General features: G+C 44.6%; 3 protein-coding genes across 6 annotated transcripts in view; 2 read left to right on the top strand and 1 right to left on the bottom strand.

Annotated features, from left to right (window-relative positions):
- fam53b (family with sequence similarity 53 member B) overlaps window positions 1–21,854 on the top strand; it is a 22,986-nt gene extending 1,132 nt beyond the window's left edge. Inside the window, exons 2-5 of the mRNA XM_076999839.1 lie at window positions 7,565–7,794; window positions 8,721–8,775; window positions 11,397–12,121; window positions 20,673–21,854. Of these exons, the coding sequence (XP_076855954.1) occupies window positions 7,705–7,794; window positions 8,721–8,775; window positions 11,397–12,121; window positions 20,673–20,993 (1,191 nt within the window). The 5' untranslated portion in view covers window positions 7,565–7,704 and the 3' untranslated portion in view covers window positions 20,994–21,854. The remainder of the gene's footprint in view (window positions 1–7,564; window positions 7,795–8,720; window positions 8,776–11,396; window positions 12,122–20,672) is intronic.
- Window positions 21,855–29,285: 7,431 nt separating this feature from the next.
- Window positions 29,286–50,997, bottom strand: lhpp (phospholysine phosphohistidine inorganic pyrophosphate phosphatase). 3 transcript variants are annotated; one of them, XM_076999842.1, is made up of 8 exons: window positions 50,925–50,997; window positions 50,305–50,342; window positions 48,668–48,855; window positions 48,082–48,235; window positions 47,720–47,783; window positions 47,207–47,299; window positions 46,869–46,960; window positions 45,561–45,887 (listed from the first exon to the last, which is right to left on the bottom strand). In XM_076999842.1, exons 3-8 carry the CDS (start codon window positions 48,768–48,770, stop codon window positions 45,701–45,703), a joined length of 693 nt encoding a protein of 230 aa, XP_076855957.1. In that variant the 5' UTR covers window positions 48,771–48,855; window positions 50,305–50,342; window positions 50,925–50,997; the 3' UTR covers window positions 45,561–45,700. The 3 variants fall into 3 exon arrangements, with proteins under 3 accessions (XP_076855956.1, XP_076855957.1, XP_076855955.1); XM_076999841.1 differs by lacking the exons at window positions 45,561–45,887; window positions 50,305–50,342; window positions 50,925–50,997 and adding exons at window positions 29,286–29,448; window positions 49,894–50,066; XM_076999840.1 differs by lacking the exons at window positions 50,305–50,342; window positions 50,925–50,997 and adding an exon at window positions 49,894–50,074.
- On the top strand, window positions 50,908–66,407 carry oat (ornithine aminotransferase). 2 transcript variants are annotated; one of them, XM_076999837.1, is made up of 10 exons: window positions 50,908–51,112; window positions 58,714–58,937; window positions 61,113–61,337; window positions 61,446–61,541; window positions 61,793–61,920; window positions 62,182–62,304; window positions 62,537–62,665; window positions 64,001–64,114; window positions 64,356–64,500; window positions 64,810–66,407. In XM_076999837.1, exons 2-10 carry the CDS (start codon window positions 58,730–58,732, stop codon window positions 64,968–64,970), a joined length of 1,329 nt encoding a protein of 442 aa, XP_076855952.1. In that variant the 5' UTR covers window positions 50,908–51,112; window positions 58,714–58,729; the 3' UTR covers window positions 64,971–66,407. The 2 variants fall into 2 exon arrangements, with proteins under 2 accessions (XP_076855952.1, XP_076855953.1); XM_076999838.1 differs by lacking the exon at window positions 50,908–51,112 and adding an exon at window positions 51,237–51,409.
- The last annotated feature ends 5,063 nt before the right edge of the window (window positions 66,408–71,470 follow it).

Below are 71,470 nucleotides of genomic sequence, written 5' to 3'. Positions count from 1 at the left end.
CTGGGTACGCCGTGCAAACACAGCAATGGAGTCTTTCAGCTTTTTCTACCACAGCCCCCCCCCCCCCCCTTTTCTGCCTGGACAGCATCGACCTAATAAAGTTCAGATTCCAGTTTGTAGTATTTACTACTTAGTTAAGTAGTTATTACATTAGACTATTGATTGCATTTACCACTGCTTTGTGTTTGTTATAGTTTTGTTTTTAGCTATGTATTTCTATGGTGACTTTGCATAGCCTCGGGTTCTTTTTCAGACACACAATAAACACACATTTAGTTAACAAAATGTAATTACATTTGTTTTACACTGACTCTCAGTATAGGCCTAGTAGTTAGCAATGATTTATTACAACTTGATCAAAGTAATATTTCCCTTTTTAATATGAGACATATTATTAATCTTCCTTAGCGTCTTTTTGAGTCACAGGATACCCAGTTTTGTGAAGTGCCTTCATGTCCTTTGAGTAGAAATCTTAAGTGCTTCACCATGTTACTGCGTGAAGGGCTGATTGGCTGGTCTGCTGCTCAGTGCTGGGGAGGAGTGTGTGAACTGCCATCTTTGTTTTTAAGGTCCTACTGAGTCATGAATGGCAAATGCCATAGAAACCATTTGAACATTCCCTAGCTGGAATTACAAGCCATCAATTATTTATTGTTTGGTTGAGTTGAGGATAATGTGCAAAATCTTTGGGTAGATGTCTGTGTAAGTCTAAACTAAATGGTTCCTTTTGTGGTTTTTTGAAAGCCAGCTGTTCTAAAGTTGCTTCATATTGAAATCACTCCATCAGATGAGTTTATTCCACTTTAAGTTCCTCATGGGCACTGACTGAATATGCTGTGAAATGTTTGCCTGTCTTCACACTATTATATTTTGCTGAGTCTGCTTACAGCCAGTCTCTTGGACTTAGTTTCACTTACAAAATGTTGAGGATGTTTCACTATAGATTTTCCTTCCTGGGTCAAATCCTTGCTTGTTCTTGTTAGAGTGTACAAAACAAAATTTCAGCCAACCTCACTGGTTTGTCAGACTCTCTTCTTTTTGCTAGGGCATTTTGGAGAGTGTTTAGGGAGTGTTTGTGGTGGTTATTTGGGTGTAACTGAGAAAAGGCCTAATTTCTTAAAACGTTGGACCCGGTGAGAGCACCCAGAACAGGTTTGCCATCAAGTAGGCCTAGCTGCTGTTTATTTGAAATTTAAGCTAATAACATTTTTTCCTATTGCTATAGAGCTGGGTCACCTCAACATGGCTTTTTCCAGATTTTTTAAACTCAGAAGTTTTAACTCTCAGATCAAGTTTTTTTTCTCCATTTTCTGTATATTTGAAAACTGTTTTCAGAATTATACTTGGATGACATAGATTGGCTCTATTTTCAAACTTGGACCATGTTTAGATATTCTAAATGTGTTTAATAGTGTCTTGAGTACAAACTTCAGGTTCCTTAGACAGTATCCACTTCATAGTGAATAAAACGATTCTAGATCAGGTCCTACCCAATTCAAACTGTAGTGTTTCATACTTAATTAAACTAAACAAACAAAAAGAGAACTGATTATAGATCAGTGCTCTTGTGAAGATGCATTTTACTTGCCTTCCCCTCTGTCTTACACAAATATTCTGCATTTTTATGTGGTGAAAACCCATGCAATATAAGTTTTTATTTTGTAACTACAATCTTATTATATACCAGATATACTTACTGTAAGGGCGTTTTGTACTTTGGCAGTTTTGGTGACCCTGTACTATTACATTTGCTGCATTGCTTTATAGGGGTCATTTGACATTAACTAGGTCACTTAATCTGGATTCGTCGCCTACCCTGCCCTGCGGAAAATGGAAATTCCCATATTCACTTACGTGGTCAGCGAAGATAGTTTTATTACCTCATTGCAGTGAGGTTAATCATCCACATTGACACGAGGAGAGACTTCTGCATTTTCTGCATGTTTGGTGGCTGAATGTTGCCACTGGTTTCAGAATTATGGACAAACAGTGGAAGTGTCACTTATTGTGTCTTCATAAGTGTGCACTCATCTCTCTGCTTTAAAAATGAGAGTGCCCCAGGGTATGGAAATGACTACTGAAAAGACATATAATGCACTTGATACATATTAGTAGTAGCCTACATGTTGGGCAGATACAAGGTATTATTGATTCAGTCTTGCCATACTTGATTAAAGCAGTATTAAGATGAAATTAGGGATAAGATGTTCCAGTGGTTTAATGAACTGGCCTCTTATGTGAATTTTCACATTTGCTTAGACTTTGATGCTTTTGTTTTAACTTCACAGTATGTTTGGTTTTACAAGGCATGGCTGACATTACTCAGTGTACTATTGAAATGGAACATTTCCACTGGTCTTTTTTCTACTCTGTTAATGGCTGGCTGGTAGTACACATGCTAACACTGTGGTGGTTTGGTTTGCAAATTTCATATTTAGCATTAAAAAGTATTTATTTCAAAGAATTATTTACATTTCAATGTTGATGCAAAGAAATCATATTGAAACATGTATCTGTCTCTCACTGCCTCTCTCCCTCTGGTGATCTCTCTCTTCCTTTCTCTATCTCTCCCTCTGGCTGGTGATCTCTCTCTCTCATTCTCTCTCTCTGGTGATCTCTCCCCTATCTCTCTATCTTTCTGATGATCTCCGTCAGCTTTATGCAGATTCCTGGTTAACAATTTAACAGCTAAAGCTGTGTTAGCCCTGCTCATTTCCACTAAAAACTGTCACACACTCTGAAGAGGGCTTTTATTACACCACCATGTTTACAAAAAGCTCTAGGTGCAAACATACTTTCTCCATGCACAGGTAGGTGGTATGCCAGATTGGGGTATTTCATTAAATGGCATTCCCCCTCCAAAGAAAAGGGAGTCTCTGTCACTCCCTCCTTTAAGATGCATGGGCCTGCAGGGCCTTTGTGTTTATGGTAAGAGGCTGGAGCAGCTGTGTGCTTATGAACCTGTGGCTGAGTGCCTCGCTTCCCTCCGCATTTCTGCCCTCTTTGCCCCCAGTATTGTGTAAGCTGCACCAAACCGGTCTGGCACATGTGCTGCTGGCGACGTTCGCTCACAGGACACGTGCACGCTCGCTGCCACTTTGGCGTACGTCTTTGTCAATGAGTCTGTAAAGTTTCTTGGGCTGGATGTTCCCCTGGATTTAAGGGTTCGTTTCACACGTTTGGAAATGTGACGATCTCAGCTGGTCTCCTGAAATGCTGCAGGCTCCGTCTTCCCATGTTTGAGGGTTTTGATTGGTCTCAAACCAGGATGGGGGTGCGCCACTCTGAGAGGACACCCCCATGACTGATTTGCTGCAACCTCAAGGGCTCTGGGTTGAATAGGACACCCCCAGCCCCCTGTACTTTTGGGGGGGAGGGCTGGAATTTTTTTTCATGGATTTGTGGTTGATGTGAGACACAAGTTGTGCAAGTATGATGAGTAATGCTACACGATACACCATTATGACTAGATTTCTTTCTGAAGGTCAGGAGGGAACTGCAATGTTAGCTTTGGGTGTGTTCAGCACCATATTCAGCAATTGACCCAACACTTACTAAAAACAACCCATGAAAAGAATACACAGCCGCCCTTGTTTCCCTAGAGGAAAAAAGATGAGGACTCATCATGTTTTTTCTGATTATGATAATACCCTTAAGTCAAAATCTTTTTAACAGTAACCTTTAAAGTTCATATGCATATTTGAACAGGAACTTAAAATATCAGTGACTTAGTTATGGTAAATTCAAACATACTAAGAATAGATATAGTGTGTAGTAGAATATGTATGTAGTGTTAATGTGGGTGTTTGTTTATGATGTTAATTTAAACACCTGTGGTAGTTCCCCCTGGTAGTGAGCAGGGCCGTGGTTCACAGAGTGGTTTGTTTTTTTAGTCTGAAACTGTAGTCATCACCAGTCATTTATCAGTGATCTATAAATGCCTACCAGCAGATTAAACTATAATAATTGTTTTTTGTTTATTACATTTCAACATATTTGCCTTAATTCACTACACACCTGCAGTCAGGCTCTGTTAGTCACCTGTATCTCCCAGGACCACTCCAGTATCGCCATCTCCTCATGCAATCTGTTCATCCGTCTTTAATAAATACACATAAAATAAATAAATGCAGAGACAGTAACAACACCATCTCAAGAGTACATCCCTATATCTGTTCAAATCAAGCAAACGAGTAAAAAAAACCAAACAATCCAATATGCTTAACCTGTGCAGCAGAGCGCACATCGTTGGTGAGCATGACGTGGGTCTTGAGCGAGGGATGCCACGGCGTTTCCAGAAGGACGAGCAAACGCTGGGCTTCCTGTCAGCGGTTGGAGCGTGGGCCCCCGGCGGCGCTGGCCTGCGTGGCTGCTGGGCGCGGTGCCATGTCTTGTTCTGGGCTCATGACACCAGGCCCTTCTAACAGGGCATGTCCTCTGGGAACCAAGGGCCTCGAGATTTTTGGCCCTGCCATGGGGGAAAAGTCTACTGCTTATCAGGTTCGCAGAGGAACTGCAGAACTTGTACTTGGGTGGCTGGGTTTTGTGAATGTTGGTTAAGTTTAGCTTGGGATTGAACTGAAATGTACTTGAAATGTCGACATTTAGTTCTCAATGTTTATTTTTTCCTTCCTTCTTGAAAATATGCCTGTCTATGCTCTTTGTTTTAGAGCTCTTTGTTTTATTTATCAGTGACATCGGTGAAAAGACTTTTGTTGCATATAAGTTGCATCATAGTAAATAGAAAGTAATTACCTTGCACTGCTCACAGAGAGTTCATGGGCCCTCAGGTGAACTGCACGATTGCAAGTTAAAAAGGACTGAGCACGTATTCTTCTTGAAGCTGTGACATTAGCAAACATACACCCAAGGATGGATGTGCCCTTCGCTGAAGTTGCTCCAGCGGTATGCATATACAGTCATTCCTGCGAGCGCTTCCTTGCCGTCCTGCTGGCCCGGGCCGAGCAAACATCGCCTCCCGCCGTCTGTGCCCGGCTGCTGCACGAACGCCTTCCCTGCGGCATTGCTTTCGGAGGTGCTAATTTTCGGGTTTACGTAAGGGATGAATGTTTTTGCCTTTTGCACATCCAAAAATAATACGTTTGAAGGAACCAGGCCTCTAGTGGAAACGTTTGGCCTGAAATGGCCACCGAGCTGTCATTTGTCACCACAGCTGTTGGTGCGGGTTTCGCGGGAGTGGTCCGTCCTCTCCAGCGGCGCTGACGCCCTCGTCATGGCCCAGTACTCGGTGCCGCGCTGCAGGCGATAACGAAGCCGAGCGCCTCTGGGAGACTGGAGATAACACGACACACTCGCTTGTAGGGGAACCAGCTGCCGAGTGACGCTGGCTACAGTTTTGTCTGCTTTTATTTCCTTTAGCCTGAGCCTGTGTATTACTGTTGGGGCCTGAGTGCGGTGGTGTGGGGACGTGGCATGGTGGACAGTCTGCCACCAGTCTGCTGACAGTCTTGTTTGCTCAGCTCGGCGTAAGACCCCATTTCTCATGCCGAACCCGCTTTTCCCAGGCTGCACGTTTTCACTCTCCCCCTGCAGCCACAAATGGCCTTTTTTGGAATTCTAGGGAATGCTCATGAAAAGGAGACGTCCCTCTTGAACAAGCAGAACGCGGCTCGGGCTTTGTGTTTGCTGGAGTCCAACGGGTTTCCACCCGGGCGCTCCTGCGTATTGGGACAGCACGGTGACGGTGTGGGACTTTCAGGTGTGCTTGCTCACGGAACAAAAGGGCAACACAAATGCTTGGCTGGAGGCTAACCACCTGCTGCTCAGAGCTATTACTTTGAAGCTCCGTGTGGAAAACAGAATTGTCAGGATATGCGTCGCCATTGAGGGAGGAAAACCTGCTCCCTGCTGTACCGCTTCGAAGGGACAGTCTCTGTAGTCTCTGTAGTCTCTAATGAGGAGCTGTCTTTGTGAGAGCTCCCCAATTTGCTGACAAAAGAGCTGTGTAACTGAGACAACTTCAGCACACCAACCTGTACCACACCTTATTTGGTTAATTCAGTTCTTTGCTGTAATTTATTGCTATATAAGCTCATTTTCAGCAATTGCTCATGTGTGACTAAATTTGAACAGGATCTTATAATAACTGTTAATTTCAACACAGGTCTGTGGTGATCCCCTGACCCTCTCTGTGTTTTAGCAGGACAAGGTTCAGAGTGCTGTGGTTTCTGGTCTGGTTCAGTGTTCCATCACCAGGCAGTTATCCAGCAGGTTTGGACTGTTCTGGTATACTGTGACTAGAGTGGAAACGTGAGGGCTGCTGGCCATTAGAAGAATAATCCCCCTCCTCTGTCTTGGGGCTCTTCTGCTCATGTGCAGACTGTGGGACGTGCCACCATAGTGCTATTAGCAGCATCCCTAGTGTGACTTGGTAGGTGTGTCTGATTGCGCTGAGTGGTCCTCTCCATGAAAGTCCTCCATGTAAAGCTCTCTGTGGAAACTGTCATCGTTGATATCCAGGCTTTTTTTTGGTCCTACCCGATAGCATTTAGACCCAATAATCAAGACTCGTAGGGTATGTTTAGAGACGGATGCGTGTTTGCAGTTGTCATCGTGGGTTGTAGCCTAAATGTCAGTATTGTGTCCATGTGTTGCCCCTGGAGCGTAGTTGGAGTCCACAACCTTCACTGTGTCCTGATCTGTTCCTGTGTACTTCCTCCGTCCTCAGTGGGCTGGAGATTCAAAGAGACAAAATTTGGTTGTTTGATCCTGAAACCAAAAAGCCATTCTTTCTCTTTCTCTCTCTCACACACACACACACACGCTCACACACACACACACACACACACACACACACACACACTTACACACAAATACATAATATACATGCACGGTTAAACTGAGGATGGGTATATAATCAGAAATGCAATTGACGTTTCTGAAAACAGCCAAATGGAACAATTGTTTGTTGGCCTGAATGTACATATGGCTCCAGTGGGCCTGGTTACGGTACAGGGTGTGTGCCGCTTTAAGCTAAGGAAGGGTTGAGTGTTTTGATAACCACAGGGTCACAGCTATTCTCGGTTTGTCTTCTGCAGCAGATTACACTGCTTGGCCTTAATGTCTGCACACCAGCTTGTTGGCTTCCTTGATCTATGGCTGAATTGCATCTTGCTTGACTGCAAGCTGTCCCATCTTACTCATAAAAACCCAAGGAGGGTTTAGGTGTGGTTTTGACATCTTCAAGTAGAATCATGGTTGGTATTCATATTTGTGAGCTTTTTTTGTAAGTAACAGACACTGATTAACCATTGGTCCACCATCCTACGCCTGACATTTAACATGTTTAATAGATGACAGACAAAAACCAAATCATGTTTTCAAGATGGATGCTTCTTCCTCCTGTGCCATATGTCTAAATAGAACCAAGTCCAAAGTATCCTAAAGCATTTAGTTTGATTTGGTTATTTTTAAAGAAGTTGCTCTCTGTAGGAAAGCCACAGACTTTGTTGTGTTTAGCTGAGGTTTCTGTCCAGACCCTGTAATGCTGTTTATGGTGGTGTGGGATGTCAAATGCTAATCCGTTTCTCCATTGTGTTTGCAGGGTCAAGAGGGCAATCAAGGAACATTCCGGAAGTAATAGGGTCCTGGCTGAGGAGGGAAGTGTAATCAGATCAGCTTGTGCTGTCCCTTGAAGATGAGCCATCCTGGACCTCCCATGTACTCGAATGGGCCCTGGCAAAGATGTGTGTTGTCATGGTGATTATTCACACTAAAACACTGGAAAAGAAGGGTGTCGATGATGTAACATCCAAAGAGTCAACCTTTGAGCTGGTAAGATTTGGTGGTGGTGGAGGGGGGGGGGGGGGGGGTTTAAACTGCTTCATTGATGATTAATTGTTTATGCATTGAGGCAATGCCGCATCTGACAGCATTCGCATGTAGTGGGTTATCATTGAATCCAAGTTCCTGTCAGGTCTAGCTAGCTCTATGAATGAGGTACAGTTCCCAGAATGAGTGGATACAATAACAATGAGTTCCTTTTGAGTTCACAGAATGGAGCTAATGGGATTTCCATAAGTTACACTAGTTGGAAAACCACAGGCTTTGTCCCAGATTGCAGGAGGTGATGTCAAAATCCCTAATATTATGTCTTCATCATGCATTTAATACAAGGCATGTTTTTGTCTTGTGATCCGGTGTGACGGCACTGAAACTGTAGAAAATGTTAGCACAAGGGTGTGTCATCTCACTAAAGTCTTCACAGGTTTAGCCATTGCTTCAAAAAGCAGTGAGTGACTGCTTTTGTTAGGCAGGGTCAATCCACGTCATTAGTCAACTTTAAAATATCCATTTTTAACATGCGAGAAATCCCCTTGAGTAACGCGGGTTGAGCGTTTCTTTCTGCCTTGCACTCAGTGGGCTGGAGTCGTCCCAGAAACCCTAGCGCAACTTGGGCCAAGGTGCATCTCTTTGTCCAAAGACTACAACTCGACCCCAAGACACAGCAAGCATCCCTGCTAGCTAGCGTCACCTTTCACTGCACCAGTTTACACAGGCTGACATATGAATGTGGTTTTATGTGACCCCATCTTCGTTGGCTGTACGCTTGTCGGAGCAGGGGGTGGGGTGGCGGGTGTGGGGTGGCGTCTGGGGTTTCCTGTCTCTCCTGTCTCATTGTGCTCTTGCCTGTTGCTCGTAGTCAGGTACACTGGCCCATATTCTGATGCCTCCTCTTGCATGGTTTTGTGTTTCTGCAGCACAAGCCATCAACCATGAGCCAAGGAACAGCACTCTTCTCCTGTGGAATCATGGGTAAGTGGTGAACGTTTTTTGTGCGTTTTTCCTTTTTCCCGTCTCTCTGTTTGGCCTTGTCTCTGGGCTACTGTCTCTGTGACGTCTGCTGTGTATCACTCTGGGCTACTGTCTCTGTGTGATGGTGTGTCTTTGCCCAGCTGTAGGGCTGCCACAAACGATTATTTTAATAGTCGACTAATCACCGATTAATTTTTACGATTAGTCGACTAGTCGGATTGTACGTTAATTGAATATAAAACATACAGCTTATCACACTAGAATGCAACTGCTATTATATAACCATCATTAGATTTCAGCTATAACTAAAAATAAAAACAATTAAGATCATAGTTCATTAAACCTTTAATGAAATATGCAGCTTGTTGCAACAAACAATTATTAAAATAAGGATAAGGCACTGCCTTAAAAAACACAAAAACAAATAGGCCTACATTAATAAAGAATTTTTTTTTAGGTTTTTCTTTCTTTCATTAGTCTCTGACATCAAACTTCGCTACATTTAAATCAAATTAGGTAGGGACCTGAAACTAAGGAGTTATTCACAAAAATAAAGTTTTGGTCTCACTGACGTTACAGAAAATACACGAATGCGTGCTAAGGCTAATTAAACCAATCGCCATCACTAATGTTAACTTTTACAGTTACCACGATAAGCAGGGTTGCCAACTCTCACGCATTGAGAGTGAGACACACGCATTTGACCGTCTTCACACGCTCACACACCACACATCCGATATCTCACGCCGAAAAAAAAGTTGGCAACCCTGCGATAAGTAAGTACTAAGTTAACGCTCTGTTTATGGTAACTTTAGCAGCTAACGAGCAATTTAGATGACAGAGATGACGGTCCCTATTCATCGTTGTCACAAGTAGCCACAACATGCTTCAGGTACGTGGTTGTGCTGCCGTGGAAGGCAAGTTCTGCCTTGCAGATATTGCACGCGTTTCGGAACCCGACTACGGAAAATTATCCCGCACTTTTGAGTTCCGTAGCCGGGTAGCCACGATACCAGAACCTGTCTGTATAACGTCCTGGGATGTCGTCAACTGTCTATCCCGGTTTCCACTAAACTGCGCATGTGCGTCAAGGACAGAAACGCAGACACAGCAGTGGAAACTGTCGCAGCAGTTTGGAGAGGAAAAAAAACGACGCATCGACTAATAAATTAGTCGTCGACTATTTTAGTAGGCGACATAGTCGTGACTAGTCGACTAATCATGGCAGCCCTACCCAGCTGTCACTATAGTGCGTAATGACATGTTTGGTAGTTCATCCTACAGGGCCCCTCAGATGGGCTGAGCTGATGAACACACTCTCACCTCTTTGTAAAGAGCGTAACAGAAGGGGGCCGAGCTGTTGGCACCTGGCCTGCTCACACCCACATCCCACATCCCACACTTTACTCAAGCACTGGGAGGTCACAGGCATTCTGCTTCTAACAGGTGCACCTGAGCCAGCAACCTGCGCTGGTGCGGTATGTGTGGAAGCTCTTGGCCTAGTTGTGTTAGCCTACTACACAGAGTTCCTTCCAGGGCCCGGCGAGTATACAGTATGTCTAAATGTGAAATAGCTCCAAAATATCATACAATAAAAGCAGAGGTGGGACAATAATGGCTCCTCTATTTGGTTTGAATAAACAAATACAAGTTTGGATCCCAAAATCGGATCAATAGGGTTTTGTGCTAGCTCTGGCCGGGCACATGATCACCCGTGCTGGCACATTACGCGATGCCCACAACAAAGTGCACTGGTGAGGGTGTCTTTTGTTTGCACCCCTGCCCTGTGACAGGGGCTTTGTTGTTGTTGACTTCGGAAAAATCCCCGTGCCGTGTGTCTCGAGTCCTGAAGCCGTTATGCCCGAGGTCAAGTGGAACGCTCTCCTCACTCTTTAGACGTATAAGACACCGGCGCTGGTCCGTGGAAGAGCGTCCGAGTCCGGGCAGGCATCAGAGGGACGAGCCCCAGCCGGGCCGCCTAACGCTGGCTCTGATGAGCGTACAGGGTGGTGCGGGAAGGAGTTTCACCACACCGGAATGATCCGGCGTCTTGGGTTTGTTTTTTGTTTTTTTAGGAGGGTGGTGTCTAGTCGAAATGCGCTAGTAAAACTGTTAGTTTTTGCCTTGCAAGCGATAGTTTTACATGCAGTCATTAGTGGAAGATTCACTCCACACCTGCAGTCAGGCAGTGGAAGTTACATCTGATAGCTCAGAAACGTATTTATCTTTGAGCTTGGCTTCAGATGCACAGATCCTTTTTGCGGGTGTGCTTACTTGTTGTGTCGGGGTCGTCTTGTATTAAATATTACATTTAGGGAAATTATTCAGATTAGTTGTAAGCATTATTTTGGAGGTGAGTAGTAAATGTTAGCACAATGTTTCGGCGACTCGGCGTACGTTCAAACTGCAACGTCGGTCCCTGCCCAAGCATGACAGGTGATAATTGCAATGCAAGCTGGGGCAAATATGCGAACACACACTGACGCATAGCTGACTACAACAAACAGCCTACACGCACACACACACACACACACACGCGCACACACACACACACACAGGCGGACGGTGGCCCGGCGGCCCTCCTCGCCCTTGCTCTGACTCTCCTGTCGCCCCCTTTTCAGAGACGAGCCGGTGGCCGGACGTAGGCCGTAACTGCGGGGTCTGCCCGCGTCCCGTGGGCGCCAGCCTGGAGAGCCTGTGGGACGTGCTGCCCGGCACGGGGGCGGCGGGCGCCATCAGCGGCCTGCTGCGGGACCTGAGCCTGAGCGAGGCGCCCTCCGCCGGCGGGGCGGCCCCGCCCAGCAAACGGCAGTGCCGCTCGCTCTCCTGCTCGGAGGACTCGGCCGGCCGCCGCTCTCCGTGGCGTCCGCAGGGCTCGCGGGTGTGGACGGCGGTGGAGAAGAGGCGGTGCCACAGCGGGGGAAGCGTGCAGCGCGGAGGGGCCGCCGTCTCCTCGCCGTCCGCCTTCGCTCACGCCGGGTTCTGCGGCATGCAGCGGAGCTCCAGCTTCAGCTTCCCCGCCCGCACCGACCCGACGGAGCTGCCGGCGTTCTCCCAGCGCCAGCCTTTCACCTCCTTCACCGCGGTGGCGTCCAGCCCGTGCGCCGAGCCGCCCCGCCCTCTCTCCCTCTCTCAGGAGCAGATGAGTGACCCCGAGGCCAGCTCCCCCGACTCCACCCCGGAGCTGGAGCGCAGGGCGGGGGGGCAGGGGGGCCTGGCTCGCTCCCGCTCCCAACCCTGCGTCCTCAACGACAAGAAGATGGACAAGAAGATCGCCATGAAACGCCGCAGGCCTGCCGACACCCACAAACAGAGGCCCTCTCTCGACCTGGCCAAGATGACCCAGGTAGGTTGGGACTACTTGAATAATATGCGTTAGTTTTAGATCGCGGTACTCCAGGCCTGCCAGGTACTCTGTAGGTTTTCTCTGCTACTGCTCCCAACACACTTGCACCAAGCTGTGAAGAACATTGAATAACTGGTGTGAGCATGCTGGGATCTATATTGGAGAAAAAATGTTTATCAGTTCCCGAGGTCCTTGAGAAACATTGTTGAAAAATACTATAGTACTGACGGGAGTGAGGCAGGTGTGAAACAACACAGTGTACAGGTTTCGCACCATGGGTGTGTTAATATTTATTATTATTTTAAAAATTGTTATTCACATAAATCATTTTGATGGTAGCTGCTGTCAAGCTGAGCAGCAGTATTGGAGACAGTTCTTTATGTTCGCTCCTAAAAATCCTTCCACATTCCGTTGCTCTGCTTCAGTGTTTAAATCGGGATGTTCAAGTTTGTTTTTCTGTCTGCAGAGTTTTAACACACATTGATGTGAAGTTTTAAACAGAACATCTATGTTTAATGGAGTGTCATGGATATCATACAGGATATATTTCAACTCCTCGCTGTCGTTCTGAGTCATCTGTTCATGCAGACGCTCCTTATCACTTCTGTCCAGTTAATAATAACTTTGCTATCTTTAGTCTTTTTGTTTACATACGCAAAAAGTGAAATAATGCTGTTGCCAAGTTAAATAATGCCAAATAATGTCTTGCATTATTTATTGAGGAAATGATGCCATTATTGAATGAAGATGTTAAAATGGACGCTGTGATGTTGGTTAATGTGAACGGCCCTCTCTCTGCTGTTCAGCAGTATTTAGGGCTCACACAAAATGAAAGAGCAGAACTGGTGGATCCAACTGAAGCTGTTTGTAGTCGTTGGAAAGCAAACAAGAAAGGGAAATGCCCCTGGCTCTCAGACACTCAACCTCCACTCCCATATCTACGTGCATCCACACATGCTGTCTGCACATGTAGTTATACGTATGATTAGCAAGCCAAGACACATTGTTCTATTATGACATGCCCTAAACCGGATGAAAAAAAGTGCTCGTCTTTCTTCTGAGAACTTTGTGGTAGATTAACTAGTTGGTGACAGTTAAATTGTTTCATTAATGAGCATTTGTTTTTGTTTTTTTCCTGTTCCATTCAGCAATTTTTTTGCAATTGAACTAAAAGTAGCAGTAATTCATTTTTATCACCGAAAAGTAGCAGACAATATTAATGAAAGTGACTATATGATGTTTTTTTCTATAAACTGCAGCTCACAAGAGATGAGTGAAATTATTTTGTAGTCCTCAAATGAACCACTTCATGCTCCGAAGAGGGGGTCGCCCACATGGAGGGAGCCATTTAGAACCGGTGGTATGGTGGTTAGCGCTGTTGCCTCACAGCAAGGTAGTCTGGGTTTGATTCTCGGTCCGGTCCCCTATGTGTGGGTGTGCCTGCGCGGGTTTTCTCTGGGTACAGTAAAATTTGCTGTACCCTACTAGCCTGGTAAGATACAGGAACTTTCTTTGTCGGAATGGAACCGAGAAGTTATTATTATAAGAGGAATGTAATGTTGTCATGGTTACTGTAGTGGGGTAAGCTTTTTTTTTGCATTTCCATGCGAAACACAAGAATCTCTGCATGTTTACCACCACACTGAGGTAATTGTCACGTTAGACAACAGGCACCAGGTCATACATTGTCTATATCTTTATTTATATCTGCTACATTTATATTTGATTCATAATATGATGAGTATCTTCACTATTAAAGTTGGGCATTGTTGACAGCCACCAGAGAACAGATGTAGTAATTAATGTTCCAGGACTAACCTATGCACGGCTGTTTCCATATGCTGACATTCTCTTTCAAATGATCAAATGGTAATAACTACAGTATACAGTATATTTGTTACTTGTGAGATATAAAATTGTTTCTGTGTTTTTGTAGCACAGTGTAATTGGCCTATAACCAGATTATAAACGTTTGGCTCCACCTGTTAACCACAATGGAAAATAATTTTAAGCCGCCATTGACACCCTTTTACAGGCACGGTTCAGCAATGTCAAACATGACTTGATCGTATGAGTGGTCACCAGCTAATCATCTTAGCAGTGTGAAATCACCATAGCACGTGTAATTTGAAAGTGAAAAACGAGAAACCTGATTGTTTTAAAGACATCTAGGCTTTATAGATTGTTCGTGGCTTTAGAGAGAAAGTAGTTTTACATCAGGCTACAATTGATTTTCTCTATAAACAGCGTCATTTCTAGAGTATACGTATTAAGCTCAAGCACCAAATATTTAACTCCAGTCCTGCATTTTGTAATCACTGGGAGTTAATTAATGTCATAAATCAGAGGTATTTAAATGACAGCCTGGGGATCTAGCCGTACAGGTTCTCCATCAGTGAGGTGTGATGATAAAGAGGCCAGCAAGATCCATTAACTGTTCTTTTAACTACCAGTGACTGTAAAATCCAGGTGCTGCTTTGGGTCCGAGGTCTGGAGAGGAGTCCCCCAGGTCTTAGAGAGAGTCTCTTTAGAAGCAGGGGAAGCAGATGGCACATGAGGACAATGCTGTATGTCAGTAGGGCGATCCTGCCCTGGAAACACGCACTGCCCTGGAAACACACACTCCTGCTGCGTCCAGTCGCAGTGGACCACAACACACACACAGCACACAGCACTCGGAAACTGACTTTGGGCCGCAGCCGAAGCCTTCCTGAGTTAAACAAACACAGAAAGAAAGAAAAACACGGACATAGACACGTTATAAATATCCAGTGAATTTGTGTTAAATAAATGTTCCTGTGACAGCTGAATAGACTAGTTACATTGATGAATGTTGGATGGACCATATTTTTGAATGGATGGTTACATTTTGATGAAAGTGGTGTTTATGTGAGGTGAAAACTAATGAACAGAAATGGCAGGTGTAGGTCCTGCCGGGTCAGAGTTCGTAAACTGACTAGGACCCGTCTAACAGTCTAACTCTTCAGTTCACATTTAAATACTTTAATGTTTAGCTCACGACATAAACACAGCCATCTGTTTAAAAATCACTAACTACACTTTTAAAATTCTTCACTTCTTGAAAGCCTGTATTTTACGTTATTTTATAATTTAACTAATTCTGACTGAAAAAACTGTTTCTCAGTAATGAGACCTGAAAGTCCTCACTTTGAGCTGTACATCATCATTCCATAAGACACATCGTTGCACATGACCCAGAATGTTGCACATGACCCACGGTGCTCCACAGGCTGCACCTGTGCCCGTGGTTTTGTCCACAAAGCTGGCTGGGCTAACGTACACTGTGCTCGTCCGCACATGGTCATGTTAGTTTTGCACACTGGGCCAAACGAAATGGGCGTTAAAGCCATTCCACGGGAACACTCGTGCGCCGGGTCAGGAGGGGAAAGTTTTGTGTGTGTGTGTGTGCCAGCCCAGTAGCCTGCTCCACACTGCCCGATCTCGGCAGGTTCTGTAGAAACATGTCACGTTGGCAGAAGCAGAGGGAGAGTTCCACGAGTCCAGTACTGAATGGCTGAGCACGCTTCATTCCATTAATGGGGGGAACTTTGATTTTTGTTCTGGCTTTCTTTCTTTTGTCTAGGTCAGCAATTCATAGACCTTGTTCTAGTTTTGTTTGTGTGTGTTTGTGCGTGTGCGTTTGTGTGTGTGTGTTTTCCCTATTCCATGTTGTTAATTAGCTGCTGGGTAGAGTCAAGTGTGGGCGGGGCTGTGGGGGGCGGGACAGCTCCATTACAAATTGGGATTCTTCAGCATGATGATTCATAGGTCATCATGAGCTGCACCATTAAATCTCACTCAGATACTTACAGTATTGAATCTCAGTACTGGGTAAGTTTTCAAATATACTGCATATTACCTATTCCGCTTCGAGTCAGCAGAGCTGGGAAGTCACACAACTAAAATATGTGTAGTGGAGGGCATAACAACCAGGACGTTTCCATTGTGACGGCCTGCTGAGGTTGGCGTGTTGCTGGACTGGTGCTGGATGGTGTATTATGTGCGGTTCTGAAGGGCCCTTGGCCTGTGTTTGGCTCCTGGGCTGCTTTGACACACAGATGCTGGGGCCCAGCGGTTTGTGATTTATGTACTTTCATTATAGTGCTATGTAGCAGCACTCGCACTCTACAGCTAGTTTTATTAAAGTAATATTGACTTCAGTGTAAGTGGGAACACAAGCTAGGCTTTGTGAAATTCTGATGTTAGGTGCATGTTTTTATTTACTGTTGTGTGTGTGTGTGTAAGAGCTGTTGTGTAGTTGCAGTGTGGGTAATCTGTCAGTTTAATAGACAGGCTTCTAATGTGTGAAATAATTGTTTCATGCAACAACTAACCTGTTAAATGAGTCCTCGAGTCAGTCAGAACTCTTTTACACAGTTTGTCAGCTCATGTACCTAAGAGTGCTATGTGGAAATGTGACTGATGAAGAACAGACAGAATGCAGTGGGAATCTTTGGCCCTGCTCTAATCATGGCTGTATCATGGCCGAGATTGCAGGAGAGCAGACCTGCTTCAGGTAAATAAACACATCTGGAACTGACTCCCTTAATTCAGGTTTACACCAAAACTGATATCCTCATCACTCCCTGGCATCTTCTCTTAAGAAGACACACACAGCCACTCTTAAACAGTGTCAGCAAAACTCTTTCCACTGTTATGTCAGTGTGGTTTAACTTAAGTGACTATGACTCAATCACATTCTCTCTTCCCCCCCCCCCCCCCCCCCCCCCCCCCCCCCCGTGTGATTACTCTTGGTTTACCTGTGTGTTTGTCTCTTCATTGTTTCTCATCATCCATGCTGGTTATGTGTGTGTGTGTGTTCCAATCCATGGAAAAACAAGCAAAAGCCAAAATCCAATCCAGATTTGTAAAGCTCTGCATTAAACACCTCAATATGGGAACACCTTGACTGTGGAGCACGTGTGCGTTTTGTTCTAAGCCTTTCCAACACCAGACCTCTGGTCCTTGGGTCCAGTTCCAGTTTAGTCTCATCACTCCATAAGACTGTCTCCCAGCGCTCCACAGGGCTGTCTGAGTTCAGCTTGATGTCTCCGTTTGAAGTCCTTGCTTGTGTACTGTTCTTAAACTGTTCACCGCTACGTTTTGTTCCTGCTTTTATCAAGTCATACTTTTTTACTCGGCTGTTCTGTTCAAATGTTCTGATTCGTCTTGGTGAAGTCTTGCTCTTCCAGGTCGTTTTGCTGCCGGACGAACCGCGTCTCTTGAAACTTGAAGTGCCTGCAGTAGCCTCTTGTAGCCATTGCCTTTTTGTGGTGGAATGAGATGTTTTAGCTTTCATGAGACTCTTGTGTGGGACAGCGCGGCAGCTGAGACAGACCCCATACCTGTGTGATGTTTACATGTGTGTCACATTGCTGAAGTAAACAAGGCGCCATTACAGAGCTGCCAGCGGCTCTTTGTGTTCTAGTAGTGTTATACTGTTTCTGCCTGGGTTTCAGGGCTCCACATAGCTTGGGAAGCAACAGCCTTTAAACTGCTGAGAGCTGTGTCTTATTGATTTGAGGGGAAATCCTGTGTTTCAGGACGATCTGAAACGCTCTGGAGCGGGAGGAGGCAGGACTAAATCAGTACTAAATCAGTACATGTCATTCAAGGTTGCTGGGGAGACCCTGTAGAGTGAATAGAGAGAACTTGAGAGAGAGAGCTTATGCAGTTAGGCTGCTTTAACACAGGAGAGAAATGGGCCAGTGTTGTTGAAGCATGGCCTGAAATCAAACTATGTGCAAACATTAGGCGGACACACCTTTTCAGCTGGATGGATTTATTTGATTTAAGCTGCTGTTTACGTAAGTGTATGGTCTAATAAATGGTAGTGACAGGTGTAGCTTCCCTGGTCAAATTTTAGTAAACGGTCCCTTAAAACGCGACATTACAGACAAATGCAACACTGCCACTGTCTTTAGGTTACAAGGTGAAACACGGGCCTTCACTTTACAATTACGGTCACTGACTACACGAATCACTTCTTGAAAAGCCAGCCGTTTGTAACTGAACTTTTGCATCCTGATTGGGAAACTCTCATTACTAAGATCTGAAATTCTTTGCTCTGCCTTCACCCTTGATATGTTCCAGAGACCATGTCACACTGGATTGTCTAGAGCACTGTTCTCCTGCAGTTCTCTGGGCTTGTAGTTACTGGAGGAATATGGCCTCATGCCCTGAACTAACGTCCCAGAGAAAGACCGCGTTCCACGCCTGATCTAGTTACTCAAACCGTTCAGCAGCATCTGAATATTAGGGCCAGGTGGGTTTGAACAGAGCAGTTCTGCACATCCAGAGCTGGGAATTCCTGTACTAGATGTATGGTTAGACAATATGTGAACATGTAGAAGTTAGAGTAATTAGTTTTCCCTGTAGGTGCTGGTCAGGGGGGATGTGTATTCACATGTGTAACGCAGAGGTGTGTCCTGGGTCTCGCTAGAGCAAAGCTTCTGCCAATTGAGTGTCTCTACTTCAGGTTTTTTCCCACAGGACTGTGGGTGTTGTAGTCATTTTACATGACAAGAAAGTATATGAAATGAATTATATTCACATATGTGTTGCTTTTAACTAGACCAGAAGTTAAAACAAAAAAAGGAGGCGTGTCTATTGCTACTCCCCATAAGCAGGTACTGGAGTTTCAGTATATAATCAGTATCAGCTGTGGCTGTGTGTTTGTAGGGGATATGGAAGTCTAATTTGAAAATGTAGGCTGGCTTGCCATATTGCTTTTCTAAATACAGATGTGATTGGACTAGCTTTGCAGCCTGGTCAGTAGAGACACACGGAGCTGTTTAGCACTTTTCTGCTTTTAAACCCGGGTGCTTTGCTGAGTCAGGAAATGAGTGCACATGCAGACTACCCACTAACTGAAACTCAAGTGATGCTTTCAACGGGTTCACTGTTTTCCACAGCAGCACCACATAGCAACACAACAGGCCGTGCGTTTGAGTCATGCAGAGGAACTCGCAAAAATATTTTTTGCTTTCTGCCGTGCGGGACTTTTTCGAGTCACCAGCCTCTTCACTAGAAATGCGTTCCTTGTAGCCAAACAAACGGGCAGCTCCATTAGACAACATGTATCTTAGATGTGTGTTTTATAACTATACACTCACAGAGTGCGACTAGTTGGTTGGCACACACTATTTGTTATGTGTCCTTTGGCCCATTCATTACTGACCACAAGACCACCCATGAGTAGATGTTCTCCTGGTGGTGAGCCGTTCTCAACACAGCAGCTACACTAGCACGGTGGTGGCAGGACGGTGGGGTTGAGCTGCTGCCTGTTCGTCAGACGCCACCCAGAAACATCCAGCCAGCACACCTGTGATGATGCACACTGGGCGTGGCAACCGGGAGGCTGTGGGTCTGACAGTGTAATGGTACGACTGCAGGGTATTTGTAATAAGGGTTTGGTGTGTGTGAGAGAGTGCATCTTTTAGAACCGTAGCCCAGAATCCCATCAGACTCCACATTCAGCATCATGCTGAATGCTACTACAACAGTATAAGATGTGAAAAGGTCGTGTCCATGAGAGTGAAAGAGGAAGAGAGGTAGAGACTCTGTGTGTGTGTGTGTGTGTGTGTGTGTGTGTGTGTGTGTGTGTGTGTGCGCGCGTGGACGTGCAAGGCGTGAAGAGGCCAGCAGTTTTCAAATCCCCTTACTGGTCACAGATGACCCCCATCGACCTGCCGTGCGTGCTTGCATGCGTGTACGTATGCGTGTGTGTGTGAGAGAGAGAGAATACATGCAGGTAAACATGCATGAGAGTTGCAGTTCTGAGGGTCGTGTGTGAGCGTCATGGGGGGCTGATGAGTGAATCCTTCCATACATCACGTGTTACACAGCTAACTAGGCCCTAGAGCAGGAGGGTCTTGACCCCCTTCTCTTCTCCAGAGGTGATACGTTTATGACCATCTCTGTCTCTCTTTGGGTTGACGTCCACTCAATGACTGGTGCAGTAACGGGGTTGGGTGGTGTTGGGTGGTGTTGGGTGGGTGTCTGAACTGTGGACTCTGCTTTTTTGTATAGGAGGAGGAAAGCCTGCTGCCCTGAGGACAAACAGGGCTTGATTTACAAACCAAATATTCTGTCTCTGTGGCAACCAGGCCCGACAGGCTAAAGTAGCACTTAGAAGTGGGGGTGGGGGTGGCATATATAGTGTGTGTGTGTGTGTCTAGTGATGTGTCTGTGATTACATAGCTACATATTACGATTGTGATGTGTCTTGCAATATATTAAGACACACTGGGAAATACTTGATCTGAAATGGTTTACATTTTGCCTTACATTGTTTTGGCTGCCATGATTTATGATCATGATTATTGGGTCATGTGAACTCATCAAATCACCCACAGAACATCTAAGAACATCAGAGATTGGTGCTCACACTACACAGTGAAATGTCATTTGTTAATGTGAATCGTGACATTTGCATATTGCAGCCTTCTGGTATGTGAGTGATGCATTACCATAATGCTTAACAAAAGACCTGGTGATTTATTTGTTTATTTATTTTGTCTCCCTACAGAAACAGAATTTCCAGAGTCTCAGCTGCCCAGGCTTCACTGGTGACAACTGCTGCCAGTCAGGCCATACCCCGCCCACTTTCATAAGCCCCACCCACCAGAGAGAGCGCATCTCCTCTGCAAGTAACCAAGTGGCAGAGCTTCAGCTTCGCCCCAAAGAGGACTCCTCCATTATTGAAGATTTGGAGGGCGTCTTTCCCGGAGACTGGACGGCAGGGACGACCAATGGGAAGGACCGGGAGCTTCCGTGGGCGGGACTGTGTGGGCTGAAGAAGGATGTGCTTGGTGGAGAACTTGATATAGAGCAAATTGAGAGAAATTGAGAGATGGTTGAACAGGAATGTTGGTTGAAGGGAACGTTGAACAGACTGGATGGGACTATAGCTGGTTCAGAGACTCATGAAGATACCTTATAGTAGTGCTGGTCTCCTGGCAGCCTTGATGGTTAGTGTGTTTTATATGGAAGTGCCACCATCTTGTTTATTTTTGCCCCATCTTGTGCTTCTGGTGATTCGTGTGAGTGGGGCGAGGAAGTATTTTTCCAGATATTTGGCACCGGGCTCAGGAGAAATGAATGCTCATCCAAGTGGACTTGTGGAACATTAGGACGTCTCAGGTTGAAGCTTGAAGTAGAGGGAATTCTGGGAGTTCTCTGAGAGTGTGTGTGATTGGTGTACGGGCACCTGGTGCTCGGATTGGATGATGGCAGGTTGCGGATGGAGATTGTGTAGCCTTTTCTTTCCAGAGGAAGCAGAGTGTGGATAGCACGCTGTGTGTTCTCAAATTGCTCCATGACGCCTACCTGCGTGCACTGGTGAGGAGTAGGCGGGGCTTCTGTTGGCCTGAGCACACCACTTGTCCTAAAAAGCACACCGCATCACGGCGACGAGGAACACAACGGGCCAAGAAGAACTTTGAGAATGACATGCTGTAGCTGTGGACTTACTGGTGATCTCACACTGTCAAAAACACAAACGAACACACACACCCACACGCACCTCACATACACTTGTCAAAAGCGAAAAGCTTAATAGGGCTTCAGGTTTTAACACTGAACGAGAAATTCAGTTTCCCCATTTCCCTTTTTTAAGCTAATAGTGTAATTTCTCTTTTTACGACGTGTAACTACGAAAGCAATCTGAAATGTACTTATTTCTATATAAATAAACAGTGTTTAAAATGTGTTTGTAAACTGGCTACTGACTCAAATGTATAGCTCCAAGCTTTGACTAGGGAACTGAATTAAAGCTATCCATGGGCTCCTCACCAGCTTGGCTGTAGTTTCGTGTTGCAGTATGAAGTACATGAAACTGGAAGCATGTCTGTGTGTCTCATCTGTGAGTGTAGAATCCACAGGATTCATTTCTAGTAGTCTTTGATCCCTAAACATTTATTTACAGTGGAGCGCTATGGGATTCTTTTCCAAGCGTTGATCGTATGTGAGCATATCCACGCTTTGTCTTTGTGACAGTAAATGGTGTGCGAGCATTCTTGTGAAAATGAGGAAGACTAGCTTCACTGTAGCCATGAAACCCTGGATGAGGAACCTGTCAGTCTATGTGTACATATAGGTTCAGGCTAGGTGCCCCACCTCTTCGGTCTCAAGGTTTTCAGTGTAACCTGACTCTCCACAGACTCCACAGTCTTATGTGCTGCCCGTTTTCTAGACAGCATGCCTGTTCCCACACAGTCTCTCTGTTTCCCTTCCTCCCTGCACAAGGAGCCTTTATAATGCCAGGGACTAGTAATACTCATTCTCATCATGGTTGTAGTTCAACAGAAGTTCTGCAGTGTTGTTTGAGTGTGTGTGTATGTATGTGTATAATATACACACACACACACACACACAAGTGGATTGTACTGTGTGTGTGTGTGTGTGCATGTGTGTCTACTTAGGGAAGTGAATAACTGTGGTCACACACCCTGCAGTGTATAGCACATAAGCAGGTCCCACAGACCCCTCTTCCAGAGTAAGAATCACTTCTCTGGGTCAGTGATTCCTTGTCCCAGGTGTCTCTATCACCCAGAGTGCACTATGCAGTGAACTAGTGAGCCCTTATGTTTGTACTTCGCCTGTTGTGTTATAGGGCAACACCCCAATTGGACAGCGGTGGTGGGATACTGGTTGAAGGAGCGTTCTCTGAAGGATTTGACAAAACCCGACCCTCCATGGGCTGACCAGGATCTTAAAGGCTGCCCATTTCCTGGACAGCAGACCTGCTCCCTCTCATCTTGCTTTCCTCCTTTCAACCTTTCTTTTTTAACATGTCCATCCATATCTCGTTTCATCTCTTCTTGTCTTTTTCTTTTTTCCTTTTACTTCATTTCTCTGGTTCTCACGCACTTTCTCGTATATTTTTTTCCCCCTCTTCTCCACGGGGAGTGTGTTTCTTGTGTTAGGTCAGACTCTACCATATGGTCGTCGTTGTTTCACAGACATTGGTTACAGTGACTGAAATGATAATGTAGCATTTCCCATGAATCTGAGCCTTTCAGAGTCTTCCAGCAGTGCTCCGTCACCCGGCTCGCTGGTTTAGGGTGATCTTCCAATGAGAGATCTCTCTGAAATAGAAGTGCCTTGTTCTCTCATAGTTATGACTGCAGATATTTAATGACTTACACACCAGATGGGTGAATGTGACGTCTTAGCTACTGACCATAAAGCAAATGATCTTTGTGTTTGACAGCTGTTAGCTCAGGATGGAATTAACTCTTAAGTTTAGTACGGATGTCCTGGTTTCCTTTTACACACTATGACTTAAAACATTCCTGGAAGCTGCAGTGGTTTAGAGGACGGCATGTGCAGGACTTCGTTAACCTTTATCTATTACGCATGTAAACTTAAGTAGGCTGAAATGAATCGGGGAGATGCGACAGCAGGTGATGACTGCAGCGTCTGTGTGTAGGTGTGTAGGGGAGGTTGTGCATCTGGGCTGTAGGTGTGTAGGGGAGGTTGTGCGTTTATGGGTGTGTAGGGGAGGTTGTGCGTCTGAGTGGTGGGTGTGGGTGTGTAGGGAAGGTTGTGTCTATGGGTGTATAGGGGAGGTTGTGCGTCTGAGTGGTGGGTGTGTAGGGGAGGTTGTGTCTATGGGTGTATAGGGGAGGTTGTGCGTCTGGGTGTGTAGGGGAGGTTGTGCGTCTGAGTGGTGGGTGTGTAGGGGAGGTTGTGCGTCTGAGTGGTGGGTGTGTAGGGGAGGTTGTGCGTCTGAGTGGTGGGTGTGTAGGGGAGGTTGTGCGTCTGTGCGTCTGAGTGGTGGGTGTGTAGGGGAGGTTGTGCGTCTGAGTGGTGGGTGTGTAGGGGAGGTTGTGCGTCTGAGTGGTGGGTGTGTAGGGGAGGTTGTGCGTCTGAGTGGTGGGTGTGTAGGGGAGGTTGTGCGTCTGAGTGGTGGGTGTGTAGGGGAGGTTGTGCGTCTGTGTGTGGGTGTGTAGGGGAGGTTGTGCGTCTGTGTGTAGGTGTGTAGGGGAGGTTGTGCGTCTGGGTGTGTAGGGGAGGTTGTGCGTCTGGGTGTGTAGGGGAGGTTGTGCGTCTGGGTGTGTAGGGGAGGTTGTGCGTCTGAGTGGTGGGTGTGTAGGGGAGGTTGTGCGTCTGAGTGGTGGGTGTGTAGGGGAGGTTGTGCGTCTGTGGGTGTGTAGGGGAGGTTGTGCGTCTGTGGGTGTGTAGGGGAGGTTGTGCGTCTGAGTGGTGGGTGTGTAGGGGAGGTTGTGCGTCTGAGTGGTGGGTGTGTAGGGGAGGTTGTGCGTCTGAGTGGTGGGTGTGTAGGGGAGGTTGTGCGTCTGAGTGGTGGGTGTGTAGGGGAGGTTGTGCGTCTGAGTGGTGGGTGTGTAGGGGAGGTTGTGCGTCTGTGTGTGGGTGTGTAGGGGAGGTTGTGCGTCTGTGTGTAGGTGTGTAGGGGAGGTTGTGCGTCTGGGTGTGTAGGGGAGGTTGTGCGTTTATGGGTGTGTAGGGGAGGTTGTGCGTCTGAGTGGTGGGTGTGGGTGTGTAGGGAAGGTTGTGTCTATGGGTGTATAGGGGAGGTTGTGCGTCTGGGTGTGTAGGGGAGGTTGTGCGTCTGAGTGGTGGGTGTGTAGGGGAGGTTGTGCGTCTGGGTGTGTAGGGGAGGTTGTGCGTCTGAGTGGTGGGTGTGTAGGGGAGGTTGTGCGTCTGAGTGGTGGGTGTGTAGGGGAGGTTGTGCGTCTGAGTGGTGGGTGTGTAGGGGAGGTTGTGCATCTGTGGGTGTGTAGGGGAGGTTGTGCGTCTGAGTGGTGGGTGTGTAGGGGAGGCTGTTTTTTTAGCCATGCTGCTTTCTGTTCCTTCAGCTTTGGTGCTGCAAATGCTTTGAGCTCTTAAAACTCAGCAGCTGTTGCGACTAGTGCACACTACGCGTACACCACTGCCTCTGTGTCTTGCTCTTAATCTGTTACATTTGAGGGCCAACTGTAGAGTGAAAGGGTGTGAACCGAGGACCTGGATGGTATTGCCTTACAGAAGGAAATCTGACATCCCCAAGAGAAAAACAGAAAGGGAGACGGATCAGGCTTGAAAGCTGTCTTTTTTCCCTCTCTCTCGGCTAATTTAATCTCCAATGAGCTGCTGTAGACCCTCCTCTCCTACATGGTTTGGACGAACTCGTAAGATCATGTCTTGGGTGAGCACCAAACGATGTCCTACTCTGCACTAAGAACACATTTATCCTGCTTCTTAGACACAATGCCCACCTAGGGAGTAGGGAGGAAGCCTTCTGTGTGTGATTTAAGACTCAGCCCCCCACGGAGACCCAGATTAATTCCTTTTCACTCCCACTCTGTTATCCCAGATGATGCCTGCTGAAGAACAGCCTATTTTAAAACAGCACACTGGATACACCAGCAGGCGTTCTGTGCACTACATGCAGGGTCCCTTAGGGTTCTGTAGTGTTGTAGTTCTAGACAAAAAGGTCAAGTATTTAAATTCTCAGTTAACCCGTGTTGGAGAAACCAACCCACGTAGAGTAATGGTTGTTGTTTAGGGGTCAGCTTTCTTAAGCATACTGGTTTCCAGTGAACGGTGTTGTGTTTGAATGGAGAGTCTCTCTGTGGCACTGTTGCCCACCCCTGTACTGCAGTCTTCTGCGCTACATCTCGGGCGACTGAGGTCTCGAAGGGCCACCTGGTCAGAGGAGACATGAGGTCAGTGGTGCCACTACCAGCCGAGTCCCCAGAAGCGAGCCTACTGCCTGGTCCAGTTGGAGGGGGACTGCAGTGTGAAGAGAGAAGCCTCAGTGAGTGGGGGAGGGGCAGAGGTAACTCCTGGATCAGAAGTGCTGGAATCTCTGACTCCCACTACCACAACTCACCACTGGACAGAAAGAGGGGGAGAAATATCTGACATCGGCATCGGATAGAATGGGGCATCAGTTTATTGGACATGCCCACCTCAAACATGCAGACGTCCGAGACCGTGAACGTAGTGACAGTTTGCCAGACAAAATACTGCGTTGCCATGGATTACCTGCCTCTCCCTATTGCAGGTGTGGACTGTGTATGCGTATGCAGTACAGTCGGATGATCACACCTCCAACACACATTTCCTGCTTGACAGGAAGTGTCCAGGGGATACAGGCTTGGTGAGATGAGATTAGTGTGTATAAGTGAGACAGACTGTGTGTATGTGTGTGTAAGTGGTGTGTGTTTAGGAGTTGAGAAGTTGGGGAATCCAGCCTTTGAAGTAGCTGTGGTATGTGTTCTGAGGACAGAGGGCTTTGGGAAGCCAATGGTTCCTCGAGGTTTGGCATGATCCATCAGGAATTCTGCCTAGGAAAAACCCAGCTGGCAAGGTAATAATCAGTGGGCTTGGATTGCCGTGGAAACAGGGTTCTCTGTAAACAAGGTGATGTCAGAGAAGGGTTCATTCCTGCAAAACACGAACGGCTTCCTGTCCTGTCCCAGAGGCTTCAGTCAGCATGAACAGGAAATGACATAATGATGTGTTTGTTTAAGAAAAGTGAAAGCCAAGAGATGGAGACCACAAGGACATGTACAATATATCCAGTGTCCAGGGAGGGGGGGGGGTGTACATGAGGGTAACGCATTAGAGATGTCTGGGGTTTGTATCTTGGTTATAGTTTAACTGAGACTGATGTGTGTATACAAAGACTCCAAATTCTCAAATCCGGATCTGGAATTTGTAACCACTCATACATGGCAAGTGTTCTCAGCCCTGCGTTTCAGCCCCCCCCCCAGCGTTCTAGAAGTACACACTCTATAAGTCTGAAGTGACAAGTAGCTTTGTGTTCCATCTTGAAAACCGCTTTAAGTGTGAGTGTTTGCTAGCACTGCTATGCTGCCTGGTCTTCTCTCCTTCCTGGGTCGGCCAGATCCCGTGTGTCATTGGTGTAGACTGGTAATAAGGTGCCATGACTTCAGCTCTCGCTGGAAGAGCCACATTATTATAGTCCCGTGAGACTGTCATGGACTCTCAGATTAACTCCTCTGGAAGCGGGAGCGTGCTCAGTGGAGAAGACCCTTCAAAACAAAGCGTATGTCACCAGAACATTTTGCCCCCTGAACAACTGTATTAACTTTTAGGTGCACAAATGCACTTTGGATAAATGGTCCAATAACCTTGAATTTTGCTGAGTGGCTGATATTAAAAATCGTAAATTCAACTCCCAGTACTTTATATTATGTTATCGGGTGGCCTTGGTTTGATATGAAAGTTATTAGTTATTAAACGAAACATAAATTTTCAGGCAAACACAGAAGGGTGTGTAGACTGAAACCCTGTATGTCCCCATACTATCCACATGTGCACTTTTACCAGTGTGTGAAATTTTGACTGTTCAGCCTTGAGAGGGCTCGCAAAACACCAACATTAACAAAATGTGCTCTGGACCGTGAATGTCACACCACGACCGAGATCCCACAGCACGAAGGTGTAAGAAACGCAGGCGAAGAGCTCCGAGAGCGACAGGACGCCCACGCCCTTGCCCTTTCGTGCCCATGCACGCGTGATCTTTTTGGAGAAGAAAGGTCTAGTCATACATCAGCATTTGGCTGGAGACCCCTGTATGTGGAAGCGTTCTCATGTTGCGTTCACGGGGAACCATAGGCCGATTCTGGGAGCAGAATTCACAACGGCTACGACCGCTTAAACACATTTATTCTGTTACAGAGTTGTCAGCACGTGGTAATGATACAGCAGTTTTCAAGTTTCTGTTTTTTTTTGCAGTGAAATAAGGAGCCTGCTGTAGTAAGTGGGCGTCCCTCGTCCTAATGCACTCTCCTGTCTGCACCTCCACCCAACACACACATCCACACCTAGCTTCCCACATACGCCATCTGGCCTTACCAAAACAGAGGTTGCTGCTTCCATGTAAACTCTAGGGTTAGCAGTTTTAGGCTTAAGGGAGACTTATTTTACACACACACACACACACACACACACTCAAGGCCTTGACGCAGTTTCTTTTCAGACTTCACCCTTGTGTCTGATCTGCCTTTCACACATTGCCAGCTTGCACTGAATGAACAGAAGCAAATGTGGACGAAGTGTAGCCTGTTCAGAGCACATTCTTCTCATGCCGGCCTGGTAAAACCATCTGCAGCACAAGGGACAGTGTGGCTGTTTTACTGCTCCACCACGCTCCCTCTTAGAGATGACGCACTAGAGCACTCAGACGCCCTTTCTGTGTCCAACGTGGACGACAAGTGAAGCCAAATTGTTTTCACCCGGTTCTCCTTTAAGGCATTAAAAAACATGCGTATAATCCTGTGTGTGTCTGAAGGGCCCCCTATGTCTTAAAGTTAACGCTATACTGTTAGTATTTCTCACACGCTGCTTATCCCACAATCTGCACATGTTCATGTTTTGCTCCAGAAGAGCTGACTCTGCTCACGAAGAGCTCAGGGATCGCCTCCCACACCTCCAACACCTCCCACACCACGCCTCCCACACCACACCTCCCACACCACGCCTCCCACACCACACCCCCCACACCTCCCACACCACACCTCCCACACCACGCCTCCCACACCTTCCACACCACACCTTCCACACCACACCTCCCACACCACACCTCCCACACCACACCTCCCACACCACACCCCCCACACCTCCCACACCTTCCACACCACGCCTCCCACACCTCCCACACCACACCTCCCACACCACGCCTCCCACACCTCCCACACCACGCCTCCCACACCTTCCACACCACACCTTCCACACCACACCTCCCACACCACGCCTCCCACACCACACCCCCCACACCTCCCACACCACACCTCCCACACCTTCCACACCACACCTTCCACACCACACCTCCCACACCTTCCACACCACACCTCCCACACCACGCCTCCCACACCTTCCACACCACACCTTCCACACCACACCTCCCACACCTTCCACACCACACCTCCCACACCTCCCACACCACATCTCCCACACCACACCTCCCACACCTTCCACACCACACCTCCCACACCACGCCTCCCACACCTTCCACACCACACCTTCCACACCACACCTCCCACACCTTCCACACCACACCTCCCACACCTTCCACACCACACCTCCCACACCACGCCTCCCACACCTTCCACACCACACCTCCCACACCTCCCACACCACATCTCCCACACCTCCCACACCACACCTCCCAGGCTCAGAACATGTACGGTTGAGGTTCTCCCAGCAGGTCCAGGGTCAGTCTGCAGAGACACTGCTAGCCGCGATGCTTCAGTATAGCGTCGACAGCAGCGGCAAGGTTGTCCACGTATCCATCAGCAGACACTGTAGGGTGTCTCTCGTCACTTGGCCTACACACACACACACACACACACACACACAGGGAAAGAAACTCTAGTGAGAGTAAGTGGAGTTTTCACATACTTATACCATTAATATCTTAAGCCCTCCCTTTCCGTCACTTGGCCTGGATTAAATGGAAAATGTACTGAAAATTGATCTTTATGGAAAGACAAGGCAACGTGTTTAAAATTGGCTCAATATGTAACAGGAAATGTATAAGAGCTTAAAATATTATGACTAAAGCAAATACAAAATGCAATGTCGGTTCACTGAACCTCAGCCATGTAGTAAACTGCCAGGGCTGATTCCTGTGTGTGTGTGTGTGTGTGTGTGTGTGTGTGTGTGTGTGTGTGTGTGTGTGTGTGTGTGTGTGTGTGTGTGTGTGTTTAAAGGGGACACAGGAAATTGAGCATGCACCCATAATCTGCACATTCCAAACACACACAGCCATCGGTAAACATGAGGGTGGAGGGCTCTGATGCTATCAGACCCATTAGCAAGTCTGATTAAGCAGAGGAGGGGTCTGATTTGATTCTGATTATACAAAGGAAGGATCTTACACAGCAAAATAGCCACCACAGCACATTATACAGAAAAAAAACAAAAACTGCCCAATATATAATTGATTCATGCCAACCGACAAAAGCACCTGAATTCAGTCAGAACACTGCAGGGCTGTATTTAACCCCCACATCTAAACCCTGCACAGAACAATCTGGAGTCGTCACCTCTGGGGTTTAGCACTGCCTCTTTGATGTGTCCTGGTGGAACCACTGTGTTGTGCAATGTTGCAACACATAAGCACTGTTGCAGCACGCACAACTTTAATGAAGTGCTTTATATAGTGCTGATCTACTTCACAAAGTCAGATGGAAGAATAAGTGAGAGACAGAGAAGGAGGAAGAGACAGAGGGTGTGTATCGCTATTCATATCCTCAAAAGAGCAAAAATGTTTGTGCAGTATATGAGCAGTGTGTGTTTAATGGTGTGTGATGCGTGGAGAGTGTGTGGGTTTGTGTTTGCTCCTCACGTTGCGCACAAAGCCATCCTACTGGGTGCATTTGTGTGGACGCAGTAGGCTGAGATAACAAAGACATTCCTTCTGTGTGTGTGTGTGTGTGTGTGTGTGTGTGTGTGTGTGTGTGTGTAATTGAGGGAGCTGCAGAAAGTCATGTAAAGCTATTTGTTTTCCTTCTATTGTTTAGGCTGCTGACATCAAGGTGTCTGCTTCAAGTGAATAACTTTGTGAATAGTGAGTCTGATTTCTAACATTAGCTCTGTTTCTCACTCACTCTCTCAGACATCTTTGCAATTTCACAAAAAATATAAACATCTATATAACGGATCTCCAAGCCCAGCACACAGAAGGAGGGAGAGGATATGAAGTCACTTGGTGATCGTCTGTTTCCTGCACACTCTGCAGAATCATGAGGCATGGCCGCGTGCGTGTGAGTGAGTGTGTGTGTGTGTGTGTGTGTGTGTGTGTGTGTGTGTGTGAGCATATGCGTGCGACTGCCTTATGTGCATGTGTATGAGTGTACTGTGAGGGGCGTGTCATTGTTCTTCTCTGATGGATGTGATAGCAGTGTGTAATCAGTTGGCAGAGTAGGCGGGACAAGCTTGGCACCGTATCCAATTAGGGCACACACAAACCTCTTCCTGCCCAATCAGATGAGAAGATTTGCACATTGACACATGCTAATGAACCTTCGAGAGAAGGAATCGGGCACAAAGAACCCAAAGATCCCCACTGTGTGTGTGTGCGTGTGTGTGTGTGTGTCAGTATGTGTGGAAGAGAGATAAAAGAGTAGCTATAAGGCTCTGTGTGTCTTTGTGTGATGTAAGGGATGAGAGGGGAGCTGTGTGTGTGTTTGTGTGTGCATTTATTAGACTATGTGTGTATGGAGTTTTCCTCCATATGGCCTTTCTTTGTCGTGTTTTTTTAGAGGGACATCAGTCATGCCCTGTGCCAACCTGTGCCACACAATACAGACACAGAGAAAGGAAATGTGTGTGTGTGTGTGTGTGTGTGTGTGTGTCAGGGGTTACATGAACCCTTTCCTAATAGATAATGTTATGTCTCTTTAACTCTATTTCTAGTCACAGACTCGCTGGAATCTGGCTAAAGACACACACACACACACACACACACCTGAATCCAGAATCACTTGGTGACTATTGGTGAAGACTGTCATCTCCACATTAAAGCTTAGAGTCAGCAGGATCATCTAGACACACTCCCAAATGTTGCATGTTTACCTGAGCGTCTGTGCCTGTGTATATGTATGTGTGTGTTATCTTAGTCTCTCTTCTCTACTGCACATGAATAATAGAGGGGTAACCAAGTCAATGTGACCATGCAAAATTCAACACAATGCATCTACTGTTACTACTGAAGTAATGCCACTTGCATGTGTGTGTGCACGTGTGTATGTTGTAGGTCACTGGAATATCAATACCAGGGAAGGTGTACAGGCCAACGTGCACACATACACACACTCACACACACACACACACACACACACACACACGTCCTCTGCTTTTGAGGCCGAGTGACTGTAACGTCCGTGACCAGCAGAACAAAGAGGCTTTGTAGAGGAATGAGAAAGCGTGAGAGACCGAGAGAAAAAGGAGAGAGGGAGAGATGAAGAGATGGACGCATAAGGAGGAAGGAGTGCGTTCATTCTGCAGGTCACGCCCTGGTGCCGCTTCTGCTCCCCTGTGATGGGTTTAGTTCTCTGGTGTAAACTGAGCAGTGTGTGTGTATATGTGTGTGTTTGTGTGTGTGTGTGTGTGTGTGTGTGCTTGCAAAAACATGGCTGAGCTATTTGGAAGAAAGCTGAGTATCAGAGGGGTTCCACTGAAATGCGTAATGTTCCCAACCAGTAGTGTATGTGCTTCTAGCAGACTGGGAAGGCACCAGACATGAGATTATGGAGCTCAAACCAGGGAGCTCCACAGTATACACAGATTCCTGGTGTACAGTCTGGACATCTCCAGACTCCTGGGCTCCTGGGCTGAGAAACACTGCTCTATTAGCTGACGGAGGCAGATGTACAGAATCCTGCCCCATCCTGACCTTTTGACCTATTAAACATGTCTTTAGGGGTGTCATGTGCAGGCATCAGTGGGGCCAGAGGATCCTTTGATTGCAGTGTGCATCCCTGGGTCCTAAAGCCCTCACACTAATGACTAGAGTGTTTCCTTACACCAGGTTGCTAGGTATCTGTGTGTGTAATTGGTGAGTCACAAACCTACCAGATGGGATTTTATAATGGAGCAGATTAGACCAGGACTTAAGATTTAAGACTTAAGATTTAAGTGGTTTTGCCTTCTACATTTTCACTATAACAACAGTGCTAAGATCAGGACACACAAACTGAGCTTAAGAATCTCTCAGCGGGTTGTATAATTGCAATGTTTTATACTGTCCAGCATGCACAGCCTGCAAGACAGTAAACAAAGATCTGACCATCATCAACTACTCTTGAGGGCAACTATGTTTGATTGTGTGTTCGTGTGTGTGTGTGGGTCTTAATTTTGCAGGCAAAATCTAAAAAAAAAAAAGTGCATTTTAAGTTGAACCTTTTTGAAATTACAGCGACCTTTTAGCGATATCTTGGATGCACCCAACCTTTGATCTTAACCCGATTTGAATCTAATCAAACTAAACAAAGTTCAGCTCTAAACTGACACTGTTACATTGGTCAGCTTTGCTACTTTGTTCCAGCATCACAGCAGGTCAGGAATGATAAGACCTGCACTCACAAAGACCCTCTTCGTCTGGGCCAAAGAGCCTGTTCATATGGGCCTTTTCTTCCTTTTTAACTACTGACAATAACCTAGACATAAACTACCAATTCTAAACAGGTCAGATGGGTCCAGCTCCACTATAATGGCTCCAGATCCCCTCCCTGTCTCCCTGTCTGTCTGTCTCCCTGTCTGTCTGTCTCCCTGTCCTTCTGTGTTTGTCTGATGCATTCATGATTGCTCTCATTATCATGGTATCATAGGAACATGAGAGGGTGTAATATGGCTCTTCCGCCTCAGTGAGAGGGAGCAAAGGCCTAAAAAGTTGCTGTTATTCTCTCCCGCACCCACTCACACACACACACACACACACCCACACACACACACCCACATGCAGGCACACAAAGCTCAGATAAAGAACACTTGCACGAGAGAAGCAAGCCCAGGAAAGACTACTGAACCCCTGACAGGCAGATATGACGGTCACGCTGAGTAGGCAAATATGGCAAAACTAACTCGCATAAAAACGCTAAATGTTTTTAGTGCTGTTATCATCACTACTGCCACTCACACACACACACACACACACACACACACACACACACACACACACACACACACACACACACACACTTCTTTGTTATCTTCTACAGCGTGTAGGAGTTAGACTAAACCTCACTAAATTACCCCCTAAAGCCCCATGGGATCTGCAACTCAACAGCAGTACACTATTCAAGCATGCACCAGAGATAGAACATAAATCCCTTTCCTGCCCTCTCCGTGTGTGTGTGTGTGTGTGTGTGTGTGTGTGTGTGTGTGTGTGTGTGTGTGTGTGTGTGTGTGTGTGTGTGTGTGTGTGTGTTGCTTCTAGGTCACCAAGGGTGATCTCGGCCTTCAGGCTGAGAATATGATATGATTCAGAACTCAGATGAATAAATCCGTGAGATTATGAGGCCCAGGGAGACACGGGCATTCCTGGAAAGAAAGGGATTCAGACACAGACATGAATGAGAGAGATCACAAATAGGGAGGGAAAGAAAAGGATGAAGCTGGAAGAGAGAGTAAGACAGACAGACAGAAAGAAAGGTAGAACGAAGGGGGAGGAGTTCTGTGAGGTTGCTTCCATCATCATCATCCTCCTTCTCGCTGTAAAGATGCACTATGGTATTTTTAGAGGTGGTGGATGTGACTACACCCCTGGGACAGGCGGAGCAGCCAGTGTAATGACACGGCTGAAGGAGAACAGCTTCTAACCGCTGATCTGAAATCTGTTTCCTGTGGACACATCTCACTCTGATCTCTTTCCCATCGTACCGAGACAGTCAGCATAGCATAAAAGAGACGAGAAGACGTGCCCAGCAGAGCAGAGGTGGGAGACCAGCCAGTTGCTCCCTGCAGATGACCTCAGTTTCAGAGCTCCGCCTTTTATACGGACATATAGAAGCACAAATAATATAAGTTGTATCATTTCAAGTGCAAAGTTCAAAAAGTAAATTTTTGCATAACCCAAGTTGATTTGACGTCTTTCTGCCTGTTGGCTTTAGTTCAGCCAGGTAGGGAGAATGAACATTTGTGTCTTGGACCTGAACTGTGGCAACCAATCAGATCCAAGCATTGCTCTTGTCTTTATTCAGTCGTTTAAATGTTCAGTTAATTTCGACGTTACAGGTAGGAGTTTGTTAATCAGTGTCCCTAAACGTAGGTGTAGCAATAACTAAGTATTGTTCTGCAGCCTAACACGCAAGATGATGTTGATTCTGTAATGCATGACGAAGGATTGGTGGCAGGTGAGCGAGTGTGAGGAGAATCAGGCCCAAGTGCGGGCCATGTGCACTTCGACCAGGAAGATGTGCCACCCTGCGATGGTGTTCTTGCAACGCTCCAGAGATCCATTTATCACTGTGGATAGACGCTGGAGTGCCGACGTGTCTTTGTTTCGGGGGAGTCGTCTCCCACGAACAATCGTGCGTACAATGAGCACACACAATTATCTTTGAAATGGTAATCTCTCTGTCTCCCACCCTATTACAACACTGTAGGGAGAACAGCACTGCCTTAAGAACTAAAACAAATGGCCAAATTCAACACATGGACATCTCCAGCACGCATGTCACACACATCAGAATACTTAGTACTTAGCAGCAAGAAGTGCCAATTAGACCCCATTATACACTTCCACTTACTCTGAAATGCTGATATCATCTATTTTGTCATTCTCTCATACATCACAGATCTGTTGGTTTGTTATTTTGGATGTAGTATACAATAACAAAAGGAGATATGGAGAGGTGTGGGGACGGTTAGGGTTCTGTTGGGTTAGTGCCATCCACCCAACCCCATCTCTCTCCATTTAGTTTCACTCTTAAGCAAGGTAGAAGAACAGGTATGTTGTTCAAGTAACCCAAAAATAACACCACACAGAAGAACAGACTGGCGTGTGAGGAGAGGTGATGCCTCTCTACTTCCTAGGGAAGTTTGGCCCATCAAAACGAAAATATGAGGAAAGGCCTGAAACTCACTTCCCAACAGTTCCAATAACATTTCACCATTTTAAGCAGATGTTTGGAGGGTTGTTGCTGTTCTTATCTGTTCAACATGTTGTTTAGGCTTTTTACTGTTTGTAAAAAAAAAGCAACAGCTTTAATAATCACTTACAGTTCTTTAATGTGTAAGCTATAGAAAGACTGAAACGGAGGGATGACATGGTAAACGTAGGAAGGCACAAGCTGGAGTTGGAACACAGAGCTACAGCAGTTAATTACAGATTATTAAAATGAAGACTTCCAGTTTTGAAAACAGACTGGCTGAGTTACATTTGAAGTCATTGTGAAATCCTCGACCACATCAACTCAGCTCTGTGTTAGTGTGCCAGGGTATTAAAAACTATTCAACTCCTTATGTTTCTTGGCAACCACAAAGTACTGTTAACAAATGAAGAAGAAGAGTGGAAGAACTGTTTATTAAAATTTGTATTCCTCATACATAATATATTAATTTGATGATATATTAAAAACCATCCAAACCTTTTGTTTACTTACATTTTTATTAATCATAAATGTAATTATTTATTGAACACTGATGCATCTTGTAGCCATTTTATAAAAGCAATAAACCCCTCAAGGTTGTGCATCACAGTAAATTTATCTTCACTCCACACAGAACAGCAGCCCTTAACCTTGGTGAAAACACTGTAAGTCACTTCAATGCACAAGGACGTTTAGATTCTAGTATATTTGTAAACGTCACTTTCCAGAATTCTCAGGCAGCACAACCAGCATTCTACAACACTGCCAACTGCCAATCAAAAGCAAAGAGTCTACATTTGTCAGATTACTTATTCTCAACTAAACTATAGGCATTAAATATAGACCATCTACAAACAGCACATGCTCTATCTGAAAGGATGTGAAGAGAGTTTCTTTTGTGCCAAGTCGCTGTTATTGCAGTTGTGTATGGATGAACATAAGCTTGGAGAAGAACATGTCAGTAGGCGTGTGTAAAAGGAAGAGGCAGTTCCTCTGAGCAGGCACAACAGAAGCCAGACACCATCCAGAGTGATACTGGAACTCTTGCTGTCAGACACGGTTAATTGTCTAGAGCGTTTCTAGAGCGCAGGTGACCTCAGTGGCCTCTCTCTCTCTCTCTCTTTCTCTATCGCTCTTCCTCTCTGACATCCCCTCCTTTCCTCCACATCCGTCCATTTGTGGACCTACAAACAGGCGGCCCTGACACACAATGAGTGTATTTTTGGTGCTGGTGACGCATTGGTCTGGGTTGGAATGAAGAAAGAACAACAAACTAAAGTGGTGTTTTGTTTCAGTATCACCTCACCCACATCCATGGAACTTTATTTGCAAGTGAGACATCCATGAATCAGCACACAGACACACACACGCACAGTCACTTAGTCTTCAAGTTCCATGGTAATTCCTACAGCACATCCATAATTGTGTAAAGGTATTTTCATTTTTGTAGTATGCGAGATCAATGTTGCCCAAACAGTAAGAGTTCCTGCTCTTCTGCTGAATACACAAATGTATTCTCTTAAAATGCTATCGCATCTTAGCATTAAATGTCTAAGGAATGTTACTTCCATATGGCAAAAGCTACATTATCTTCAGGGTGCAGCAGTTCTAGGCCCAGTACTTAGATCTACAGTTCCTTGTGGGAGGCCCCATAGTTGTCATTTGGGTCAGGGTTGAGTTCCACTGCATATACTTCTCAGAGTACACCTGGATCCCAAATGTACAACATGGATTGATTGCAGACAACTTCAATTTCATTTCAGACATTTTAGAAAACCAAACACATCCTTTTAAGCTGAACCTAGAACGTGAGCCATTTCAGCCCTGCATGGCCAACACATCTGCTCTGCTCCAACACATCAGGTTGAATTATCACCTGATGACCCAAACTACAAGTATTCGAATTGTGCATTAGATTTAACCCTCTAGAACTAGAAATGTTCAGTGGACAGTATGAGGAGCAGTGACACCGAAGCCTCTCTGGACTGCATGCGATCTTTAACGCATCAGTGGCAGTTCTCGCGCTAGTTCCGGTAATGTGGGCAGGAGCAGCTGTGGGAAGGTAGGTTTCCTTCCATAAAGCACCACTGCATGGTTTCACAGCTGCCAAATGAGCTGACACTGCGATGAGAAAAGGCCCTAGAGCCGAGTGACCTTGCGAATGGCTGAGAAACAGAATGTGCAGACTGCCTGGAAATCTCTCTCTTTTCCTCCTCCTCCGTTGTTGTTGTTTGAGAGAGATATCTCTCTCTTTTCCTCCTCCTCCGTTGTTGTTGTTGAGAGCTCTGTGTGTATTTCCCTGAATTAACTTGTTAAATGTTCACACAGTCGAATTAGTTATCTATGTTTCCCTTGACTAAAAGAGAGAAATAGGGGGTTGTCACAGTCCTGTTCAGATGGGTTTCATTAATATAATCTGGATCCAGGTTTGCCACTGTCATGTTCAGGTCTGGTTTCTTCAGTATAATCCAGGATCAGGTGTTTCACCATCACGTTCAGGTCAGATTTCATCAGTATAATTCACGGTCCTGTTCAATTGAAGTTTCATCACTATAATCTGGATCCATTTTTGAAACGGTCCTGTTCAGGTGGGGCTTAATCATCATAATCTTGGTCCAGACGTTGACCAGAGCTCGGGGCCTATGCTCCATGTCTTTCTCCAAGATTAGATGGGTTTCCCATGGGTTTCCCCGTCTGGGTTTCCCATATTTTAAGGTGATGGATATTCACTGCATACAAGACACCTGTCAGTGTGTGTCTTTGCCGTTAATTTTTTATGTTCTATTGTTGTACTTTAATTAAACGACAGCCCTATGTGTTCTGTGCCATTGCAACCAACGGCATCATTGCATTACAGAAACAGAAAGTTTGTGATACAGAAGTGCATGCATCAGCCTTTGCTTGTGGTTGTGGTTGATAAATGTTACATCAACCCAGCAGCCTAAGTGCTAGCGTCCTGCTCCGAGTAGCCCCATCAGCTACACTCTGTAATGGCGTGTGTTGTTAACCCAAGTGCTGTACCCTTCGGTTCACATACGTGCAGCAGGCAAACTGAACCACGTGTTTATGTTTAACATCAGTGGTCTTGAAAAGCTGCAGTGCATTACAGAATATAATGTGTGACTCTTTGGAAAGTGACAGACGTGACATACCACCGCTGATTAAAGACAAGAAAACTCAGAAGGGACCATCTAAAAATCTCTACAGGCTAAAACGCTGGATTTATCATGCATCTTATGGCTGGTCCAGGATCAGTCCACCCTCTCACGTACCCAAGCATTTGATCACAAAAGTTACTTTGGTGAGTCTGTCTTACCCATGTTCTCACAAGGCTACGCAATTAAACAAGGCTTGTAGGATTTATTCATATTGTAGTCTTATAAACACTATTCTATTGTAACTGTAAAAACAGGTCACATTATGCAGATCCAGCATTAAGAGCACAATGACACTAGCCTTCTGTCACAGTATAGCATCCAGTTCTACCAATGTTTGTTTCAGGACATACTCACACAAACACAAAATACTTCTCAGAGTTGTCCATTTTTACTGTGTCCAATGGCAACAACAGTCATCTACCTCTTATTAAGGTGTCAATGAGGACATGGTGACATTACATCTGCATCTTCTAACAGCAGTGCTCATGCCCACTCTATCTAAAAGCCTTATAATACTCTCTGCTAGTAATTCTAAGATAGTTCTACAACACTCATGTCCTAGAATACTTGTACAACTCTGACTTGCTATTAGCAATGTTACCATACAAGTGTAAAAGAGTTCAAACAGAAGCACAGAAATGTGGTGTCTGGGTGAAAGCCAGTAGTGGGTCATACAGTGTGGCAGTCATCCGAGTCTTTTGAAACAGATAGAGAACAGGGAACTTGAGGTAAGAACAGACCTCCCACACACTGCCACACACACACACACACACACACACACACACACACACACACACACACACACACACACACACACACACACACACACACACACACTGCCCCAGGTGTTCACTGATTTGCATGAGGCCCAGATGAAGGATAGTCCAACATATATTTTTGTTTTCTCAGTGAAGCCTGTAGGCCTGTGTCCTGCATACAGGAAACACCTCATGCGTGACAGTTTGTTTGTGGAAAATTTGTGGAAAACTGATTAATCAGATTAGTATGATCACACCAGTATACAGTTTATCTGAATCAGCAATACTCCAGACCCAGTTTGGCGTTTACCATTAAAAGCTAAAGTACCAAAAGATCTGCACCAGTTTTGCTGTATTACACATAATGAGCATGATTAGCAGAGATGTGGAGCGGAGATATTCAATATCAAGTCTGCTGCTCCAAGACTGAAGGTGCTTTATGAACAGGTGATCTACAAGCTGCCCCCAGAGGACCCGTTAGAGCATGCTGGGAGATTAGAGGCATAGCATTTAATGTTGCAAATTAATAGTTGCCTACACAAAAAGGGTTTTACTCGCATTCAAGAATGTCTGAGTGGGAGAGAGAACTGAACAAACACAGGTGTGTTCCTGTGGAATGTTGCCTACAGTAACAGCACATTTACTGAGTCCAGAGCACTTCACGTCTGAACAATGACTTCAAGAGGACCTCAAGCACAAAAACATTTCTGTGGCCTTGCACAATGAAAACCTCCTTATATAGCTACATACGTAAAGGAAGGCGAACGTTATCCCTCAAACTGTTTACACATGTCCCAGTGCTTTTCTTCCCCATCATCTTTCAGACTCCTTTCTTATATTTCCTTTTTCTGCTGACATGCCCATTTCTCTGTGTGTGTGTTCAGATCGCGTACAGACAGTCGTGGGCCAAGGGAGGGTGGGGCGGTGGGAGAACATAGCTGTAGGCTGAAGCGTCTGAGGGACCAGGCATGCGAGACAGGCATGGCTCATCTTTCCCCCCCGACAAAAGAGCTGCAAGGAGTGTTTGGTCTGCACAATCCCTGCCTGAGGAGCACATGACGTTCCTCCCCCAGACGAACTTGCGTCTCCGAGACAGAGAGAGCAGAGTAACGTAAAGGTACTCTCAACCGACAGCGGGAGAGCGCCATCCGCTAGCATGCAGGTGCAAGTGTGGCTCACGGCAAATGTGCTTCACTTCTCCGCGAAGCCAGCAAAGACCCCGGTGCGGCCCTGACGCACAGCCGGGCTACGCTGGGTGGTAATTACAGGTGTACACTAGAAGGAATTCTTCATATTCGTTGGACAGAGTGCAGATTGTGATGGCTCGGAAGAAAGGATTTTACTTTCTATGCTGGTGTAAATTGTAAAGTACGTTGTGATCTTCCTCAGCTTGGAGAAACAGAGAAAAGGGAACCATTAACAGTTCCGTAATTGGTGGTTGTATCAGAGTGTCCGCACACACTAAAGATGCTACAAAAGACGTACGTTATTTTGGTTTTTTCTCTTCCTCTCTCCCGCCTGGCAGCTGTTGAGTGAGGATGTATCAGCAGTGGTTTTAGGTACTGCTACAGTGCCCTCAAACCAGCGCTGCAGGTACTTCTTGTTCAAGCGAACTCCAGACGTCTGGGAGAGATGGGGAAGGTACGGTGAAGAGAGCAACAAGACAAGGAGACAAACGGTAGAAGAGGATTAGGAGGGACGGAGGTCTTTGAACAATGGACACAAACCATTCCCTGCACCACCTGTCCAGACAGGATAGTCACTGAAGACCAGATAGAGGCAGTAAGCACTGGGTAAATGTAGGCCAGGTGGATTGGTCTTAACATGAGAGACCAGACGTGGCCATCATCCAGATGGAGTCTAGAACCATGCTTCATGGTCATGTTGTAAGCCGTCATCTTGGACTGATAGCTCTAGATTCTCTAAACCGCTTTTCATACACTCTTTTTGGATGTCACTATGACAATTCCTGATGAACAGCGTCTGCTGGTAAATCTGGGACTTCTCTCTCTGTGTCTGTGAAACATGTGGTCATGGGAGAATGTGTGACCCAGCAGAAGACCCAGAGCAATCCAGCTCTGGCCACGTCCCATTTCCTTGTTCCAGTCAGTGGAGAGTAGAAACTGTTTGGGGAAGGTAATTGCATGTAGCATGGCGGCACCGGCTCAGACCCTCTCATGAAGCAGTCACCCCTGCCATTTGAGCAGGTAAAGTTCACCTCCCAAAGAGGCTTTTCCAAGCCACTCTCGCAGGGCTTCAAAGGTTCTGGGGAGAACCTGCCTCCTCACATGGATCCCAGGTCAGCCATTTCCAAATGCAGCCCCACCATCTCAACTGAAGTGAGAGGCACTCCGGCTGTTCTCAGATCAGAGCACCAGAAGGACTTCCCCCAACAGTGCTTCAAAGCGTGACATCCTGTGAGCGTACTGCTGTGCTGAAGCAGGCTCTGGAAGATGAGAGGCGGGGCTCAGTAGGGGGACCCAGCGACACACTGACCCCCTCCGTCTCACTGCGACATCAGGCTCCAAACAGCCACTCATTAGAAACTCTAATTTGATAACTGAACCTCATCTCCCATGACCTAACTGAAAAACACACAAAAAAACGATACCATAAATCAAACTCAAACGTTTTTTCTACAATACAGAAATCGTCGCTCGCACAACACGTAGGGCCTAACCCAAGATCAGCAATACTTGGATCCACATTCAGCACCAGACACCACATTAACACTGATCAACAACAATCACCAATCAAGATACCCAATTAATGAACCTTTCAAGAGATCTAATGTAGGATCACGTCTTACTGCTCACATCCTAATGGGTTTCAATCATTTGGAAAGAGGTCAACCTGGTCTCAGACCACGAAATGGTGGATAAACGTGGGCTCAGATTCAAGTGTTTCACTTTAAAGCAGTCTCATCTTTGTTTAGCTCACTTTAAAAATCCCCTCTGCATTAAGAGTCCCAAGGGACGTATGCCTTAATGGGGGAGCTTGTTAAAGCTCGCTATGGGAAAGTGGATTCTCGTTTGGAGGCAGATCTCGCTCATCTCTGCATTGCAGGAAAGAGCCTTCAGGATTCTGTGGTTGCCATTACAGCGATTTGCGGTTAGCGATTAGCCCCCAGTTGCTTTTGTTCTCAGAGTGAGCAAAATCTCAAAGAGCCATCAGGGCAAGGTTGAAGTGCACACACTATGCGGGCTTTAAACACACACACACACACACACACACACACACACACACACACACACACACACACACACACACACACACACACACACACACAACAGGGGCATAGATGGGAAGAAAGATCTTAGTGTAACCTGGGTAAAATACCACCATTCCTACACAACATCAAAATCTTTTGCTGCCTAATCGTTTGAATTCTTCTTTCCTTGACGTCAGTCATATTTTGCTGAATTATTGCTTTGCTTTGGAAGAAGATACTGTCAGCGAGGACGAAAACAACACTAGTGTAGTCTGACCAGCTAGTCTAGTTGAGGCAGATGTCTTAATGCACTCATAATAACTATCGCTAAAAAATGATATTGCAGATGCTGACTAAGGCATTGACTATGAAGTGAGAGTTCATAACTAACTGAAAGCTTTTTATGACCTGTCTTAACATTCACTGATGTACGTCCATTATATTACCGATTGTGACTTAGTTAAGGCACTGCACACATTAAACACTGTTAATGTGGCTTATGAATACATGCAGTTCAACAACTGAGAATATCTTGTGTTTTAATCTACAGACTGGAGACCTTCATGTTCTGTTTTAAAGATCAAAACTGGTGGATTGAATAACTTTACATATTTTGGCCACCAATCTCAGTATGACTGTGTGTGTGTGTGTGTGTGTGTGTGTGTGTGTGTGTGTGTGTGTGCGTGCGTGCGTGAGAAAGTTTGTTTGACCCTGCCTCACCAAATAAGCCTCACTGAAAGAAAAGAGAAAAGATCTCCATTTCTGAATCTGCATCCGTGTTTCTAATCCTGCCCTCTGTGCTCTTTGAAGCGAAACCCCAGTGGGTCTCCCGGACAGCCGGGCCAGGTCAGCGTTTGGCTGCCGTGGCAACAGCTGTGTTTCTTATCCAAATATCCCACAGAGCTTTCCATCGCACCCTGTCATGGCCAGCTTCGCAGAGCCAGAACGCGGCTCGAAACCTCTCGAGTGGTTTGAAGCTTCGCACAAACACCACGTCCTCCATATTTACATTAGCAGGAACGGACTGTGTGGTGTAAGCCAGAGACAGCGTTCAAGCCATGTCCACACCACCTCATGTCAGCAGAGCTATAAATGGAGTAAGGACAGCAAGTGACCAAGGGTCAAAGGTTAAGCTTGCACTTATACAATTTTGACATATTCCCTGTTCTATGCTCTTTTTTACTCTGGATCCTAGTTTGGAGGCAAACCTATCATTACTGTTTAAAAAAATGTGAAACATGCCGAAAATATGTGTTTGCTCCATTAAAGATGTACTAGATCTGGAGAAACAGGCTGCCTGTGTCATATCATCACCTTACACATAATAAAGCCCCTCATTTAGAAAAAGGCTGAATTAGTGTCATCATCCTGGTATGTACAGTTCAAATGTCATAATAAACTCTACAGTGTCACCAAAACCCTTCTATCTCATCACGAGGAGGAACGGAATCTCTGCAGGAGTTTATTGGACACAAGCAGCTTCAGGAGCACAAACGCTGAAAGCACACTTACGTGTGGCTGTGTGTAACAGCCATGTGAGCGAAAAACTACAGCTGTAAAGGAGCTTTACGATTTTCAAATTAAGGAAAACAGACATCGTCTTGCACAAGTCAATGAGAAGGCACACTGCTTAAAGGTTTCTGAAACCATCAGCCAGTAAACCCTGTTGTAAACCAGAAGTGTTCACCAGCCTGAAGGCCCCCCCCTTCCTCGTTTCATAGCCAAACAGCACTGGCACTGCTCAGAGGGCGATGACATCACGCAGCTTGATGCTTCGGTGTGCGTTTCCCCGTGCAAGCTCGTGTTAGGAGACCCCAGTTCACTCGTGATACGCAGTGCTCGCAGTAACCTCGTAAAACCCATGGATGCGTTTACACAGACTAGCCATTCTCTGCAGCAACACACACACACACACACACACACACACACACACACACACACACACACACACACACACACAGGAGTGGACACATGGGGCCGGTTCTGGCACCACTGAACCTTTAATACAAGCACATGGTGTGTGTGAGAGAAAGGAAATCGGGCATGTGAGTGTGGATATAAGTGCAAAATGTCTGCATTCATTTCACCATCACACAGATTATTGTGCGAGCGTGTCTGTGCGCGTGTAATTTAATAGTGTGTCCATGGAGAGAGGGGAATATAAGTTAGTGAATCAAATGCTGGGTGCAGACCCCACATGCTATTCACTGTCTGGCAGGCACACAGCATAAATCACTAGTATTTATGAGACTTTATATGCCCATATATACAGGCCTAGCAGATTGTCCACACCCTCTCTGTCTCCGCCCCTCTCTGTCTCCGCCCCTCTCTCTCATTCTTATTTTATCTGTCTCTCAAGATGTAGTTCATGAACTGAATTCCAAATGTTTGTACATGTGTGAAACTGATGAAACATCTTCTCAGAGGAGAACGGCACCACTTCCTGCAGAGCTACGGACTCCAATGCAGTGTGGAGTCCAACCTAGTGTTACTGTTAACTAACTTTACTAAAGCTAATCTCGGTCACAAAGAGATGTGGGGTTTTACTGGTGCAGAGTCCCTGAAGGGTGGTGTAAACCACAGTGACGCCTGAATGTATGCAGACAGTGTGAAAACAGACACTTCAACGTCTCAGCATAAACATTTTCTGCCCAAACCCAAGTGAAATCCAAGTTAGAGGGAAAAGGTGTCAGGGATTAAATGATAACCAGACACATCTCTCTTACACAGATTATAATCTTGTGTGTACATTTTTAACATCATTCTGTATTATGGATTTCAAGATGGGGCCTGCACAATATATCTAAATCTTTTTTAGGTGCAAACATTTTTAATGTTCAGACTAGAAAGGTATCTTGCTATATTGCAAATAACATATAGTCAATTGTATGGACTACATTTACATCTGAAAGGGACTGAAGGGATTTGATTGGGTGAAAACTGAAGTAGTGATGGGATTGGTCAGGCGGTGGATGACATAATAGGCTTATTTCCAGATGGCTCCTAAACCCGCCAAAAAGCCCTGATGAACAAAGACCAGTCTGGCTACACACACACTCACACACACACACACAGACACAGACACACAGACACAGACACACACTTTTTTAGGTTACATTTTGTTAGTGTCTATTGTGGTCAGTGTTGTTGACCATGAAAAAAATCCATGCAAAGCTGACAATGGAGATAATTCAGGGAATATGTAAATGAATCAAAGGATGCATGTGATACTGACTCAACCACTGTAGCTGTGTATCTGTGTGCATGTGTGTGTGTCTGTGTATGTATCTGTGTGCATGTCACTGTATGTGTATATGTAAGTGTGTGTGTCTGTGTATGTATCTGTGTGCATGTCAGTGTGTGTGTCTGTGTATCTATCTATCTATTCTGGAGCTGAAGTAGTCATTTTGTGAACATTCCCTTAACAAAGTCCTAAATAAACGTGGGCTAATAAAAGTGAGCTAATAAAACCTGCACACACACACCTCACGTTTGCGTAGGTCATAGTGCTCTATCTCACACTCCATTACACAAGCACTGGTCCCTTGGTTTACAAAACAGTGTTCAAGGCTCACACATTCACCAGGTTGTCTCACATACGCATGCACACACTCTTCAGGGATTAAACTCAAAAAACAACACAAAGAGAACAGGCCAGGTGCTTTCCCTCTCACACACGCACTCTCACCCTCCTCACACTTCCCCTTCTCTCTCCCTCTTTTTTCTCCATACCTAGCTCATTCTCTCTGCCTGAATGGGCAGCCATATGTTTCGCTATTTACACGGAACCCAAGGGACAACTATTCTCAGATATCTGTACTGGTTCTCACACCATGTTCAAGCATTGGCCTTTGGTGCCCTCTATTGGTTCAATTGAGAACAGTGGAATAACTATCCAAGTGTTTCTGGGCAGTAAACTGCTCACCAGGCATGTTAAAATAAGCAAAGCAAAAAGGTGTGTCATGTGTGGCGGTTTAGGCCTGCAGTTGGGATAAGGTGAACTGCACTCTCAGAATGAGTACAAACCTGTATTTTCCTGTCCTGACCTGAAGTCCCTTCATACCACATTTTTGGGCTCCTCCGATATCATTCACAAGATCATCACCAATCATTAGTGCCTTAGAGTTAGAGATAGACAAGGAAAGAGAGAGAGAATGAGAGAGAGAAAGAGAGAGAGAATCAAGGAAGATTAAAAAATTACATCCACAATGGCCTTATGTATAGTGCCATATAGTTGCCAATCTGGTACATATTTAGAAGCACATATAGAAAATACTTTATCTTATCAAACACATTTAAGACCAGTGTCTTTCACTGTATTGGTGATTTAATATATTTAACTCTGCTGTGTGTCTCTGTCTTACCTCATGAGGCTGGATACCCATGTCACTCAGAACACTGTTAAAGAACATGGGGGCAGGTTTCCCCACTACTTCTGCCTCTAAATCGCATGCATACTGTAACACACACACACACACACACACACACACACACAATTAATGTACTCATACATACCTGCTCACAGCAAGAGAATGTCAGCAAATGAATACAAAGGTCATTCTTTAAACCACACAAATACCAAACAAAGATCTTTCCTTTCACATCACAATCTGTTTTTTTTAGAATAATTAAAATTCTCCTGCACGAGAATAAAACAGGGCGCTCTGTACGGCTGGGCTTATGGGAGGGCCCCCATGCTAACTGCAGGCGTCTGCTTGTGTACCTGTGGCTTACAGGTTTGGGCAATACACATAATCCTTTAGGGTAAACAGTGCTGGTGTGCTCAGTGTTATGATACACATATACCCAGGCTTTCCCAGCAGCATGTGGGATGGAGACTATTGTGTAAACTGAAGCAGATGCACAATCATAATCACCTCCAGAGCTTTCATATAAACACCAACATCCAGCTTCAGGCCATCCGTCTCCTTATAGTAGCGACTAGAAGAGAATGGAGGTTTAAAGATCAGTCATGGATTTTCCAGAATTTTCAGTGGCGGTTCAGGTTAGCACATGAATGGTGAGTGTGTGACAGGGGAAATGCCATGATTCAGTTTTCATTCTGAATACATTTCACTTATGTTCCCGGTCACATACTATACAAACAGCACAGTTAAAGTGCAAAGCTAAAGTAAGGAGAGCCCAGGTAAGTCTGAGCGCTCACTTTCCATTAAACATGTGAGCCTGAATTCTGACATTAGACAGAGTTTAGTAGTGCTGTGCGCTGTGATTGGCCTACCCTCTGCCCATTGAGAACAGCACTGGCTTCTGCAGTCCAATCAGAACACGGAATGCTGAATTCATGTTCTGATAGGAGAAGTTGTCTGCAGCATCTCCAAGAACCACGCAGTTTGGATTATCCTGGTCTACACTGTCAAACTCTGGTACCACATCTGCAATGAAGACACACACACATGCGCACACACACTTTACTTATCAACCAAATATCTGGCATGTTATATCCGTAACTAATGGTGTTTCACAATGTTTTATTTTTACACAACTGAACATTTACTGTATTGTAAAACAAAACTAATATGCATTTATTAATAAAACAATGAAGTTTAGATTAATTGGGAATTTACTGTGTACTTGGTGAAACGTAAATGATTCATTATTTACACATCTAAAAGTAATATTAAGACGTCTTGCACACACCCTCCACAGAGAACAGCGTTTAGCACTATTTGCTTCTCTACGTTCACGCGTCTAACATTACTTGAAAGTAACGTCAGCAAACCTCGGGAGAAGTCTAACATTTGACACGATCAGGGTGAGAAATTCTCACAGAAAGCAGTGTGATGTTTTGACAGTGCTTGTTATACCATCGTGCACCAGCAGGTGGGGCCGAAGACCGCGTTCTTTTAGGACAGCCACTACTGCGGGGGCAGGTGAGAATACCTCGGTGATGTCGATCTCGAAGCCCATACGACGGAGCTTCGCTACAAACCTTTCCCGGGTTGCCTGCGTCTCATTGGTGCAAAAACGGAGCTGCAGGTCAGAAGCCTTTAGTCTGCAGTATAGATAAGGAAGTATAAAGACTCGCGACTGTCCTTTATACCGTTACAATATAATCACCATAAGCCTTCAGCAAATGTGAAACTTGAAGAGCCACTGACAGCACAGTTAAGTGTTTCACCTGACTACCATTCAGCTCATTCAATTCAATTACAATTCATTTTTGTTTTACAACACAACGCAGCTTTACATAAATGGATTTACAGATCGAGGCTCTTGATGAACAAGTTATGATTCTGGTCAAACTCTACAGTGTGGGATCTTCGGAGAAACCAAGGCTTAGAAGCAGAGCCCACGGCCAAATAATAACACTGGGTGTTTTTGTATGTTTTGACAACATAAATTTAATGATAGGATATACCTAAAATTTTATCAGGCGTATTGGACCAGGGGTAACACTGTGCACTGCTCTGACTCTCCAAAGTGCAATATTTATCTTGAAGATGACGTTACAAAAGAAAATATAGGACTGAGATGACTTGTTTTACTGTAATGTATTTTAGACAAAGTACATTAATGCACGTCATATAAATAAATAAACAACCCGATTGCTCAGTGGTACATGTGCACAGACATAGCTCTAGTTATATAACTTAAGCTAGATAGTATTTCAGTTTTGGCAGGGGCGCAGATGGCACTGGGGACGGGGGGGGACATGTCCCCTCCAGATTTATATTGACCCCATCCGAAATCTAGCATCTACAACTTGTAGATATATATTGTATAGCTTGGTCCCCCTCACTTCAGAATTTCCATCTGCACCCCTGAGTTTTGGATTTGTTTCGACACGCATGCGCGGGGCAAAATCTGCCTTATGGCGACATTGCCGCGTGGAAGCACGTAGTTATTACACACTAAATGTGCACCTCATCACGCAATCTACTGTTTGCTGACATTCTATTCGATTAGAATCTGTCATTCGATTCGAGTGCGAACTGCGAAATTCATATTAAAGTAAACCGCCTTCTCACTCAGTGCATGTGATTTAAACTGTCCGGAGATAAATAACATAGACGGATTAGAATAAATGGACCTTTTCACAGCTTCAACAGAGCCTTCAATCGGAAGTCCCCCTCCTTCTCCGCTGTCATACAAGACTCCACACATATCTAAAATCACTCCTTTCAGACTTCTCACACAATCCGTCCACTTATCGTCGGCCATGGTGACAGCGATTGTAGTCTGCGCCTGTGCTTGCTGAGCTTTCTGGGAAACGTAGTTTCTTCGAAACAGTAACGCGTCACAGAACTAATTTCAGTTTCAGCATATTTTCATTGGCTTTGGGCTAGCGACAATGAACAACAATAGTTTAGTATATATTCGCTAAAACACGTTTTGAACAATCGAATAAACAACTAACCCTTAAAAAATTCTAATTATAATTCAAGTGTCAATCTGTGTTCTGGCGCTGTCCGTTCAGCACCATAGATGTTGGGATACTTACAATGTATTAGTGAAGCATTACTGAAGCATTTCTTGCCCCTAAAACATAAACAGAAATATAATGTTTATCACACAATACACAGTGAGATACGTAGCTTATGCATTAAGGTGGAGCAAACACGCCTGTGGGCGTGACAGAATGGCATGCATAAAATATTGGGCTTTCGAGCGAAGTGAATTAATTCCTTTTATGGTATGAATGAAACGTATTCCATGGAACAAGTTGGAATGAGTTATATACTGTTGTTTAGTGCGGTGCTATTTTTACATTTCAGAAACCGATATGACTGGCTGGGGTGCTGGTTGCTCTCTGTAGGTTAGCATAATTTAGAATCAGCAGTTTTTACTGTCATACTAGTTTTTCCAGCTAAAATTCCCAGGATCACAAGGATTCCTCAAAAACGAAGTACTCAAAACTAAAATATATATTTGTAATTTCTTATACATCTTAATTTAAGTCAGAGTGACTAAACGTGCCGGCGTAATCCGATTTGCATTATCAATTTGAATTTTGTCTACACAACATACACAACAAGTGACTGTTTGAATTCGACGGCGAACGTCCTGTAGTAAATCCACAATCGACCGTTGCAAAACACCGCTGGATTATAACGAACTTACATTATCTCTGTCTGGTTTGGGGGTTTAATTGTTGTGTGTCAGGCAGATAGTTTAATAAAATGATGCAAGCGGAGTGTCGCGTCATGAGTGATGACATATAAAAATCCCAACACGCCCACCGGCTACGGAGAACGTGAGGCGCGCGACCACGGGTGAAGACCATAACGACCATTTACAGTACAATAACGGTAACGTACTCACACACACTCAACCGTCGGCGCATGTAGGAGGTGTGATAGTTTTATATGACTTTAAGTTAAACCATTACATCCAGATTAAGTGAACGCGCCTAGGCAGACGGGACCATTGAGCTAACGTTAGCCATCGCCCGCATGGCTGTCTGGGGCTCCATCACCTGTGGTGGAAGATAAAAAAGCGGGTCGTGTGTGATTTAAACCGGTTTAAAAACTCTTTCTGGTTCTCCATCGACGTCTCGGTTAGCCGTGTTGAACCCGACCGGCCGTGTGGTGCTGGCGGGTCGCTAGGTGAGCTAGCTGACTAGCTGAGGTACTCGGTAATTTTCCATTACGTTGATGAGGTGAAGATCAGAACAGACTCGGTTCCTGTGATGTGGTGTGTGGACCAAGACCAAGACCAACGGCTTTCGTAGTCTTGTACACTAGTAGCTAGTTACCAGTCTTAGCCAGCTATATTTGGAATATTTTGTCATTTATAGTGAGTTCAGACTGCGACTGCTGTGTATTACACGTCTGCAGGTGCCTGAACGTACAGCTGGTTGCATCATTCATACCAGATAACTTAGTTAACTACTTAACCTGTGTAGCTGGCTCTGTGTAACTTAAGTGTGAGGTGTCTAGGTGAGGTAAAAGTGCCAGATTATCCTTATTGCGTGCATTGTCTGAATATCAGGAAAATGACAGATCATTAAACTCGAGTTTAACTACCCAGCTGCCTTGGTACTCAAACACGCAAAGTGAACTAAATACAAATGTTGGCTAGTTAGCTAAATTATTTAGTTAGTATTTGTCAAAATAATGTTGCATTATATTGGTGTTGCGCGTCATGATGAAACGTATCAAGATTTGGATTAAACCGGACGAATCCTCTTTTCAGGTTGTTTTGCTTTAACCTAAGTGTGTGTGAAGTGACACAAGAGCAGCCTGCTCTCACCAGCTGTTCCGAGTCATTCATTTATTCAGCCAGAGAGAGTGAAATGTTGTACATTTACTTAAAACGTTTTAACGTCTGAGCTTTACGCTCGCTTGAACGCTGCAGGCGCATTAGGAGTTTGCGCGCACACGCTGGTCTTAATTTAGCCGTGGGTCAGTAGTGGGTGTGTGTGAGAGGGTGTGTGAGAGGGTGTACCACGGCAGCCTATCGCCTTCCACTGACCAATTTTAACAGGCAAAACAAACGCAACTCTAACCCCCCACCCCCTTGCAGGGGTCACTGTCCTTGACGAGGGCAAAGTGCCTATCACAGTCCACAAGGTTATAGAATATTGCTGATACAAGTTTCTGTATGTTAACGCCCCCCCCCCCCCCCCTTTTTATAGCTACTTCTGAAGATGATTATTATCGTGTTGGGTTTATGTAATTTACTCCCAAATGAGGCACTAGTGAAAATTAAGATAATTAAGGCGTTACAATGAATCATGCAGTCCTGTACCTGGATTGTTCAACAATGAACAATAGAAACCCAGGAGAAATCTTTTGGGTTTGAACTTTAATCAGTTAAAATGGGAATGTAATTTGGTGATTGAATTGACCAACATCGTCTTTTGGTTTGTTTTTTCCTCAATATTATCAGTTTGCCTTTTATATAGCATTAAATTCTCAATTAGAATTCCGAATCCTTATTTTAAAAAATATTACATGACATGGAAAGGTCTTTGGATTCAACTGAAATAAATTGAGTTTGTTTAGAAATGCTGCGATGCAAACGGTTCATTCTAAATTTGATGGCAAATATCACATCTGAATACAGCAGCTGTGCTTAAAAAGATCATTCAGATGGCCACATGAAACCTGTTTTTCACAATACAGTAATTTCTAATAATTACTGTACGATTAAAGTAAACCCATCATGTGCTCACCTCTGCACCTGCTGGAGGTCCAAAGGGCAGAACATTTTAGGTGATATTAAACCCTTAAAAGCCCTTGAACAGACTGCCTGTGTAATGACCAATTGTAGTAGCGGTGTTGGAACATGGGCATCGTCAACCTGCTGGACTTTGGCCCTTCAGGTGCAGAGCCCAACATTGCTGCTCTGGAGGAGCTGTGTGAACAGCTGGGGGGGGTGTGTATCATTTGACAAGGTACCATTTGACGAGGCTTACTTTTTGAAAAGCTGTGGTACTGTGCACTTTGTAAGTCGCTCTGGATAAGATCGTCTGCTAAATGCCGTAAATGTAAATGCTACACTCTGTCTAGATAATGAACAAGAAAGATGTGTCTTCACTAGGTGTGTTTCTTTATTAAACTCTTGGCTATTTCACATATTTCTAACCAGTTCTTGGTGCTCTCTCCTGATGAAATTTCTCCGTATTGCAAATCGTTAACTGCGTGGTCTGGGCACATTGTTCAGCCTCCATTGGTTGAGCATGCTACCAGGTTGGAGATTATCTCTAGAAGGGAGGCCCCTTCTAGGTTTGGGTATTATGAAAAGCCCTATGGTGGATGTGAACAAGGCCTGCTGCTATGCAGGATGCGTGTCTGACAGCTGAATGCGATACGTGGTGCTGTGTGGCATTCTGTCTGCTGTGCGCTGGTCTCGATTTCATGCGTTTAGGTGACTGGGCAGGAATGGGGGCGTCCGTGTGGTCATGTGACCTTGTCTAGATGGAGCATACACAGAGCATGAACATGTAACTCAGATTTAAATTAGTGTGGAATATGCTTTGTTTTGGCATGACTGCATTTTAGCGTCCCTATCCTCTCTGAAGTTGTTATAAGTGAGGAAGTTATAAGCTTTTGGGAACAGAGCCAAGAGGCATATACCCACTTGCCTACAGCTAGGTAGAGTTGTAATCGATGTAAGTCAAGGTAAATATGACCAGAAGTCATATAGTTGCAAACAAACTCGTACCACAGTACATCTTTGAACACCTTTATTTAATGTTATTACAATAGTGTTTCATGTAAGGATACATACTTGCATGAAATGACTTGAGCTAACCTAAGTGCTGTCTCTGTAACTATTCAAAAATAACTTGTCTGCAAACAAATAAGGTGAGTACCATATATGCTTATCACCAAATGTCCCTGGTCTCACTCGCTGCTTGGTAGCTGCTGTTGGCTAAACTGATATGTGACTACGGTAGATTGTTAATCCTAAATCGCACGTTAATGTAATCATGCAATCTTGACTAAGTACACAGAGTAAGGGTTGAGAACAGTGGGCACTGTTGTAGTGTAATGTGATTAGTAATGCAACTTTAAGGGAATGATCACTTTATCGGGTGGATTTGCATAAAAGTTAAGAGGAAAGTTAATGCACAGACTAAACATGACTAGTGCGTTGCTGCACATCACTACCACACTAATGTGAGATATCACATGTATCTTATTCCATCCTTGTACCCTCTCCCCTTAAATAACTTAAGAGTACTGGAATAACACTTCAAGCAAAGCTGTTTCCGGTAACCTACCTTTAGTCTCTTACTATTGGTTAATTAAGTAAATGTTTCCTACTTGAAAATAAACACAGCTGATGAATACTGATAACTCACTCCTTGCTAGCTAACATTGGCTATCTTTAAATGCAGCCCCATAATCCATCAATAATCCCTCGAATTGGTTCAATTGAATATGTCTACATGTGTACACCTCAGTTAGAATAGACTGTTCTGATCGAAGCTGTTACAAATGCAATTTATATCTGACTGAACAATGTGGGTAAACCTGATCAATGCAGTTTTGATTAATCAAAACTGCATTGCATCATTTTATGATTTCATTAACTGCGATGATGAGTTAAACATGGCCAGATATCCTTATGTTATGTTTGGAAGATGCAAGACATTGAATCGCCAGTATGCAATACTAGAGACTGCACTTGCACTGGCTCTCCCTTGGATAGCTGAGTACTGACACTGCTAAAAATAGACTTTACTGTAATCAACATTAGCTGAAAGCGCTCCCTGGGACATGTCCTGAGCCATTATGAATGACTTATGTTTTTATTATAAGAGTAATAAATGTCAAAACATATATGCTTTGTGTTTGGTAAGGCAGACCACCGAATTCTCCCACACTGTTATCATGCCGGCATCAGATTGTCTCTTGTACAAATTCTACAACTTGCAACTAACTCAACAGAATTGCCTTGGATTACTGCAAAGCAAAGTCATCAAAATAATAATAAAAAACCTTTCTTAAGCTAGAGCATAGGGGAAGCAATGATGGTGGTGGTAATAATAATAACCTTTAGGCCTATTTGTATAGCACCTTTCATACATACATGCAACTCCAGAGTGCTTTACAGAATAAATAAAACAACATTAAAAGGAAGCAAAGATAAAACATTAAAAGAAATGAAAGATACAAAAGGAAACAAACAATACAATAAAGTATTAAAATGACAAATGATTAAAATGGACAAAATAATGTAATAAATTATAAGATTGCAAAGCTATTAAAATAATTAGAATCAACATGGAATGTAATTAAGTAAAATAGTATGAAAATTATCAAATAATTTACTGTTAGTTTCTTAACTAAATGCAGATCTAAACAGGAAGGCATTGAAACTCTTCTTGAAGCTGTACATGGATGAAATGTCTCTGAGCTCCTCAGGAAGAGCGTTCCAGAGCTTTGGGCCATAGTGGCTGAAATCTTTTAATCGGCTTTTAGGAATCACCAGTAGATTACTGTTTGAAGACCTGAGAGACCTGACTGGAACATATCTAATCATCATTTCACTGAGGTAAAGAGGAGCAAGGCCATGAAGACATTTAAAAACCATCACCAGAACCTTAAATCTATTCTAAAGCTGACAGGTAACCAGTGCAGTGAGTGGAGTGCAGGTGTAATATGACCCTCTTTCTCCTGTGGGTCAGAACCCAGAGCTCTTTGGAAGAGCAGATAAAACAGCATTACAATAATCTAGCCTTGATGTGATAAATGCATGGACAAGTTTTTCACTATCAGCAGGAGAGAGCATATCTCGGACCTTAGTGATGTTTTGAAGTTGGAAAAAAAAACTTTCATGTAGTCGTGATGTGACATAAAGCTGAGCTCATTATCAAGTGACACCCAAGTTCCTAACACACATTGTTTGGCCTTCAGATTAATTTGATTTAAATAAGTCTGAACATCATTCCTTTGTGAATCTGTCTTTTCTTTATTTAATTGCAGAAAATGTCAGACATCCATGTCTGTATATCACCTATGCACTCAAAAAGTGAGCTAATTTGATTTTAGGGGTTTAGGTTCTAGAGAAATGTAAAGTTGAGTGTCGTCTGCATATTGATGATAACTAATACCATGTTTGTTTGATGTGTGGTAACGGAAACGTATATAGAACAGTAAAGGCCCAAGAATTGATCCTTGGGGGACGCCACAAGAAATTTTTTGATGTGTGGAGGAAGACATACTTAATGCAATATAGTAATTATGCCCAGTTAGATACGATCTAAACCAGTCCAAGTCTAAGGACTATCCAGCTCTGTAGTCAATCAATAAGTATCTTATGATCAACAGTATCAAAAGCAGTGCTTAAATCTAGCAGAAAAAGGACTGAGTTTGCCTTCATCTTTATTCAATCTTGGGTCATTTACAACCTTAACTAGTGTTGTTTTCAGTGCTGGGGAGAGCACTGAAACTAGACTGAAAACTGTAATTTATTTTAACAATCATTCAGCTGGGTTGATGCAGATTTTCAGAGGTTTTGCCAAGAAAAGGAAGTTTAGATATAAGTAGATGATTATTGAGAAATTTCTGTTCTTTAATAGTGGTTTAACCACTGCAGTTTTAAGAATATTAGGGAATTCTCCCAGTTGCAGAGAAAACAATCAATAGATAATGAGCTCAGAACCTGATTAAGAAAGCATGTAATATCAGGGTTGATAGTCTGTTACTGATTGTTGCTATGTTCTGCCTTATATTGGTAATCTATTGGGGAGGGGAATGAGGGACTGTATCATGTCTGTGAAGGCCACGGCACTGCCAGCACTGAGAACGCTTGGGTATTGTGCGCCTCATGAATTCTGAAGTGATTGGATTTGTGGACATATCAATATGAATATTAAAATCCACAGTAATTAAAACATAATCAAAATCAATTAAAATCATAGAAAGCATTTCTGCAAAATCTTCAAGCAAGTCTGTATGTAGTCTGGGAGGAAGATGGATAACAATCAATAGAACTGGATAAGTACTGTTCAGTTTAGTTAAAATTGGAAGCTTCATTTAGCAATATTGCTCCATTGCTATCAAGCAAAGTCTGTTAGAAAATGAAAGTCCAGACAATAATCTTCAATTAATTTAACTATTATAAAAGACTTTGTAAGCGAGTGGACATTTAGTAAGATCAACATAGCTTACATTTCTTGTGCATTTCACTGGGATCAAATTTTGTTTGTTACAATATCTTGTACTACTACGTTTTCTTCCGATTACATTTTTATTTTGATTCTGAGAGCCATGCCACAGGCTATTTAAAAGAACTGTGATGTAATACTGACTAGGAGCATGGATTCCAGAGTGCCAGACCTGATTTCAATGAGTTTCAATGAATGCAGACTGTAGTGTTGCAGAACCTCATCAATCTCCTGGAGTTTACATATGACTGTGAACAGATTCTCTGACAGGAGACGCTGAACTCCTGTGACTGACATTACTGCCTGTGGTTGGGTGCAAGTTCCGTATGTGAGTGATTCCATACAGTAATAATAATAATAATAATCTTTATTTGTATAGCACCTTTCATACATACATGTAACTCAAAGTGCTTTACAGTATAAATAAAAAGAAACATTAAAAGGAGAAGACAAAAAGACAAAAAAAAAAAATTAAAAGAAATTAAAGATAAAAACATTAAAATAACATAAAAAGTAAAAAAGTAAAGTAAATAAGAAGAGTTTCTTAACTAAAAGCGGATCTAAACAGGAATGTTTTGAGACTGCTCTTAAAACTATGCAGGGATGATTATCCACAAGCATGCCTCCAAAATATGTTGAAATTGTCAATGAAGTTTACCTTCCGATGTGCACAGGCTGTAGCGAGCCTGCTGTTGAGAGCCAGCAGGCTGATAAAATGACCACTTCCAAGATGTGCAGTTTGTTTTGGTCCAGAGATGAACATTTCAGACTGGGAAAATTCCAGAATGTCGAGCAGATGGTTTAAAATCTTGTTTCAAAATTTTATACTGTTGCTCCATACATCTCTGAAGACTAAGTCTCCAATCAACAAGAGATTTGGGCTGTGGTGGTGTTCCTCGTCTTCTTTCACCATTCATCCTACGGCGGCTAACATGCTTAGCATCCCGATGGCTAACATGCTTAGCATCCCGATGGCTAACATGCTTAGCATCCCGATGGCTAACATGGTTAGCTTGCTTATTAGTTAACTGTTGACTGGCATTGTTTGCAAGCTGGTGGTTTAGACGCTTGTGGCCGTACTGATGGCCAACCCTCTTAGCATTCCAGCTAGCATTGAGGACAATAAGTCAGTGTGGTTTTAGTAATTAAGAATTTGTTACCATTGGTTTGAAATATCCCAAATCAAACATCAAATATATGACCACAAAAAACAAATCTGAAGTGGAAGGAAATTGTTAATGACCTCACTCTGAGCCACTGAGATTGAGCTCTCCTCTCTTTCTGCAGGGATCATAAAGAAGCCATGTTGACCTATCTGACACGTGGTGTGGGCTGGGCCGGTCCTGCCCTGAGCCGCGCAGTGCATTCTGGGACACGTGCAGTCTCTTCAATAGCTCCCCGAGCCAAGCCTGAAGAGAGGCAGCTGAGTTCTGAAGAGGTGTACTCTCGAGAGGAACGTTTTGGAGCTCACAACTACCATCCCCTGCCTGTGGCCCTGGAGAGAGGAGAAGGTGAGCAAGCCTATAGGCCCCAGCCCCACTCTGCTCCTCTGGAATGGCTGCTTTTATTTTCTCATTTGCATGTTGGATGTGCATTGTTTTGAATATTAATGTATTGTTGTTTTTATGCAGCAAGCTTAGCATCGAAGTTAAATTAGGTTGTTAAAGTTTGTTGTTTCTTTTTATGGTCACACTTGACTTCCAGGAAATCATAACCGTAGTCAAAAACCAAACCGATGGGTCAGTGTTGCTATTTATAGCTGGGACTTCACTGCCGCCCCAAGCTGTGCCTGTTCTACCACACCTGCGTTCAATGTTGTGCAGGTTGATTGGCCAGTTTGCTGACAGTGTGTCTGCCAAGAAAATACTATATCTACTTTTAGTATTACTTAATACTTAACTATCTAGAATAGTAATTTAGCCACTGGAAAATGAGATGCAAAAATAGATATTTTATTGAGGTCCAGACATTTGAGCTCTCTGATCTTTTACCAAGGTCTCAGATCTTAGTTTGCTTGTTATGGCTATGGCTTGTTCAGTCATGGTTGGGGTAAGCTATTCAATGCATGTTTCAAAGCTTTACAATAACTTGTCAAACTAGGACTCCTCAAACAAAGCCTGCGTGAAATGAAGCAAGCGTGTGATATGTGATAACACCAACACTACGATAACAATATGACTTGTGACAAAATGAACAAATATTTGTGTGCATATTTGCTTATCCTAACAATCAGCAGACACGGTTTCAGCAGACAATCAGTTTTCTAGCGCTCTGCAAAAGGAAAGTAATTGGTACACACAGCAAGAGGTTCTGAGAAGATGGTGTTTTCATATAGCAGTTTCCTCAGTTCATGATATGAATAAAGCTGGGCGTACACTGTGCGATTTTTGGCCCATTTTCAGCCGATTTTTCACTCTGGCGACTATTTTTGCGATCGGGCCGAGTTTCGGCTCAATTGCGTGTCGTGCATCGTATAGTTTACACGGGTAAACGAGGAGTGATTCACAGCTCACGACCAACTCCCGATCAGAAATCGCAGCGTCGCAAGAATATCAAACATGTTTGAAATTCAAATCGCTCCTCGTGAGATCGCAGAGAGCGTCGGGTCGTATAGTGTGAGTATATGAATCGTGAGCTGTGAACTTTTAAACCCTGCGATTTAGTCGTACAGTTTGAGCTGGAGCTGAGTACACGATTTAAAACATCGTACAGTGTACGCCCAGCTTTAGGTGCATGCTGAAGGTTTTGCTATATCCCCTAACCTAAACATCAGGGGTGTGTGGATAGACACAGGGGTGTGTGCAAAAAAAGTAACGCATGATGGACCCAGTCTAAGAATCTCACCACTCAAAAGCATGGCAGCATGGTTTGTCCTTGGTTTGCTACAGATTTATAACTTGGCATATTATAGCATTTATAAGCTGTGATGCTTACCCAGAGAGCATTGCTACATGTGCACTATGCAGGTTTACCAGACGTCTGCTTCATGACATTTTTCCTGTTTTGTTGAAACTTTAATAAGAGGAAATTTAAAGGTCATTTTGCATAAAATATGAACACATGTGTCATCTTTCAATTGTATGCATTTTGCAATTCTATTCACGGTAACAATTTTGACCAGGTTGCATAAACATCTGCATTCAACTGTAAAAGTAAATCATGGAAAACATCCTGGAAAATAATTTCAAGAGTATGGGGACCTTGAACACCGAGAATAAAATAAACATGAAGGAAGTGAGGACTGTATGGGGTGACTCTTGATTCTGTATCAGAGGGCTGTAATGTGTGTAGCTGTAGTGGACAGGGAGGAGAAGCTGTGCGTTAAGTCCTTCTCAGAATTCCAAGCTTGTGCGTTGCTTTGTTTACTTGCACTGTTGCATTATGGTTGTATCTAAGCAGTTCTTAAAGTGTGTTGCACAACAGAAGTAGTGAATGACTCCCATCTGCTGTGTGCATGCGTTATTTTTGCTTTTGTTGCAAGTGGATTGGCAAAAATGCATTGCAAAAAATGCCTAAATGAACAGTACAGTGAACTGTTCAATGCGAATGTGTTGCAGAGTTTTCTCTGGGAGCCGAATGAGATTAGGATCTTGCTTAATCATGGACCCATTATTTCTATCTGTGTGACAGATTTTGTGAGTGCACCGACAAGAAATTGGTGTGTTTTTGCTTCATGTCCAATATAGGAATTTACCTGTGGGATGTGGAAGGCCGTCGTTACTATGACTTCCTCAGTGCTTACAGTGCAGTTAACCAGGGCCACTGCCACCCGAAAATCATTACTGCCCTGAACGCCCAGGCCTCTCGTCTCACGCTGACCTCCAGGGCCTTCTATAACGATGTCCTGGGTGCCTATGAGGAGTACATCACCACCTTGTTTGGATATGATAAAGTCCTGCCTATGAACACAGGTTATTCAGTATTCTTGTTTTTTTACAGTCGCTTTTGGCATGCAGTCGTCCCTGTAGTGTTACAGCGGTGGTGCTTTAACTATTTTTCTGTCGTGTTGCATGGTTAAGGTGTGGAGGGTGGGGAGACGGCCTGTAAGCTGGCACGCAAGTGGGCCTACAGTGTGAAGGGCGTTCCCAAATATGAAGCCAAGATCGTCTTTGCAGGTAAGTCCGGTTTTTGAACTTCGGAGGAGATTATCTATAAGTCTTTAACTCTCTCTGGCTCCATGTTTGTGTTTCTATTAATGTCCACCTTATGAAACGCAAGAACCTTTCAGCTATAAACAGCTGCAGGATTTGGCGCTACAGTATTTGCCTTGAACTCAACGCGTCGAGCCCCATTGGCTGAGGACCTCTGGAATGTTGCTGTTTGGAATGATGTTCTGAAATATTCATTTGTGTCTCTCCTTCCACAGAGGGTAATTTTTGGGGCCGTACTCTGGCAGCCATCTCGAGCTCCACTGACCCCAGCAGTTATGATGGCTTTGGCCCATTCATGCCTGGCTTTGAGCTCGTACCTTACAATGACATTCCTGCACTGGAGGTACTGGTCCTGCTATGCTGGAGGCTCCTCCTCTTCCTCACTGTTTCCTTCTTTCTGAATCCAACTTGTCCACAGCAGGCTAAATGTAAATGTACAGCAGTGACTCTGGCTTGCTAACAGCACAGCTATGATTCGCTCAGATACCCAAACATTTATATCCAGGAAGCTTATCCACTGAATAGCCACATTCGTTTTAAACTCTGTGCTATGGGGTCCTTGTCCGCTAATCGTGTGTGTGTATATGTGTGTGTTTGTGTGTAGAAAGCCCTTCAGGACCCCAGAGTAGCTGCATTCATGGTGGAGCCCATCCAGGGTGAGGCTGGAGTAGTAGTCCCAGACCCAGGCTACTTGACCAAAGTGCGTGAGCTCTGCACAGAATACAATGTGAGTACCACCTACCCATTGCCGTCTGGCTCCAGCTACACACATGCACATGGTCGCGCGCACACACACACACACACACACACACACACACACACACACACTGTTTTACTACTGACGTGCATCATGACACCCCAGTAATCAACAGCAAAACATGGGAGAGGGGTGAATTCTGGATGCAGTCGTACTGAATTTCAGTTGATATTGTATCACTTACTGTGGGTGTGTATCGTAGGTCCTGTTCATTGCGGATGAGGTCCAAACAGGTTTGGCACGAACGGGTCGCAGGCTGGCAGTGGACCATGAGGCTGTGCGACCAGACCTGGTGGTGCTAGGCAAAGCTCTCTCCGGAGGCGTTTACCCCGTGAGTGGCTGTCCCAAGCACACAACACACAAATATATATATACACACACACACATGCTAGTTCTTGGAAAGGTCTTGATGGACCCCCCCCCCCCCCCCCCCCCCCCACACACATTTCCAGGAACAGCAGCTTGGAGTGCTCACATACGGTGGTGTTGGATAAAGAGCTATATTGGTAAAAATAAATGAATAAACAATAATAAATACATTGGTTAATGTGAAATGACATCAGAGAGGGCCATAGACAGGCTAATACAAGCCTTTCTACCTTCTATCAACAGTGTATTACCTCCCAGAATAATAGACAGTTTTTAAATACAGTACACACTGCAATCCTCTCTGCACTTGCCTCAACGAGCAGGAAGCGAAGAGTCTTTTTCTCGCTTGGCACAATTACTCCAGACAGGCTCCTCCAATCGTGGCCTGAGGGAGGCCAGACGCCCACATCACAACAGCTGAGACTGTTGGCGCTGCCATTCTTTAGTCAAGGACAGAGCATTGTGGCGGTAATCCAGAAACCTGTCAAAGGGTGTGGGCCACTGCATATGTTTTTTAAGAAGTCTTTCACTGTGTCTTTTGAACATCTCTACCAATGACATCCTGGAATTTACGAAGCATTGTTGAGTTGGTTCTCTTTTTCCAATTCTGGCTGCAGTGGTATTGATGTAGTTTATTAGCTACATTACGGCATACTTAATATGTTTAACAATTGCAGAGCCAAGATTGTACCGTTGTGCTGAGGAAATACCATCATGTACTACTTCTAAGTGTCTTTCACCATCAGAAACTAAATTGTTTAGGAATTCAGGAATGCTGCTAGGAATTCTGAGAATGTTGTACTTGTTCCTTGCTTGGTGTTCACTCCCATATTTTAATACTTAATGATTGGGGCGTAAAATCAATGACAAATGAAAATAAAGTGGAAGACACAGTTGCTACACTTGATGAGTGAAGATGAGCGCTACCTCACCAGGGCGGAGAATGGAATGCAGCAGTTGTGATTACAGGTCTTGTGACTGTCCATGTGACTAACACAGAGACGGTAATATGGCGTATCGGGGAAATGGAAAAGATCTACATTTCAAACTAATGAGGAGTGGAAACCAGAGGGAGTTGCCCAATCCTGAGTAACACACTGCTCGTTTCAAGTTCTCGACACACATGCCTTCCCTAAGCAGCTAAATAAAGTCATCAACCCAGAAGTGGCGGGGGTGGGTGTGTAAGGGTGTGGGTGTGTGGAGCTGTGCTCCTGCATTACGGGTTGGGGAAACGCCCTGTGTCGAGTTTGCAGTAGTTGTGAGTCAGTGGTGTAATCGGGGTCTGTGCGTGTTCCAGGTGTCTGCAGTGCTGTGTGATGATGAGGTGATGCTGACCATCAAACCAGGTGAGCACGGCTCCACCTACGGAGGAAACCCCCTCGCCTGCAGAGTCGCCATCGCTGGCCTACAGGTCTGCATCCACCCGCCCGTTTAACCAGTCTTGAGTTTGTGTAGAGCAGTGTGGGATCTTGCACCATCGCTTGACTGAAATCACAGGGTTGGGGTTAGTGTAGTGTACTTTTCCTTACCCCAGTGACCATCTAATGATCACTTTGCTCCAAGTTGTGAATAGTTCCTTGTCTCGTCTTCTCTCTTTGTCCGTCAGCTTGGTTGGTAATGGTGCACGCTTGTGTTTGATCTCATCTGATCAGGTCTTGGAAGAGGAGAAGCTGGCACAAAATGCTGAGAAAATGGGTCGCCTTCTGAGGGCGGAGCTTAGCAAGCTGCCCAAAGAGATTGTGACAACGGTGCGGGGGAAGGGCCTCCTCAATGCCATAGTCATCAAGGAAACCAAAGGTATGTTTAATGCACAGGACAGCAGCTGAGTAGCTACTCCAGGGCTAGTTCTAGGTCTACCAGCAGGTGCCTCTGCTCCAGAGCGTAAGCTGTGACTTATGTACCCCACCTCAAATAGTTTCTATCTATCTAAATGCAGACTAAATCGAGATTCTGCAGCCTATGTTCACCACGTCCGTACAAAAACCGGCGACTTCTATTGATTTCTTGTGTCCTGGGTACACTGAATAGTGTGCATTTACTACTGTATGTAGTCTGCATAACATTCACTACACTGCTTTGACTTTCACTCCCTGCTCGGCCTTTTAGACTATGACGCCTGGAGAGTGTGCCTGCGTCTCCGTGACAATGGGCTCCTTGCTAAGCCGACTCATGGTGATATCATTAGACTGGCTCCACCCCTCATCATCAAAGAAGACCAGGTCCGAGAGTGCGCCGACATCATCCAGAGAACCATCCTGTCATTCTAAACCGTAGAATCCTGAAATAAACTTGAACCTCTGTCTCAAAATCCCTAACTGCAGATATGCAATACTATGTCAAACCGTACAAGTGCACATCTTAAAATGTAATAGAGAAATATATTTGAAGGGCTTTGCATTGCTGAGTAAGTTTAGTTTGGTTTGAAGTGGAATCGCATCCTTTTTTTTTTTTTTCCTCGTGGAATCACGTCCTTTATCATTGACCTTTAGTGTTTCTCCACACAGCTTTTTAAAGTTTTATGACGTTTGTTATGATACAAGAAATGTGAGGGGTTATGTTCTTCTGGGAAGAGGACCCTGGACTGTGATCCTCGTAGTTGCTGCTAGTCTCTGGGTGTCTCTCAGTCCCAGGCCTGGATTCACTGCATCACTGGTGGTCCCAGCTCTAGCACGGGTTCATCTGCTTGGGGGATTGGCTTTGCGAGCTGACCCTGGTGTGCTGGCGTGCAACAGTGTGCTGACTCCCTAGGGGAAGTCGTCCAGTGTGTGTGAGGTATCCAGGACTAGGACTCTGCGCCTCTCGGCTGGGCTTTTATATTTGATTTATGAATGCTGTATATTTCTTACCAAAACATCAAACTGAAAGTTATTTGAGGAAAAACATCTTGTAGACTTCGCCGGTCTGCATGTACAAAAATTGTTGTGCTTTTTCATACATCTTAATGCACACATACAGAGGGAAAACCTTTGAATCGGTTTACAACATAGTTGGGTATTGCTAATGCAATGAGACAATGAGATATCAAAATGGTCATCTAAAAAAAAAGGAATTTCAGTTGACCATGACTGAATATAAAAATGTTACAAAAGATGGCTTTACTACTGACATTGGAAGTCAGAATTGCTTATGAATGTGCAAGATGGAGCAGCTTCTTTAACTAGCTGTTCCATGTGTGTGAAACATTGTGGTGGTATGCTCTGCTGCAGTGTGAAATGGAATTGGGCTCCGCCCTATTGGAAGGAATTGTATTTGTCCCAGGATTCTGTTGGAGGACCAAACCTTTTGACGACCATGACTACCATGTTACAGCCATAAAACAAACAAAACCCATAATTCTTTTGTTCAAAGATCCCAGAGTCTGAATACAGAACAGAATCGGTCAACCTCACTAAACTAGAGATACGTTTCTTTTGCTGGGTTATAAACTCATTTTGGTGTGTTGGAGGCTACACTTGTAATTCATACACTAAGAAATGTATTGTGTTCTCCAGAAGGGAGGGGTGTGGATGTGGGGTGTGTGTGTGGGTGGAATGGGACACCTGTATCTTGGCTTATGAGGCTAAGCTTATTTATCTGTACAGACTTAATTTAATTTTTTTATGATTGAATGTTCAATGAACAGCGTACATATAGCTTCAAGGATGATATCTTGGTTGAACTTGTTTCATTATTCTTAAAATAAATGGTGAATCAGTGAAGTGGTTGATTGTTGTTAAATGTCTTGTTTACAGGTTCCTGTAATGTGCAGAACATCTTAGTTTAGTAATTATTGGTGTAATTGAGATTGACTTTAGAGCAGAATACATGCTGAATAAGGAATCAAATTAACATTTCCCAGGATTCTGTGCTACATCTGACATGATGTACCAGCAGACACTACAAACGGACAATAAACAGGTCCTGTAAAAACCACAGTGCCACTCCATGGATCAGTCACCTCAATGCAGCTATAAACAATCATTAAAAAACAAGAATGTATAATAGACTGGGTGAGTGCTATTATCCAGGTCATTTTAGTCAGTGTTCAGACAATGTATACAGCTAAATAATGATCAAATAGATGACAACTGAGCTGAGGTAGCAGTTCACTTTGGATGTGTAGGTGTCCACTTAGTAGATCTGCCCATAAACTATAAACCTACAGGATGTAGTTTGAATGTGCGATGGAGGGTTGGAAGCAATCTGTGGGCTAGAATATCCACCCAAATGCAATACTACAATACATAAATATATATGCAATACTACAAATACTAAAATAAAATTATACAAATAAAATCACATTCATAAGTTAATTACAATAATTATTGTTTTGCTGTTTCTAAAAAAAAACTGACAAACTGCAAAGTGTAACTTGCATTCATATTGGATTTCTGTTCATTCTTCATACTGGCTGAGCAAGAATTTTACTGCAGTTAATTTCAACAACAATATTTCCTGAGAAGTGATTTGTAAAAGATATAGATCCCAAAAGAGTTTAGTGTACTGTGATTACACATCCATTCCTCATCCTGGGAGATGCTGGGAAGACGTGTGAGCTGATGGACAGGAAACCTCACAGGCACTCGGACCATCTCATCTCTAAAACTGCTGTTGCTGAGTGCTCGGAGTCAACAGCTCTGGCCCACTGTATCGCTCTTGAAGTGAGCGTGCTGTTTATTGTTCAGTGTTTTAGACCTCTTAATTAAAGCATAATTATCATATCAATATGAGATCTCAAGATGCAGATTTGACAGCTATATTGGTCCTTTACAATTCGATTAGATGCATCACATTTAGTTCTTAATGTTAATTATAGCACTACAGTAGGTAGTTTAAACTGAAATACATCAACGGTTTGGTGATGCAGCCATAGCTCAACAGAGAGTGCAGCGTGGCCCTGAGGGGCTCCGGTCTTCAGAGTGATGGACTCTGCTCTGAATCATAACCTAAGATCTGTTGCTCAGGAGCTCAAGAACGCAGTAGCAGAGTGAGCTCCCTCCAGGTGAGTGTAGTTTACTGACGTCTGAGGTGTGATGGTGTTGTATGCTGAGCTGAAGTATATGGGCAGCATTCTAACATGAGTGCACATGCTGTCACAGTGGTGTAGGACCACAGTGGCATGAGGATGGTGGAGGTGAGGGCATCTTCTGTGGAGTGATTTTGCTAGTTGGGGGGAGTGTAATGGTTATTAAGTCATGTGGCTGAGGGTTTCACTGTAACTGGAATGATAGTTCCTCATTAAGAGCAGGTAAGGACAGTCTGCTCCAGGGAGATGGTGAAGACATCCCTGAAGACATCATCTAGCTCATGGACACACTCATGGAGCTCGTGACTTGGAACACTGTGAGGACTGGCACCTTACGTCAGTAGCACAGTCACATATGGCACCAGGTCTCCACTGCTGCTTATGGGCGTGAGGTCTTCAGAGCATCTGGGAGGTGCTGCAATTGGTGTAGATGAAGTCATTCTTCCTGTATTTGGTACCAGTTTGAATAGCCTGCCACATACATTGTGGGTTATTTGTGAAAAGGCCATATATTTTTTATGATATAGGAGGCCCTTGGTTTTCCTGGTACAGGTAGGGTTGCCACCTATGTCATACTGACACAGGGTTGCCAACTTTTCAAGATCACTCGGAGTGAGATTTGAACCTGGGGGTGTGGCCAGTGTAAATTGTTGACGGGGGTGGGGGGAGGGGGGTGGTGGTGAACGTAAAATGTTAGGGGGGGGGGGTGTAGAATGGACACAGCGAAAAAAAAAGACAGATTTAAAGTGTGCAGAAACAGTCAAAATAGTCGGTTGAACTAACCTAGTGAAAACCGGGACATTAAATCAATCAATCAATCAATCAAATTTTATTTATATAGCGCTTTTTACAACAGTTGTTGTCACAAAGCAGCTTTACAAGTGCCGGGTCCTAGCCCCCAGTGAGCAAGCCAAAGGTGAATTTTTTTCCCGGGACCGAATATTAAAAAGAAAGACAGTCCCGGGAAAACCGGGACAGGTGGCAACCCTGGTGATTGGGTCTCTTCCTGGCTGTCCATTAGCAGGGAAGGGACCTTGGGATGTAGCCAGAGCTTCTGGTTTGGTTGTGTAGTGACTGAGTGGGTCACTACTGGGTTCTCCCTGGTTCAGCGGGGGCAGAGTCTGAGCTGGGGGCAGCACACGATCTTCTGTGCTCCATTTGTGTTCGTGTAAATATGATGCAGTGTTGATGGGATAGAAACGTTAATGAAAAATGGAGGATAATGTTTTTCAGGTTTCTATGGTTGAAGTCGAGTATTCTGATTGTATCACAGACTACCTCCAGTGGGTCCTTGGTATCACCATTTGGTGCTGTGTAAACTAATAATGAAGATGGCCAAAAATCCCCATTGTTATAAATGTATTCTGTGCAGATCTGTAGCTACAAACGACAGACACATTCGTGCACCCCTTTATTTCCAGACATACAGTTCTCTTTCTCTGGTCTTGCCAGACATTTCTGTCTGCACGTTAGTTCATGTTGGAAGAAGTTGCCAAGTTTGGAATCTTCTTGTGAAACCACGTTTTTGTCAAGATTAAAATCTTCACAGCAATCTTTCGTCTTGTATTGAACAGTCAGAGTATGAGTAACTCCATTTTCTTGAATGGTTTGCAAAAATAGGGAGGGTATAGCCCATCTTAGTTCTTAGCTTAGTTGTTAGCTAGGCCTTCGCAGCCAGATGCCATTTTCAGACATAAGATTCTAAATTGGATAGATGTTTCAAACACTTAATTTTTGAAACTATTAGAAATGGATTTGAGAAATTGAAACTGGAGTAGCCATTGATCTGTAACCCAATATGACCAGCCTACACTATTAAATTTCCTACCCATATAATTTGTGGAATGCTTTTTGATTGCACACATTTTCCACTAGATGGCACCACTTCAACAGTGCTGCGTGCTGGGCTATGACGTGAAACACAAAAGATTCAGCACAAATTACATTAACTATGAATAATCACAAGAGTCTAAGTAACTAGGACAGCATGGATCAAAGTGAAAACAGAAACAGTAATTTGGTAAACTTCAGTCATGCAATGGGCTATGTCCTATCTTCTGCTGTGATCCTTAGGCCAGAGCATTTGTGGAGCAAAAGAAGATAAACAGAGAGAAATTTCTTCACATAAGAAAAAGTAAAAAATCTAATATGGAGTTAAATAGTACCCTATACATTACATGCCGTACTGAATAAAGCACCCTATTGACTTGTACCAATCAGATGTACAAATCTTGCATGCTTATATGCTCATAAATGTGGTCAGACTTCAATGGAAAAAGAAGTACTTTTTGCAGACACATCTGGTAAACACATCCACTCACACAGGCCCTGTGGTCAACACTTGCATTGTGCATCTGGGCACCTGGGACAGACTGTCTGTGATCAAATAACTCTCTGTCTCTCTGTCTCTGGACTGAATATATTTTTTACACAGACTTAAGATCTCACCTGGTCTAGGAACAACGCCCCTGCAAATACTGCATACCTCTAATATCTCTTAAGTGTGTGTGTGTTTGTGTGTGTGTGTAAATATATACACAGTGTCACACTACAGCCCTGAACCCCTCCCTTCGGGTGTGTGTTAATGTTGTCCATGTCTTTATATGTACGTCCGTGGGTGTGGCTGGGTGTGTGTGTGTTCACCTGTCTCGTTAGACTAATGTGTTTCATGCGGTGCTTGTTAGGCTACGTGTATATAGTTTGTGTGTTCGTGTCGTTTGGGGTTCGTCTTTAACGTGACATTCGTTGTGTGTGTGTTAAACTGTGTCAGCACGCAGTGAGCGTGTACTGTGTAGTGTATTATACTGGTGTTTTGATGCGCCGTGAACGTTTACAGTTCAGTGTTATTGACTGCTGTTTCAAGACGCCGTGAGCGTGTCCTGCGTCAAGCGTAATAAACGTAGCCTTGGAACGCACCTCGTCTCGGCATCCTCGACTCCCTCGCACCCGTTACAGAAAGACGAGCCGTAAGGATGCCAGGATTCTGGCCATCGAGAAAGAGGTCAAGCAAGCATGGGACAAGCAGGGGGAGGCACCAATGTGCTCCCTCTCCCAGGTCCCATCGCACGCCCTCACCCGGCGTGCAGTGCGAAGTATCGGACGTGGCCTCGGAGAGTGCGGAAGAGTGTAGGATCACCTACTTTCAGCAACTTGCTCGCGAGGCTGAGGAGGAGGGACTGGCAGGCTAATACCGTAGACTCGTGGATGAAGTCTGGTCAAACCGTGCCTGTCAGTCGGCGAGGGACTCCTCCCCCCTGGCAAGAGAGGTGCACATAGGCACAGAAGGAGACGTGATGCTCGCCACCGGAGAGGTAATGTTTGCGCTGCCAGAGTATGAGTTCGGGGACGAAGACTCAGAGGAAGAGGAGTATTCCCCCTCAGTGTGCTCGGAGAGCAACGTTTACTCCGTTGGAGTATGCAGCTGACCCTGAAGAGTGTGGTGAGAATATCAGCCCCACTCTGTTCGAGTGCGATGAGGAGACCAGTTCCCTTCGGCCTGAAGGCTCAGAGGACGGAGCAAGCTCGGGAGAGGAAGCAGAGAGCCTGCCCTCTTCAGAGCGCTCTGAGGTGACAGTGAAGTCGTGGGATAGAGGCCACCGGGCCAAGGACACTCCGCGATGTTCCTTGGAGGAGGAGAGGATGGACTGCTCGGAGGGCAGTAGGCCTGAGGCCACCAGCATGAGGAGCTGCTGCTCCTCAGAGGAGGAGATGGAGCTGGAGGAGGCAAGGCGGGAGTCGCCACTTGCAGCCCTCCCTCCACGA

Source organism: Brachyhypopomus gauderio, chromosome 3 (genome assembly GCF_052324685.1).
Source record: "Brachyhypopomus gauderio isolate BG-103 chromosome 3, BGAUD_0.2, whole genome shotgun sequence".
NCBI lineage: Eukaryota > Metazoa > Chordata > Actinopteri > Gymnotiformes > Hypopomidae > Brachyhypopomus > Brachyhypopomus gauderio.
This window is presented reverse-complemented; position numbering and strand designations above follow the sequence as displayed.

Excerpts from the sequence above, each read along its gene's own strand:
- lhpp (XM_076999840.1), bottom strand. The coding sequence starts at position 50,024 with ATGGCCGACGATAAGTGGACGGATTGTGTGAGAAGTCTGAAAGGAGTG. Across the intron at positions 48,236-48,667 it reads CCACCTGCTGGTGCACGATG|ATGTGGTACCAGAGTTTGAC; the intron begins GTATAACAAGCA and ends TCTTCATTGCAG. Across the intron at positions 45,888-46,868 it reads GTCAGGACAGGAAAATACAG|CCAGACTGGTCTTTGTTCAT; the intron begins GTTTGTACTCAT and ends GTGTGTGTGTAG.
- oat (XM_076999837.1), top strand. The coding sequence starts at position 58,730 with ATGTTGACCTATCTGACACGTGGTGTGGGCTGGGCCGGTCCTGCCCTG. Across the intron at positions 62,666-64,000 it reads TCTCCGGAGGCGTTTACCCC|GTGTCTGCAGTGCTGTGTGA; the intron begins GTGAGTGGCTGT and ends TGCGTGTTCCAG. Across the intron at positions 64,115-64,355 it reads TCGCCATCGCTGGCCTACAG|GTCTTGGAAGAGGAGAAGCT; the intron begins GTCTGCATCCAC and ends TCATCTGATCAG.